The 63,234-nt window shown below is 41.1% G+C and overlaps 1 protein-coding gene across 1 annotated transcript; it reads right to left on the bottom strand.

Moving 5' to 3' along the window:
* Positions 1-8,788: 8,788 nt before the first annotated feature.
* Positions 8,789-28,705, bottom strand: NPTX2 (neuronal pentraxin 2). The gene is made up of 5 exons (XM_070760238.1): positions 28,274-28,705; positions 18,275-18,491; positions 15,785-16,029; positions 11,799-11,978; positions 8,789-9,016 (listed from the first exon to the last, which is right to left on the bottom strand). Exons 1-5 carry the CDS (start codon positions 28,703-28,705, stop codon positions 8,789-8,791), a joined length of 1,302 nt encoding a protein of 433 aa, XP_070616339.1.
* Between the last annotated feature and the right edge of the window lie 34,529 nt (positions 28,706-63,234).

Below are 63,234 nucleotides of genomic sequence, written 5' to 3'. Positions count from 1 at the left end.
GCATGTGTGTGTTTTAACACTCATCCTGCAGTGCGACACATTTCGGCTTCCACACCTACTGAGAAATTAACAACCTTTCCATCTCAGAAGATGTACACAAATAAATGGTTTTTTGTTTCTGTCTGGCTTCTATTCTGTTCTGTTTTGTCCTGTTCTGCGTTGTGTTCTGTTCTGTTCTGTTCTATTCTATAATCTAGTCTATATTCTATTCTAGTCTATATTCTACTATATTCTATTCTATTCTATTCTATTCTACTTTACTTTATTCTAATTCTATTCTATTCTGTTCTATATTCTTTGTTCGATTGTTCTGTTCTGTTCTGTTCTAGTCTAGTTTACATTCTATTCTCTTCTAGTGTGTATTCTATATCCTATATCCTATATCCTATATTCTACATTCTACATTCTATATCCTATATCCTACATTCTACATTCTACATTCTATATCCCACATTCTACATTCTACATTCTATATCCTATATCCTACATTCTACATTCTATATCCTATATCCTACATTCTATATCCTATATCCCACATTCTATATCCTATATCCTACTTTCTACATTCTATATCCTCCATCTACATCCAACATTCTACATTCTACATTCTACATTCTACATTCTACATTCTACATTTCATATTCCATTCCATTCTATACTGCTCAAAAAGATAAAAGGAACACTCAAAGAACACATCCTAGATCCAAATGAATGAAATATTCCCATTGAATACTTTGTTCTGTACAAAGTTGAATGTGCTGACAGCAAAATGAAATTGATTGCTTGTCAATCAGTGTTGCTTCCTAAGTGGACAGTTTGATTTCACAGAAGTTTGATTTACTTGGAGTTCTATTGTGTTGTTTAAGTCTTCCCTTTATTTATTTATTTTCAGCAGTGTATATTCTATTCTGAATTCTACTTTACTCTGCTCTATATATACTCTTATCTCTATCTCTAATTGCCTAGGCTATTGTCATGCCGTGCCACCTCATTCCCATCCCATCCTATTATCTGAAATTTCAGATTTTGTGAACAGTATAGACCCAGGTGTTAAGAAGCATTTCCAAGTTCCTTTTATTTCAAAAGGAGAAGGTTAAGAATGTGTTTAAAATAGGATTTAGGAGCCGCTGTGGACATTTGCCTTCATCGCCCTCTTTACCTTCTGCAAACCGAACAGCAAGGTGAAGTTTGCCTAAGGAACTTTTGAAAGAAAATCACAATGTTTCACTAAAAACCCCAAAAGGCAAATTCCTTTCCAGTGCAAGAATTGTTTTAATTTCTTTTCTTTTTTTTAAAGAACACCATCTTACATTTCAATGGAAATATGTCCGGCAGTCTTTGTTACAGACCTGGTTATAGACCTCTGATCAATCCAAGCATATGAAAATAAAATAAAATAAAATAAAATATGAACTTTTATAAAGAATGCCTCCCCCCGCCCTCTAAAATTAAACTCTCTCTAAAAAAAAAAATTGTCCTCCTTCCCCGTTAGGGTTGCTTAGTGTCACAAGCCGCAAATAATCACAAATATTTAAAAGAACCAGATATTCCTCCCCAAAAAAGGGGATTAAATGGGATTAAAACACACACACAATTGTCTGATGGGGATTCATAGGTTCTCTTTTTCCCCCTCTCTCTATTTTCTCTCTAATCAGAATAACAGAGTTGGAAGGGACCTTGGAGGTCTTCTAGTCCAACCCCCTGCTTAGGCAGGAAACCCTACACCACTTCACATAAATGGTTATCCAACAGCTTCTTTAAAATATTTCCAGTGTTGGAGCATTCACAACTTCTGGTGGCAAGCAGTTCTTAGTTTTAGGTTGCTTCTCTCCTTGTTTAGTTTTCACCCATTGCTTCTTGTTCTACCCTCAGGCGCTTTGGAGAATAGCTTGACTCCTTCTTCTTTGTGGCAACCCCTGAGATATTGGAAGACTGCTATCATGTCTTCCCTGGTCCTTCTTTTCCTCAAACTAGACCTGCTCAGTTCCTGCAACCGTTCTTCGTATGTTTTAGCCTCCAGTCCCCTCATCATCTTTGTTGCTCTTCTCTGCACGTTTTCTAGAATCTCAACATCTTTTTTGCATCGTGGCGACCAAAACTGAATGCAGTATTCCGAGTGTGGCCTTAGCCTTGTAAAGTGGTATTAACACTTCACTTGATCTTGATTCTATTCCTCTGTTGATGCAGCCTAGAACTGTGTTGGCTTTTTTGGCAGCTGCTGCACCCGGCTGGCTTCTATTTAAATGGTTGTCCACTAGGACTCCAAGATCCCTCTCATAGTTACTTCTGTTGAGTAAGGTACCACATATACTGTACCTGTGCCATTTTGTTTTTCTTGCCTAAATTTAGAACCTTGCTTTTTTCACCATTGAATTTCGTTTTGTTAAATAGCACCCAATGTTGAAGCCTAAAGATCTTATCTCTTTCTCCCCCTCTCACTCTTTCTCTCTTCTCTAATTTCTATCTCTTTTTCCCTCTCTCCCTATCTCTCTCTCACTCTTTCACTCTATCCTCTAACATCTGTTTCCCCCTTTAATTTATCTCTCTTATCGCTTTCTCCTTATGACTCTCCATTTCTCTCCCTCTCATCTCTCTATCCTTCTCTCCCCCCTTCCCTAATTTCTCTCTCTCCTTCTCTCCTTCTCTAATTTCTCGCTCCTTCTCTCTCTCCTTCCCTAATTTCTCTCTCCTTCTCATCTCCCTCCCTCCCTAATTTCTCTCTCTCCTTCTCTCTCCCTCCCTAATTTCTCCCTCTCCCTCTCATCTCTCTCTCCTTCTCTCTCCCTCCCTCCCTAATTTCTCTCTCTCATCTCTCTCTCCTTCTCTCTCTCCCTCTAATCTCTCTCTCCTTCTCTCTCCCTTCCTCCCTAATTTCCTCTCTCTCTCATCTTTCTCTCTCTCCCTCCCTAATTTCTCTCTCCTTCTCTCTCTCCCTCCCTAATTTCTCTCTCTCCCTCTCATCTCTCTCTCCTTCTCTCTCCCTCCCTCCCTAATTTCTCTCTCTCTCATCTCTCTCTCCTTCTCTCTCCCTCCCTAATTTCTCTCCTTCTCATTTCTCTTCTCCCTAATTTCTCTCTCCTTCCCTCTCTCTCTCTCCCTGTCTCCTTCTCTAATTTTTCTCTCTCTCTCTCTCTCTCTCTCTCTCTCTCTCGTCTTTCTCCCACTCTCCCTCTCTGTATATCTCATTGCCTCTCTCTTCATTCCTTTATTGAGAATGCATTTTTGCACATATTTTTTCCCTACTTGCTTTTGTCAACAGTGGAATCATTGTTTGCTTTAGAGAATACAAAAATGAAAGGGAAGTGTATTTTTTGCTTTGAAGGATAACCGAGCTGTATTCCCAGCCAGCATCTCTGATGTGACATTACACAAAGGTAAACAAATTGGATTTCTTTCCATTGCCGTCCTCGTTGGCTCACACTTCTAACAGAATGCGGGGGGGGGGGGGGAAAGGAGCCCGGGAAGGGGGGGGCTTGTCATTGGATTGAATCACAAAAATAAAAACAGACGAGGGGGTTCGGGGAAACCGTTTCGCAACCCCCGATGGCACAGAAGGTCCTGTTGGAAGGGCCTTTATGACACGACGTTAAGACCAAGTCTGTTTGTTGTTGAAGAATAACCATGACCACCATGACCAAAGTGCTTATTGGAAAGGGCAATCGGAACATAAGACTCAGCCTTTCGGGAGACAGGGGGTCCAACATGGGGTCTCTTTGTGATCAATGTCTCAGTCATACATAGAAACATTAGAAGATTGACAGCAGAAAAAGACCTCATGGTCCATCTAGTCTGCCCTTATACTCTTTCCTGTATTTTATCTTAGGATGGATCTATGTTTATCCCAGGCATGTTTCAATTCAGTTCCTGTGGATTTACCAACCGCATCTGCTGGACGTTTGTTACAAGCATCTACTACTCTTTCAGTAAAATAATATTTTCTCCCGTTGCTTCTGACTAACAAACTGATGGTGTTAACGTGTCAGGTAATGAAACTTCTGCGAGAAAAATACTCAAGCTCAGAAAGCATTAAGGACCCCAGAGTTCTCATCCTCCTCCTCTTCCTTTCCACAAACCACAGTCTCTTCTAAGTACGGTTACTTAGGTCAGTGTTTCCCAACATTGGCAACTTGAAGACATCTGGACGTCAACTCCCAGAATTCCCCAGCCAGTCAGGAGAAAATATTATTTTACTGAAAGAGTAGTAGATGCTTGGAACAAACCTCCAGCAGATGTGGTTGGTAAATCCACAGGAACTGAATTTAAACATGCCTGGGATAAACATAAACAACTAACCTCAGATTGTGCCCCCTTGTTCTTGTGTTCACTTTCCTATTAAAAACACTTCCCTCCTGAACCTTATTTAACCCTTTAACATATTTAGATGTTTCGATCATGTCCCCCCTTTTCCTTCTGTCCTCCAGACTCTACAGATTGAGTTCATGAAGTCTTTCCTGATATGTTTTATGCTTAAGACCTTCCACCATTTTTGTAGCCCGTCTTTGGACCCGTTCAGTTTTATCCATATATTTTTGTAGGTGAGGTCTCCAGTACTGAATCCAGGTCATCGTTGTCCCAAAGGTGATTTTTCAAGAGGCAATTGGACTTTTTTTTTCCTTTGAAGATGTTTCGCTTCTCATCCAGTCCAAGGACCTGCTCATAAGTTGCATTTTTCAAGAGCTGTTACAACAACGAACAGTCGCTAAACGAATAACTGTTAACTAGGTTTCTAGGTTAACTAGGTTATCTGTAGCTTCCTGTGAGTCAGATTTGCAACTTTGCCAAGATTTGCAGACTTCAACTCCCAGAATTGAGACGGGCTTGCTGGGGGAATTCTGGGATTTGAAGTCCGCAAGGTCTTAAAATTGACAAGGTTGGAAACTCCGCTATAATAACCTGTTAAAAAATCTGAAAGTAAAGTCCCCAAAGTGCTCTCTTTTTTTGTTTTTTCCAACTGGACTTTCTGGTTTTTCTTTGAAGATGTTTCCCTTGTCATCTGGGAAGCTTCTTCAGCTTCGACTGGACGGTGTGGAACGGAAGGATTTACAGGGTGCATTCCAAAAGTAAAGCAATTATTTTTTTTAAAGTAATTTATTGAACAGATTTGCACAAACACTTAAAATTCTTCAAAGTACTGTCCTTGGGCCTCTACACATTTTTTCCAGCGACTCTGCTGTGACCAGTATGCGCCCTGGAAGGCATCTTCGGGGATCGCTCACAAGGTCTTCGTCACAGCTGATTGGATCTCTTCTATGGACAAAAAACACACCTAGCCACAACGCCCTATGGGTCTACGAGTTCCTGGCCAAACACAGGTGCCAACAATGCCCCACCCCCACCCCTATAGTCCTGACGTCGCCCCAGCAGACTTCTTTTTGTTCCCAGCCCTGAAAGGAACCCGTTTTTCATCCATAGAAGAGATCCAATCAGCTGTGACAAAGACCTTGCGAGAGGTCCCCGAAGACACCTTCCAGAGTGCGTACTGGTCACAGCAGAGTCGCTGGAAAAAATGTGTAGAGGCCCAAGGACAGTACTTTGAAGAATTTTAAGTGTTTGTGCAAATCTATTCAATAAATTACTTTAAAAAAATAATTGCATTATTTTTGGAACGCACCCTGTATACTCCTTGCAGACAGAGCTGGTTATGTGCACCAATTGGCTGCTCTTCCGGTTTCCGGCACTCCCATGCACATGAAGACCAGCTGGCCAGTACACTGGAATTCCGGAAGAGCAATGGGCGATGGCCCGCATGCCTGGAGACATGGTTCTGCGTACCACATCTGGCACACGCGCCATAGTTTTGCCATCATGGCCTTAGAACATATTTTGGCTCTACCAATGCACCCGCTGATGCTATCATGGGTGCACATGCCCATCGACACAAGATTTTGCTTCTACGCATGCACAGAAGCGAAATCTTATGTGAAGATGCTCGCAGAGTGAGATTTCGGCGATTTTCACCGATATTTTTTTTGCACGCGCAGAAGCAAAAATATTTTTTGCAAAAATTTCTGTAATCTCACTCGTCTTCCCACAAAATTTCACTTGCTGCTCATGCGCAGAAGCGAAATCTTGCACGGGGATGTGCTTGCACGCATAGGGAGCACGCCGCTGTGCACGCATCTTCAAAATCGCTACCGGAATGGCACACCTGACTGTTCCGTTAGCAGTCCTTCACTGGCCGGGCCCAACCCAACTGGACATGGCAACGCAGCCATCGGAAGATCTCAAAAGGATGTTTGTGGATCTCTTTAGAGCAATGTTTCCCAACCTTGGCAACTTGAAGATATCTGGACTTCAACTCCCAAGGTTGCCAAGGTTGGGAAACACTGCTTTAGAGAACCACACACCTGGATGTGGAATTGTACACTGCTCAAAAAAATAAAGGGAACACTTAAACAACACACTATAACTCCAAGTCTATGTGTATGTATATGTGTATATATATATGTGTGTGTGTATATGGATATGCATGTATATATGTGTATATTTATTTATTTCATTAATTGGACTTGTATGCCACCCCTCTCGGTGGACTCGGGGCGGCTCATAACATATACCAAAATACCTAACAATAGTTTGTCCAATTAATATGCTAAAAAAAAGAATTCTTAAAATTCTAATTTTAAAACATTCATACAATAACTACGCTAACGACATTCGTTGGACAGGGGAAGGTCTAATGTCCCCTGGCCTAACGGCAAAGATGTGTTATATGTGTGTGTATTTGTTTGCGTAGATTTTCACGGATAAAGGTCTTGGAATATTCGGGTTTCTTCCGATGTAAGTTCAGAGATTTCTGGCGACGTTTTGACAAGGTCCCACTCGTCATCTTCAGGCTGGTGCTTTTTTCCTTGTGCTAGGGCGAACATATGTGTGTATGTATGTATGTGTCTATGTATGTGTATGTATTTATTTATTGTTAGAGTTGAAAAGGACCATGAAGGCCATCGAGTTCAACCCCCTGCCCAAGCAGGAACCCTATAGCACACCAGTCAAGTGGCAGTTCAATCTTCTCTTTAAAATGTCCAGAGTGTTGGAGTTCACAACATCCGCTGGTAGGTTGTTCCATTGGTTGATCGCTCTGACCGTCAGGAAGTTCCTCCTTATCTCCATGTTGAATCTCTCCTTGGTCAGCTTCCAGCCGTTGTTCCTCGTCCAGCCCTCTGGCCTCCTGGAGAATAAAGTGATCCCCTCCTCTCTGTGACATCCCCTCGTATACTTGTAGACTGCTATCATGTCCGCTCTGGCCCTCCTTTTCTCTAGGATATCCATGCCCAGTTCCCTCAGTCTCCCTTCGTAAGTCTTGGTTTCCAGTCCCTTAATCATTTTGGTTGCTCTTTTTTGCACCTTCTCCAGAGTTTCAATGTCTCTTTTGAAGTGTGGTGACCAGAACTGAATACAGTACTCCAGGTGTGGTCGGACCAGGGCGTAGTAGAGTGGTATTAAGACTTCTCTGGTGTTGGAGTGTATTCCCCTGTTGATGCAGCTTAGGATTGTGTTGGCTTTTTTAGCTGCTGCTGCACATTGTTGGCTCATGTTTAGTTGATTGTCCATGTATGTATGCATGTATGTATACCATTTATGGCCAGCTTTTAAGTGCTTAATACACCTTAGTTAATATATACGACAGTTTGATTTAACAGAAGTTTGATTGACTTGGAGTTCAAATTGAAATTCAAATGTATTATTACAGTCATAGACCAAAACAAATAAAAACACTTAGTGAATACACAATCAAAAGTTGTGATTGTGTGTCAACCTTGTTTACTCCTTTCCCTAATAGTATCAAACTCAATATACAGTAGACCTTAAAGCTTATGGATTGTAATTTTAGTAGTATTGACAATGCCTAATTGATAGACTGGATTTTATCATGGATTCTATCTGTTATTTATCATTTATCATTTAGCAGCCGGAACCGCCTGCTACCGCACGAATTCCAGTGACCGATAAGGTCCCACAGAGTTGGCCTTCTCTGGGTCCCGTCGACTAAACAATGTCATTTGGCAGGCCCCGGGGGAAGAGCCTTCTCTGTGGCGACCCCGGCCCTCTGAAATCAACTCCCCCCGGAGACTAGAACTGCCCCCACACTCCTTGTCTTTCGTAAATTACTCAAGACCCATCTATACTGCCAGGCATGGGGGAGTTGAGACACCTTTCCCCCAGGCTTTTTTATATTTATGTTTGGATATTTATGTATTGTTTGCTTTTTAAATATGAAAGGGTTTTTATGTGCTTTTTAATATTAGATTTGTTTTCGCTAGAATATTGTTTATATTACTATTCTGAGCCGCCCCAAGTCTTCGGAGAGGGGTGGCATATAAATCTAATAAGTTGAATTGAAATTGAATTATCCTACAACTTTTGATTGTGCATTCACTAAGTGTTTTTATTTGTTTTGGTCTTTGACTGTAATAATAAATTTGAATTTGAACTCCAAGTCAATCAAACTTCTGTGAAATCAAACTGTCCACTTAGGAAGCAACACTGATGGGCAATCAATTTCACATGCTGTTGTACATATTCAACTTTGTACAGAACGAAGTATTCAATGAGAATATTTCATTCATTCAGATCTAGGATGTGACCTTTGAGTGTTCCCTTTATTTATTTATTTATTTTGAGCAGTGTATCTCGTGCATGGGGAGGGAAGTTAACTAAGCAGGGGTTTTTTAAAAATAAATTATAACGATGGATCTGTTTACATGGCAAGGAAACAAAGAGGAACCTCAGAACATCAGAGATTGTCTTGATAAAAAGAGGCCACTTGGATTGGAAACGGCCACGGCTATAAGTCAACGAGACGCTCCTCACAGCTCTCCACGGGCCACTTCGTGGCACCACCAAACACATCCACGTTATTGTCGACCCAAGGAATGATGTTGCCAGGCATGTTGATGGAACAATTCGCCATCTTCGTAATATCGTCCGGTTTTAGGACTCGGTCCCAGATGTTGAACTGGCTCATTTCTCCAACAAAGGCTTGGGTGGCGTCAAACCTGCCTCCAACTGTGTCCTTCAAAGATAAAAGGAAGCAAACCGTCGGTTAAGACCAAGCAAATTGATTGATTGATTGATTTTGTCCAATACTGTACACAATGAGGGTTTTATTGGGTATAAACATAGTAAAATACATGATGAAGGTTATAGAGGAGATACTCATAGTCAAATATATCTAAGAAAGAAAGGGAAGATATAGGAATAAAACATATCAATGAAAGAATAGAAGAAGAGATATAGGAATAGAAGAAAGATATAGGAGATATAGGAGAGCAATAGGACAGGGGACGGAAGGCACTCTAGTGCACTTGTACTCGCCCCTTACTGACCTCTTAGGAATCTGGATAGGTCAACCATGGATAATCTAAGGGTAATCTAAGGTTTTGGGGTTTTGGGGTTTGTTTGTAATTTTGGGCTTAAAAGAAGAATATGAGTTAAATCCTGAAAAAGGCAACTTCTCCAACTTCCAAGTATCTTTAAAAATAAAAAACCCTCCTCTAAATCGGAGGAGGTCATCAAATCTCGTGGGGTTTTTGGAAATGTTACTTTGAAGTCAGTCTGAGATGCAATCTTGCATGATGGAAATCTCCATAACCAGATACATCCTCTTTTCTTCCAGCTTTTCTGACATCTCAGCCTTTTAAGTCACATATTTAAGCCCTCACATCCTGGACACAAATTGTTTCAACTCCGACCCTCAAAACGTCGCTACAGAGCACTGCACACCAAGACAACTAGACACAAGAACAGTTTTTTTCCGAACGCCATCACTCTACTAAACAAATAATTCCCTCAACACTGTCAGACTTTCTACTAAATCTGCACTTCTATTCTATAGTTTTTCTCATCATTTCTATCACCCATTTCCTCCCATGTTGACTGTATGACTGTAACTTGTTGCGTATATCCTAATATTTTTATCAATATTGCTTCTTCATTGCTTATTTGACCCCTATGACAATCATTAAGTGTCGTACCACATGATTCTTGACAAATGTATATTTTATTTTATGTACGCTGAGAGCATATGCACCAAGACAAATCCCTTGTGTGTCCAATCACACTTGGCCAATAAAATTCTATTCTATTCTATTCTATATTTAATAATAATAATAATAATAATAATAACAACAACAACAACAACAACAACAATAACAATAACAATAATAATAATAACAACAACAACAACAACAACAACAACAAGTTGGAAGGGACCTTGGAGGTCTTCTAGTCCAATCCCCTGCTTGGGCAGGAAACCCTACACTACTTCAGACAAATGTTTATCCAACATCTTCTTAAAAACTTCCAGTGTTGGAGCATTCACAACTTCGGGAGGCAAGCTGTTCCACTGATTAATTGTTCTAAATGTCAGGAAATTTCTCCTTAGTTCTAAGTTGCTTTTCTCCTAGATGGGTTTCCACCCATTGCTTCTTGTTCTACCATCAGGTGCTTTGGAGAATAGATTGACCCCTTCTTCTTTGTGGCAACCCCTGAGATATTGGAAGGCTGCTATCATGTCTCCCCTTTCATTAAACTAGCCATGCCCAATTCCTGCAACCGTTCTTCATATGTGGACACCGTCTTCTCAGAGAGATGATAGACATAGATGGAGATCTTACAGGTAGATCTCTCGGTACTTGGCAACAGATCACTCAGGCATCATTTCTGATTCCCAGCTTGTTCAATCACAATAGTTATCTAAATCAGAGTGTAATTTGTTAATGGGCATACCCATAAAAGGGGATGCTTATAGCTTAGGGTTGAGCAGTGGACTGACTGCTTGGTGCTATCTTAGCTTGGTTGATTTTCCTGCAAATGTTTCATTACCTAAGTCAGTGTTTCCCAACCTTGGCAACTTGAAGACCTTGGACTTCTGGCTGGGGAATTCTGGGAGTTGAAGTCCAGATATCTTCAAGTTGCCAAGGTTGGGAAACACTGACCTAAGTAACCGTACTTAGTACTTCTCGAAGAAGTTTCATTACCTGACACGTTAACACCATCAGTCTAGAAGGGAGCGAATTTTTAAAAATTATCTCTTCAATTTATTATCTCCTCTAAGTCTATTTATTCTCTCTTCTAACACCGATGAGGTTACCTAGTTGAGCAATGAAACATCTGCAAGGAAACAACCGAGCCCAGAGGGCACCGAGGATCCCGCATATCACATTATTGCATACATAAATTATAAATGAAAAATAAATTGAGAGGCGGCGGAAGAAACAAGGGAGGGGAAAGTAACGTTTCTGCTCAGTGCTGATCCTCAAATACAGTTTCTCATTTATTTATTTTGCATTAGATTCATCTGCAGACGCCAGAATTGAACTTTTAAAGGAGGAGGAAGAGGAGGAGGGAAAGAGGAAGAGGAAAAGGAGGAGGAGGAGAAAAAGAAGAAGAGTAAGAGGAAGAAGAAGAAGAAGAAGAAGAAAAAGAAAAAAAAGAAGAGAAGAAGAGAAGAAGAAGAGAAGAAGAAGAGATGGAGCAGGAGGAGGAGCAGGAAGAAGAAGAAGAAGAAGAAGAAGAAGAAGAAGAAGAAGAAGAAGAAGAAGAAGAAGAAGAAGAAGAAGAAAAAGAAGAAGAGAAGAAGAGGAAGAACAAAAAGAAGAAGAAGAAGAAAAGGAAGAAGAAAAAGAAGAGGAAGAAGAAGAAGAGGAAGAAGAAAAAGAAGAGGAGGAGGAGGAAGAGGAAGAAGAAGAAGAAGAAGAGGAAGAAGAAGAAGAAGAAGAAGAAGAAGAAGAAGAAGAAGAAGAAGAAGAAGAAGAAGAAGAAGAATCCACCCCAAACAATCTGCTGCAGCTCACCTGTTCCTGCCCGAGGATCAAAACCCCTCCAGGTTTAATAGGATGCCAAGGGGCCAAATTTTCTCCGGTACCCAATTTCTCTCCATCCTGAAAAGCCTCCCACATCCCATCTCGGGTGGTCCAGGTGATGCAAATGTGATGCCACTTTCCATCGCTGATGAAGAGAGGAAGCTGGGCGACCTTGTCAAAGGAAAATCAAAGCAATCATGTTGCACACCAATGGAAGTCAACTGGATAGTTGACATAATTGTCTTTAAAATTGGATAGATGCACATTATTATTTTTATTATTTTTATTTTTATTTATTTTTATTTATTTTTATTTATTTTTATTTATTTTTATTTATTTTTATTTTTATTTTTATTTTTATTTTATTTTTTTAATTTAATTTAATTTAATTTAATTTAATTTAATTTAATTAATTTAATTTAATTTAATTAATTTAATTTAATTTAATTTAATTTAATTTAATTTAATTTAATTTAATTTAATTTAATTTAATTTAATTTAATTTAATTTAATTTAATTTAATTTAATTTAATTTAATTTAATTTAATTTAATTTAATTTAATTTAATTTAATTTAATTAATTTAATTTAATTTAATTATTATTGTTATTTTATTATTATTGTTATATTATTATTATTATTATTATTATTAATTATTATTATTATTATTATTATTATTATTATTATTATTATTATTTATTAGATTTACATGCCGGCCCTCCCCGAAGACTTGGGATGGTTCACAACATAAAAAAGATAGTATACATCGAGATATAGTTAATTTGAATTAACACATCTCCTTATACTCACCCAATTGGAATAACCCGAGCCTTAAACTGCAAGCAGTGATAACATACATAAGGAAAAATGATCTATGGGCCCTCTAAATTGATGACCTTTTTTCTAGCACTCATGCCTACTGTTAAATATGATTCTACTATATGTATGTCTATGTTCTTTTTTCTTTTTCTTTCTATTTCTGTTCTCCTTCCCTTTTTTTCTTTTTGTTGTACGTTGTATTTTTAATGTGTTTAATGTTTGTAATGTTTGTACTTGATTTTGTTTCAATAAAGATTATTTAAAAATAAATAAAAAAGAACAGGGAAAAAAGAAAATCAAAGCAATCTTTGTGATTTTTTAAAAAAGTTTTATTTTTGACAGGGGGTGGGTGGAAATTTTGCGCATCTTGAAAAGGAGAGGAGAGGCGACTTGAAATCACATCCTGTCCCTGGCCTTTGGCGAAATCCCGTGCCTAAGGAAGGTGTGCTGTTTTTTCAATTTTGAAAACGATGTACATGTCACTTAGCAACTCACCTCTAACTCTCCCGAGGATTCATTGTTTACAAGACTCTGGTTGCACCGTATATTTTTTCTCCCACTTCTGTCTCAGTGACAACTTTTGGGTCCTGATTAAATGTTTTACATTGTTGTGAGCCGCTCCGAGTCCTCAGAGAGGGGCAGCATACAAATCTAATAAATTATTATTATTATTATTATTATTATTATTATTATTATTATTATTCACTTTCAACAAAACAACAGGGTACCCGATTTAGTGGTTCTGTTGAAATTATTTGGTTTTAATGTATTGCACTAACAAAACTGAAATGAATAAGTGGCTTCCCCTGTCCAGTACTATCCGACTCTAGCGTGATTAGATTAGGTTGGATTAGACTAGACTAGATTAGATTAGATTAACAGAGTTGGAAGGGACCTAGTAGGTCATCTAGTCCAACCCCGCCAATCAAGCAGGAGACCATTCACCATTTCTGACAAATGTCAGTCTAATCTCATTTTGGCAAGCCTTTGGACATTACTTACTTACTTACTTACTTATTTGTTTGTTTGTTTATTTTATTATTTTATTTTATTTTATTTTATTTTATTTTATTTTATTTTATTTTATTATTTTATTTTATTTTATTTTATTTTATTTTATTATTTTATTTATTTTATTTTATTTTATTTTATTTTATTTGTTTATTTATTAAATTTGTATGCCGCCCCTCTACGTGAGATAGCAAGGACTATTTTGCTTTGCTTTAAGTTAAGACTTTGCTGAACTTAAACGAATGAAGATTGATTAGCAGCTGACATTTTTGTAAGAAAGGATTGCTTTTGGATTTGTGTATGTGTCTCCACTGCTAAGCCAGTTATTATTAGCAGTTGTTATTGGATTAAATTCAGTTCATTCAAACTGCGGGAAGAACAGACAAAATATTTGCATACACCTCACATCCTGGACATAAACTCAAGTCGCCTAGAATGGCACTATGGGACATTGCATGCCGAAACAACTAGACAAAGGATAGGTTTTTTTCCCTTGTGTTATCCCCCTGCTGAACACCCAGTGCTGTCTAACGTCTATGTACAGTATATTTACCCACGTAGCATAATGTGGCTATGTTGTAATTGGCTTTAGGCCAGCTCTTGTAGTGGCTGATTTTTACGAAGAGCAGTGGGAGTCGTCTGTATATAGAAGACCAGTCTGGCTGCAGGACGAGTCAGACAGCGAATCAGAGTCAGAGAGAGGGAGAGACAGTGTTGTGGTTGGCTCTGGCCCAGTTCCTGCCCCAGGGAATGGGGAGGTGGATGCAGGGGAAAATTCAACATGTCACAGGCCTGTGTTATTGCTGACAGAATCAGTTCAGAGTTTAGTTTCCTCGGACGAAGAAGAAGGTGGGAGTGACTCAGCAGAGGAGGGCTTGGCACACAGCCCAGGCAGTCAATCTCCCTTATCTTCCCTTGATTCAGATGATGACGTTTTGGACCCACGCAAGCACAGAATTTATGCGTAGAAGAGACCTAGTAAGAACATATTACAGGAGATAAGGGAGGCCACCTGTGTTTGGGTGGGGCTCCAGTAATTAGGGCTGCTGCTATAAATAGCAGCATGTGGGTTTGGCCGTTGTGGAAGAATATCAGTTCGTCAGGAATCTTGTGTTGCTGGACTTTGCTGCTTTTTCACGCCTTTGAAACCAAAGCAGAGCAACATGTGTGTGTGTGTGTGTCTCATTTCATTGGAAGAAGAAGGGGTGTGAAGTTTCTTCACAGCTGCTAGCGAAGTACTTAATGACTGCTTAAGGAAAATTGTACAGACTACCCGGTTGTTTTGGGAAGAGTGCTCTTTGCAATACAAAAAGAATGCTTTGTTTATTTTGAATTTTGTGATAAAGAACATTGTTTTGAATTTTCAAATGTGTGTGTGTCTGAAATTTGTAACCTTGAATTTTAGGGAGGCTCCTATCAGAGAGCCCGGCAGAACAGACAGGGAGCAGGAAAGGACAGCAGAGACAGAGAAGGGAATGGATTCAGCCAGCCCTCCAGACAGAGGTTTCTCGGAATCAGAAGGGGAAGAATTAATGAGTAACCCTATTCTGAATGCTCGGGTATGGAGAATGTTGGGAAGGCAAGAGCAGCTGTGCAAGCGTAGAAACAAATGATAGAACACAGCTGATAAGACTTAATGATGATGCTGCAACCTTGATTTAAAAAAGGGAGGGTTGGAGTGAGCTGTGTGGGAGATTATCATTTGAGCTTTGGAGAGAGACATTGATGCATCGTGGTTTCATTTTGGTTTTTGGATTTCTGTGAACTTTCTGACACTCAAGCTGAAAGTACTGTGTGAACTTGAATGAGTAACTCTGACCTTCTGGACTAATAACTCAGCATTGCTTTTGCATTCATGAAGGTGTACAGCCCTCTGTATATAAAGGAAACCTTTTCGTTTTATTATTACAAGCTTGTGTGTTTGATTTATTACTTTGCTCTTGGGTGGCTAGAGGCCAGGCAGAACAGGTTATAGTATTGTTTACCCTTCTTATTACCTTCTTTATTCCTCCCTCTTTTTAAAATCATGATGATTATCTTTATTTTGTGGCTTTGCATGTACACCGAGTGCTTCTGCGAGAGAGAGAAATCATCACGCTTGGCCAACTAAAGTATGCAATTCAATTCAAAAGTGGCGCTTGTCCTTACCTTGTCGTTGATCAGGAGTTCAATGGGGTTGTTGCCCCACTCGATCAACACGACTTCGTTGGTTTGCCCCGGGACGGCGTAAGAGAAAGGCGTCCCGATTCCAGGGGAGGCTCCAGATTTCAGCCATAAGCAAACGGTGAAGGCATAAAGCTCAGGAAGTGTTTTCTTGACCTTCCCGTACAAGTAGTTGGTCCTGAGTGGGAGGGAGACTTTAAAGGCATCGGGTGCTTTAAATGCGCTGGTACCTAAGGGCCAGAAAGGAAACAAATTATCTACACAGGACATGGAGAGATTTTTGCCTGCTGATCACCGGGGAACAGCCATTTCGTTGCAAGGAGTCCTCGGACAGGAGTAGCATATAAATCTAATAAATTATTATTACTATTACTATTTCAGTTTATCTCAGGGAACGCCTTCTGCTGCACGAATCCCAGTGACCAGTTAGGTCCCACAGAGTGGGTCTTCTCCGGGTCCCGTCAACTAAACAATGTTGCTTGGCAGGACCCAGGGGAAGAGCCTTCTCTGTGGCGGCCCCGGCCCTCTGGAACCAACTCCCCCCAGAGATTAGAATTGCCCCCACCCTCCTCGCCTTTCGTAAGCTGCTTAAAACCCACCTCTGCTGCCAGGCATGGGGGAATTGAGATACTCTTTCCCCCTAGGCATTTACAATTCTATGCATGGTATAAAAGGAGGAGGAGGAGGAGGAAGAGAAGGAGCAGGAAGAGGAGGAAGAGAAGGAGCAGGAAGAGGAAGAGGAGGAAAAGGAGGAAGAGGAGGAGGAGGAAAAGGAGGAAGAGGAGGAGGAAAAGGAGGAGGAGAAAGAAAAGGAGGAGGAGGAGGAAGAGAAGGAGGAGGAAGAGGAGGAGGAGGAGGAGGAGGAAAAGGAGGAGGAGGAGGAGGAGGAGGAGGAGGAGGAGGAGGAAGGCATTGTTAGCAATTAGGAAAGAGAAGTTGGCAGTGTAATTGTGGAAGAGATTGTTCAGCTTCTATGTCAGGGGAAAAAGAATTTAAATGCCGTAAGCCCCCATCATCCCGTAGAAATCACATAAAGGAATGCAAATCCCTAAGCCAGCAAAGAATGTAGGTCAGAGCTCCCCCTTTGACAAGCCAATATTTCTCTCGCCTCTCCCCACTCCCAACTTCAAACAGGAGAGAATAACGGAGGAGGGTGGAAGGATGACAGATCCACTACGACCTGAAAAGGGCTTTCGACACTCAAGTGATGTTCAGAAGTGACTTATGATAGGTAGGGGCCTTTCGCTGCAAGATGTAAGGCATCAAAAAGAGGGGAGCCCTAGGCTACAACTCAAAGGCGGCTTTTCCAAATCCAGGTTCTCTCCAGATTGTGTTACGGCTACGTGAAGGTCTGGAGGGTGTGATTTAACCAAAAATAAAAATTAAGGGTGGTGGGTCCAGAAGGGCTATTGAAGCTTTGCTGCTTTTATGTCTGCTAAAAAATAGAATGACATTTCAGATACTGTATATCAGAACAGCCTCTGGGGATTTCGACATCCTGTAGACACTGTTGATTATGCAGGGTTGTATAGGTGTGGGTGTGTTCTAACACAATTCTTCATATTCTAACACAATTCTTCATATTCTAACACAATTCTTCATATTCTAACACAATTCTTCATATTTAAGGGGAAGGGTGGAAAATGGATGGATGGGTGGTAGAGATACAGTGAGATAAAAAAGATAAAATAGAGAGATTAGAAAAATAGGTAGGTAGTTAGGTGGATAGATGTAGGCAAGAGAAATAGATAGATAGATAGATAGATAGATAGATAGATAGATAGATAGATAGGTAGGTAGGTAGGTAGGTAGGTAGGTAGGTAGGTAGGTGATAGGTAGGTAGGTGGGTAGGTAGGTAGATAGATAGATAGATAGATAGGTAGGTAGGTAGATAGATAGATAGATAGATAGATAGATAGATAGATAGATAGATAGACAGATGATAGATAGATAGATAGATAGATAGATAGATAGATAGATGATAGAGTGATAGGTAGGTAGGTAGGTAGGTAGATAGATAGATAGATAGATAGATAGATAGATAGATAGATGATAGAGTGATAGGTAGGTAGGTAAGTACATAGATAGATGATAGAGTGATAGATAGAGAGACAGACAGACAGACTGATATGGATGGATGGATGGATGGATGGATGGATGGATGGAGGGATGGAGGGATGGATAGATGGATGATAGAGATAGAGAAATAGATAAAATGGAGAGATTAGAAAAATAGGTAGAAAGGAGAGAGAGAAGAAAAGAGAAATAGAAGGACATACAGGCTGATATAAAACATGCACCTCTGGCCTCACAGGAGACAAAGTAAAAAAACAACTACAATGTCCCATGGCGTTGCCTTTTAGGGAGGCAACGTCCACCTATCCGTTGCGCCAAACACTGAACGGGTGAATTTTCTAACCTGCTTCTCACACGAGGCCTCCTCGAGAAGAAGACCCCCGAAGCCATCGAGCTTACCTCTTTCCAATTCAGAGACCCTTTCCAGGAGAGCGTTCAAGGCTGCTTCCGTCCTCTGGCGGTGGGTGGAGGTCTCGTTCTGGAGCAGCCATTTCTCGTTCTCCAGCTCGGACACTTTGCTGAGCAGTTGGCGCTCCAGTTCCCCGAGCCGTCTTTGAAGAATCTCTCGGAGATCGTTGGGCAAGGCGCCGACGGTGGCGTTGCCTCGAAGCTGGTGCTTTGGAAAACACACATCATCAGGAAATGAATGCCAACTTCATTTGTTTAATTAAGTAGCATCTTAATGTTGTCTCCGCGGATGTGATATGTGCAAAATTGCAAATATTCATTCATTCATTCATTCATTCATTCATTCATTTTATTTCTATGCAATGTTTATTTATTTGTTATTGATTGATTGATTTTGTCCAATACACAATGAGGGTTTTAGTGGGTATACACATAGTAAAATACATAATGAAGGTTATAGAGGAGATACTCATAGTCAAATATTATGATTATTACAAGAGAAAATGAGGCCACCTGTGGTTGGGTGGGGCTCCAGTAATTAGGGCTGCTGCTATAAATAGCAGCGTGTGGGTTTGGCCGTTGTGAAAGAGTATCTGATCACAGTTCTTCCGGAATCGTGTGTTGCTCTTTTCTGGACTTTGTTTGTTGATTTTTCACGCTTTTGAAACCAAAGCAGAGCAATGTGTTTGTGTGACTTCGTTGGAAGAAGAAGGGGTGTGAAGTTTCTTCACAGCTGCTAGCTAAGTACTTAGTGACTGCTTAAGGGAAATTGTACAAACTACCCGGTTGTTTTTGGGACGAGTGCTCTTTGCAATACAAAAAGAGTGCTTAGTTTATTTTGACTTTTGTGATAAAGAACATTGTTTTGAATTTTCAAACGTGTGTGTGTGTCTGAAATTTGTACCCTTGAATTTTCAGGAGGCTCCTACCAGAGAGCCCGGCAGAACAAAGGTTATAGAGGATATACTCATAGTAAAATATATCTAAGAAAGAAGATAAGATAAGATATAGGAATAAAACATATCAATGAAAGAATAGAAGAAGAGATATAGGAATAGAAGAAAGGTATAGGAGATATAGGAGAGCAATAGGACAGGGGACGGAAGGCACTCTAGTGCACTTGTATTCGCCCCTTACTGACCTCTTAGGAATCTGGATAGGTCAACCGTGGATAATCTAAGGGTAAAGTGATGGGGGTTTGGGAATGACACTATGGAGTCTGGTAATGAGTTCCACGCTTCGACAACTCGGTTATTTTTTACAGTCAAGTTTGGAGCGGTTAATATTAAGTCTAAATCTGTTGTGTGCTCTTGTGTTGTTGTGTTTGAAGCTGAAGTAGTTGCCGACAGGCAGGACTTACTTTACTTTTTTACTTTATTAGATTTCTATGTCGCCCCCCTCAGAAGACTGGGGCGGCTAACAACAATATAAAAAGATAATGTAAACAAATCTAATATTAAAAACAATATGTTATGTTTGTTATTTACATATCTATACACAATGTACTTTATTCCAGAAAACAAGATAGATATAATAAATAGAGTGGGTAGATTGTGGGCATATACATTTCTGGATGTGCAGAGGAATTGATAAATAAACATAACAGGTAGGTAATGAAGTAAGCACGAAAATGGCTTATTTAATATGTTTGTGAGTGACATAGGGGAAGGTTTGGTAGGGAAGGTTTGCCTATTTGCCAATGACTCTAAAGTGTGCAATAGGGTTGATATTCCTGGAGGCGTCTGTAATATGGTAAATGATTTAGCTTTACTAGATAAATGGTCAAAGCAATGGAAACTGCAGTTTAATGTTTCCAAGTGTAAAATAATGCACTTGGGGAAAAGGAATCCTCAATCTGAGTATTGCATTGGCAGTTCTGTGTTAGCAAATACTTCAAAAGAAAAGGATTTAGGGGTAGTGATTTCTGACAGTCTCAAAATGAGTGAACAGTGCAGTCAGGCGGTAGGGAAAGCAAGTAGGATGCTTGGCTGCATAGCTAGAGGTATAACAAGCAGGAAGAGGGAAATTATGATCCCGCTATATAGAATGCTGGTGAGACCACATTTGGAATACTGTGTTCAGTTCTGGAGACCTCACCTACAAAAAGATATTGACAAAATTGAACGGGTCCGAAGACGGGCTACAAGAATGATGGAAGGTTTTAAGCATAAAACGTATCAGGAAAGACTTAATGAACTCAATCTGTATAGTCTGGAGGACAGAAGGAAAAGGGGGGACATGATCGAAACATTGAAATATATTAAAGGGTTAAATAAGGTCCAGGAGGGAAGTGTTTTTAATAGGAAAGTGAACACAAGAACAAGGGGACACAATCTGAAGTTAGTTGGGGGAAAGATCAAAAGCAACATGAGAAAATATGATTTGACTGAAAGAGTAGTAGATCCTTGGAACAAACTTCCAGCAGACGTGGTAGATAAATCCACAGTAACTGAATTTAAACATGCCTGGGATAAACACATATCCATCCTAAGATAAAATACAGGAAATAGTATAAGGGCAGACTAGATGGACCATGAGGTCTTTTTCTGCCGTCAGTCTTCTATGTTTCTATGTTTCCTTCGTTGCCCCAAATTGCTCACCAGAAAGTTCCTATTGAATTTCAAGGAGCAATTTTAAGTCCCTTCCTTCAACAGTTTAATTAAATTCAAATGGCCATTGAATAGTTATAACATGAGGACTACCTGCATTATTTATAAATAAGGACCAGGATTGTGGGGGCAATATGCTGGCTCTGTTAAAAAGTGCTATTGCTAACATGTTGTATGCCAACCTAAGTCTAAGGGGAAGGGAAGCATTAAAAAATGAATAAATAAATACATAGCAGTGTGCTAATATTTGAGGGGCTTCTGCGAAGAAGAAGGGCTCAACTTATTCTCCATAGCACCTGAAGGTAGAACAAAAAAAGCAATGGGTGGAAACTAATCAAGGAGAGAAGCAACTTCTCTCCTTAGAAGAACTAAGGAGAAATTTCCTGATGGGACAATTAACCAGTGGAACTGCTTGCCTCCAGAAGTTGGGAATGCTCCGACACTGGAAGTTTTGAAGAAGAGATTGGATAACCCTTTGTCTGTGGTGGTGTAGGGTTTCCTGCCTGAACACAGGGTTGGACTAGAAGACCTCCAAGGTCCCTTCCAATTCTGTTATTCTGGTACATGGAAACCATAGCCACTTTAAACATCCCTCTTACGCTGGATAATGGGTTTGTTTGCCATTGCCCAAAGAGGAGAAAAATTCATGTTTTATACATTAATTTTAAGACACCCACCTATCCAGGCTCTGATTTTTCAGCTGGAGTTTATTTATTTATTTATTCATTCATTCATTTGTCCAATACACAATACATAAGGAAGAGAATAGACATGAAGTAATATATATACAGATAATATGTAAAAATAGAGGAGAAGATATATGAAAGGAAGAAAATATATATGATATATGAGATAAAGGAAAGACAATTAGACAGGGGATGAAAGGCACACTAGTGCACTTATGTACGCCCCTTACTGACCTCTTAGGAACCTGGAGAGGTCAATCGTGGATAGTCTAAGGGAGAAATGTTGGGGGTTAGGGGTTGACACTATTGAGTCCAGTAATGAGTTCCACGCTTCGACAACTCGGTTGTTAAAGTCATATTTTTTACAGTCAAGTTTGGAGCGGTTAATATTAAGTTTGAATCTGTTGCGTGCTCTTGTGTTGTTGCGGTTGAAGCTGAAGTAGTCATTGACCGGTTCCCAGATGTTCAAGTGGAAACTCCTAGAATTGTGAAGCCTCGATCAATACATCTAGAAGAGAGCAGGATTCCTCTTTGGGTGGTTTTTGTGCAAGAAAGAAAGCAAGAAAGCTCTCCTCGTATTTTTGCCTCCGTGGTTTCAACCGGTCAGAAACACACATCAGAAAATCTGCATTGCTCTGGGCAGATTTGTCTGGAACTGGGAGGGAGAGACGGATTGAGGACACTTGTTCTCTTGCAACAGCTGGTTGGAGGGATTCTACCATCTTTTATTAGACTCAGCTAATAGTTCCCCCAACACACAAACACAGCCTCTGTGTGTCTGTTCCTCATGTTGGATCGAAGCCAAAGCAACGGCAAAAAACCACAAACACGGCAAAGTGAATCCACAGGGGAAGCCATTCCGCAAATACTAGCCATAGCTGCATCGTCCGACATATTCATTAAGCCAAGCTTCCGTCCGTTGTTACTTATTTATAAGGAAAAGGCACGGCACGCCGTTCTTTCAAAATCAAATCAGATCATCTCTAACAGTGCCAGTAAAATAAAATAGATTTGATTGAGAAAGACCCAAGAGAGATCGAGGAAGGAGCGTGGGAAAGCTTGGTAGATTTTGGAAAGGGGGATCCAAATAATATCCGATTGCTTGAATGGTGGTCACTTGCCGGCCAAGGGACTTAACTGGATTTTAATGTATATTATGGTTTAGTTGGACATTGGATAGTAGAACAGTGGCTGAACCCAGAATAGGTAGGGGCCTTGGAGGTCTTCTAGTCAAACCCCCTTCAAGGACTTGGGCGGCTTAGAAATTTAAGAAAGAAAGAAAGAAAGAAAGGAGGGAGGAAGGAGAAGAACGAAGGAAGGAGAAGAACGAAGGAAGGAGAAGAGGAAGAAGAAGAAAGAGGAAATGAAAGGAAGGAAGGAGAAGAATGAAAGAAGGAAGGAAGGAAGGGGAAAAGGAAGAAGAAGAAAGGAAATGAGGAAGGAAAGAAGGAAGGAAATTAAGGAGGAAATGAGAGTAAGGAAAGAAGAAAGAAGGGCAGGCAGGCAATGAACAGGAAAATGAAAATACTTTCATTAATGAGACAGAGATAAAATTTTATAGATTGTATTCATTGCAATCTATTTTCACAAAACTACCCATTTAATCAGATGTACGATCAGTTTATTTCTTTGCTTTGTGGATGATCGGTCCTCGCTTTCTCCAACCCTCTGTGTTTTCCACGTTTATCTGGTTTCTCTCCCTAGTGTAATTGTTTTTTTAAAAAATGCTTCGTTGCATAGAATTTCAAGACCACGACGTATTTAAAGCCTTTTAGTAAATAATGCAATCCTGACAGTAAGGGTTTCTGAGAAATGAAGCTTGTTTGTGGAAATATCCCACTGGACACCCGCTAATTACCCTCCTGATAATAACCTACGTGTATATTTAGCTGCCGACAATATTCCAGTGCGCATCTTCTCTTAGGCAGCACTCTTAGAAATTCCAGCCCACAAGTTTGAAACAATGAATGACCATGCAAAGAGGGGAGGATATGGGGAAAGATCCCATATTGTTGAATAGCTGAATGAATTCACAAGTAAATCCAGAAATACAGAGTCAGAAATCAAGATAGGTTTTAGCTAAGCCGCAACAAGTAGGTTGGAGCTTCACACGAAGAGAATTTGCAAGCCTTTTTCAGTGGCTTAATAGCAAACAAGCAAGCATAGAAACATAGAAACATAGAAGTCTGATGGCAGAAAAAGACCTCATGGTCCATCTAGTCTGCCCTTATACTATTTTCTGTATTTTATCTTAGGATGGATATATGTTTATCCCAGGCATGTTTAAATTCAGTTACTGGGGATTTACCAACCACGTCTGCTGGAAGTTTGTTCCAAGGATCTACTACTCTTTCAGTAAAATAATATTTTCTCATGTTGCTTTTGATCTTTCCCCCAACTAACTTTAGATTGTGTCCCCTTGTTCTTGTGTTCACTTTCCTATTAAAAACACTTCCCTCCTGGACCTTATTTAACCCTTTAATATATTTAAATTTTTCAATCATGTCCCCCCTTTTCCTTCTGTCCTCCAGACTATACAGATTGAGTTCATGAAGTCGCTTCCTGATAAGTTTTATGCTTAAGACCTTCCACCATTCTTGTAGCCCGTCTTTGGACCCATTCAATTTTGTCAATATCTCTTTGTAGGTGAGGCCTCCAGAACTGAACACAGTACTGTATTCCAAATGTGGTCTCACCAGCATTCTATATAGCGGGATCATAATCTCCCTCTTCCTGCTTGTTATACCTCTAGCTATGCAGCCAAGCATCCTACTTCATCCTGCTTCTATACAATTCATCCTGCTTCTATACAATTCATCCTGCTTCTATACAATCCTAAAATCAAACAATTCATTCATCCCATTTCCCAATAGGTAGTTGTAAATAACTCTCTCTCCACCCAGCCCACTTCACAGGGTTGTTTTTGCAGGAAAAAATAGGAGGAGAAAGCCGTAATAGATGTGTTCACCATTGTGAGTTGTTTATTAAATTTATAAAGAGTATATGCACCTATTATATACCATAACACAATAGGTGTATGACTATAATATAAAACTATCTCTAATATAGGGCATATTTATAATATTAAGAAGTCAAATTAGGATGTTGAGATTCCCTTCCCTTTTCGACCATGAAAAACATGGGGTTCCACCATCCGTCGCTACCTCTTCATTTAATGTCCCAGTTCAGGAGATTGTTAATGCAGATACAACCGAGTGAGAAGAGAAGTACGTAAACGATACGCACTGAACCGCAGGAAAGGAAAGATAACACAGCTCTGTGTGTCTGCACATCACTGCAAAGTGATTGCATTAAATAAATCAGAGGGACTGACAACAAGGAAGGATCAGTCATCATTCCACAGAAAGATGAGCCAATGAGCAAAATGTTATATGAACTTCAGTTTGCGCTCTCTCTGTCTCTCTCTTGTCCCTCTCTTCTCTTTTTTTCTCTCTCTCTTTCCCTCTCTCCCTTTTTCTCTCTTTCTCTCTCTTTCTCTGCCTCTCTCTTTCTTTCTCTTTCTCTCTCTCTTTCTCTCCTTTCTCTCTTGCTCTTTCTCTCTCTTTCTCTCTTCTATCTTTCTCCTCTCTCTCTTCTGTCTTTCCTCTCTCCTCTCTTTCCTCTTTTCTCTCTCTCTCTCCCTTACTTTCTTTTTCTCACTCTTCTCTCCTCCCTCTCTTGCTCTTTCTCTCTTTTTTTCTCATCTATCTTTCTCTTCTCTCTCTCTTCTGTCTTCTCTCTCTCCTCTCTCTCTTCTCTCTTTCTCTCTCCACTCTCTCTCTTCTCTTTTTTCTTCTCTTCCTCTCTCTTTTTTTGCCTCTCTCTTTCTTTCTCTTTCTCTTCTCTCTCTCCTCTCTCTCTCTTGCTCTTTCTCCCCTTCTCTCTCTTCTATCTTTCTCCTCTCTCTTCTGTCTCTCTCTCCTCTCCTCTTACTCTTCTCTTTTTTCTCTCTCTTTCTCTTTCTCCCTCTCTCACTTTCTTTCTTTTTCTTTCTCTTCTCTCCTCTCTCTCTTACTTTTTATCTTTTCTCTCTCATCTATCTTTCCCTTCTCTCTCTCTTCTCTCTCCTGTCTTCTCTCTCTCTTCCCTCTCGCTCTTCTCTCTTTCTGTCTCCACTCTCTCTCTTTTCTTTTTTCTCTCTCTTTCTCTCTCTTTCTGTCTTTTTCTCTCCCCATCCATCCATCTATCTCATAATATCTCTGTCATCTCTGATTCCCTATCTTCTCTCCCCCTCTCTCATCAACCAACCCAGGGAATACCCATCCATAAACAAATTCCCTCCAAACACCAAGTCTGCAAGTTGTTAATTTATTTTGTTTATTAATCAGATTTATATGGCCACTGCTTTGAGAGGGCATCGGGTGGGGGAGAGAAGCTGGATTTGGCCACTTTGCTTGCTGGGAGTTATGAGTCAAGAGGTTTGGATTTAGATCAAGCAAGCCGGGGTCAGAATTCAGCCCCGTTTCTCATTTTCACTGAGCTTTGGGTCAGTCCCTAGCCTCCAGACCAGGGCGGTTTCGAGAACATTGAACAGAAGAAGCCACCGAGGTGAATGAAACCCAAAAGGTGCAACATTTCTCAAACAGAAGTCCATCTTGGGATCATTGTCTTCTCTCTCATCTCTCTTTCTCTCTTTCTCTCTTTCTCATTCTCTTTCTCTCTCTCTCTCTCTCTTTCTCACCCCATTACACAATCTCCAGTTCAGTCTAGTCTTGAAACTCTTTCCTACCCTTCAAAGCCTCTCCAACCAATTTCAGTGGATACATGATGTATGATGACAACAAAGGCCTCAACTTTGACTTTTGACTTCTCCTGCAATTTGTTTTCTGCAGCCTAGATTTTAAGCAAACAAACCTGCCCCCTTTTAAGAGCGAAGTTGCAAGGGGGAACACCAATCCTTGTTTTCAAGACCTCCCCCCCCCAAAAAAAATGCCCTCGAGGGTTTCTCACCTCTCCGACCGGGCTGCCATTTCAGCACCACGGAGAGCTACGACGCGACTCTCTCCATCCGTGCGTATCCTTGGCCGCATCTAAGAGATGCTTCCTGCCAACTTTTTAATTTTGTTTTATTTATTTGTCATACAAATATAGTATTGTATTGTATGTTTAACATAATATAAGGATTCTGACCCGAGTTGGAGAGATTCCTACAAGGATCCCAACTCGCTTTGGGCTCTTAGCCCGGTGTTCTCTCCTCTTCATCTGCCTGTCATCTGCACCTCTATCACTGTCTGGTTTGGTTCTGCAACCCAACAAGACCGACACAGACGTCAGAGGAGAATCAGAACTGCAGAACAAAACAATGGCTGCCAACCTGCCTTCCATTGAGGACCTGTAGACTGCACAGGTCAAAAAGGGCCATGAAAATATCTACTGACCCCTCGCAGCCTGGACACAAACTGTTTCAACCCCTACCCTCAAAACAACACTATAGAGCACTGCGCCCCAAGACAACTGGACACAAGGACAGTTTTCCCCTGAATGCCATCACTCTGCTAAACAAATAATTTCCTCAACACTATCAAACTATTTACTAAGTCTGCACTACTATTGCTACCAGTTTTTTCTCGTCGTTCCTATCACCCATCTCCTCCAACTTATGACTGTATGACTGTATCTTGTTGCTTGTATCCTTAGGATTTTTATTAATATTGTTTCCCCATTGCTTATTTGACCCCTATGACAATCATTAAGTGTTGTACCACATGATTCTTGACAAATGTATCTTTTTCTCTTATGTACGCTGAGAGCATCTGCACCAAGACAAATCCCTTGTGTGTCCAATCACACTTGGCCAATGAAGAATCCTATTCTATTCATTCTATTCTATTCTATTCTATTCCATGATTGCTTATTTGACCCTTATGGCAATCATTAAGTGTTGCATCTCATTATTTTGACAAATGTATCTTTTTCTTTTCTGTACATTGAGAGCATCTGCACCAGGACAAATCCCTTGTGTGTCCAATCAAACTTGGCCAATAAAGAATCTTATTCTATTCGATTCGATTCATTCTATTCTATTCCATGATTGCTTATTTGACCCCTATGGCAATCATTAAGTGTTGTACCTCATGATTCTTGACAAATGTATCTTTTTCTTTTATGTACACTGAGAGCATCTGCACCAAGACAAATCCCTTGTGTGTCCAATCACACTTGGCCAATAAGGAATTCTCCTCTCCTCTCCTCTCCTCCTCTCCTCTCCTCCTCTCCTCTCCTCCTCTCTTCTCCTCTCTATTCTATTCTGAATTCTCTCTTTTCTTTTCTTTTCTTCTCTTCTCCTCTATTCCATTCCATTCCATTCCATTTTGTTCTGTTCTTGACAAATGTATATTTTCTTTTATGTCCACTGAGAGCATATGCACCAAGACAAATTCCTTGTGTGTCCAATCACACTTGGCCAATAAAAATTCTATTCTATTCTATATTTTATTGTTCTCCTCTCCTCACTCTACTCTACTCTACTCACTCTACTCTACTCACTCTACTCACTCTACTCTACTCACTCTACTCTACTCTTACTCTACTCTTACTCTACTCTTAGTCTACTCTACTCTTACTCTACTCTTTCTCTACTCTACTCTTACTCTACTCTACTCTTACTCTACTCTACTCTACTCTTACTCTACTCTACTCTACTCTCCCGTGTCCAAACGCTCTGTTGGTCACCTTCCACCAATGGTCCCTCTCACCTCCAGATTCTCCAAGCGATCCTTGAGGGCTTGCATGGTCCGGGTGAGCTGGTCGACGATCTTGCCCGGATCCCGGGGCGGATCCCCCATGGTGTCCTTGCCCTTCCCCAACTCTTTCCTCCAGGGTCCCCCTTTGCCGTCGGGGCTCTCGCACCGGCCCAGCTTGCCGCTCAGCTCGCGGATGGTCTCCCGCTGGTTGCCGATGGTCTCCTTCTGCTGCAGGATGGTCTCCCGCAGCTGGAGCAGGGTGGCCTTCAGCTCCTCCTCGGAGGGAGGCGGCCCTCCTCCACCCCCCGAGGGCAGCACGCAGCCCGGGTTGGCGGCGTCCGGGGGCAGCGAGGTGCACACGAAGCGGCTGCCCGGCGGGGCCTCTTGCGCCCCGCAAGCCGAGAGGAAGAAGAAGAAGAAGCCAGCCAGGACGGGGAGCAGCATCGCGGCCAGGACGCGGCGAGCGATTTATTGCATGGAGGGATTCGAACCTACGAACGGGCTCCGGCCAGTGGGGGGTCCCGTCTTCGGGCTCGCTTTTCTCCTGCAGGGGAAGCCCGAGGAGGAAGGAGCCCGACGGCGCAACAGCTTACGGGAGCGCCCCGTCCTCGCCGAAAGCATCCGAGCCAACTCTGCGCGCTGCTCCGCGCATCCTTAAAGATGCCCAGCCGCCTCGGGAGGGGAGGGGGAGCCAGGAAGAAAGGGAGGCAGCTGGTTGGCTGAGCGACCATGGAAAGCCACGCCCTCCTCGGCCCGGGACCGTGAAACTGTGACAGCCAGAGAGGGCGGGAAGGTTTCTGATTGGTGGAAACCCGGAGGGTGGAGGGACGAGTCTGGGAAAAAGTTCTCATTCATTCATTCATGCATTCGTTCATTCATTCATTGGTAGGTAGGTGCAAAGATCCGGACGGCCGCTAAGGGGCAGGGGCGGGGTACTTTGGGGACGCTTTAGCCTGCCATCTGTTGCTCGCCCGAGTTTTGTTTTGGGTTGTGTTTTGGGGTTGTTGTTTTTTGTTTGTTTTTGCAGTGTAGATGGAGTCTAGTTCTGCGTTTAATGCTCTCGGGCGTTGCAATTTAGAGAGAATTGGGGTGGTGTGTAGCTAGTGAATTCACCAGCCAGCGACCAATAAGAGCCCACAGGTTGGCTAGTCAATGTCAGCAGAGCCTTCTCTGTGGTGGCCCCGATTCGCTGGAATCAGCTACCTCCTCAAATCCACACCCTTAAAAATGGCCAGCCATATCGGGCAGGGCGGGGAAGCCAGGAAGAAGAGGAGGCAACTGGTTGGCTGAGCGACCATGGAAAGCCACGCCCTCCCCGATCCCGGGACCGTGAAACTGTGACAGGTGGAGAGGGTGGGAAGGTTTCTGATTGGTTGGCAACCTGGTGGGAGGAGGGACGAGTCTGGGAAAAAGTTCTCATTCATTCATTCATGCATTGGTAAGTAGGTGCAAAGATCTGGATGGCCACTAAGGGGCAGGGGCAGGGTACGTTGGGGACGCTTTAGCCTGCCATCTGTTGGTCACCGGAGTTTTGTTTTGTTTTTGTTTGTTTTTTGGTGTGGTTTTTGTTTTTGTTTCTGCAGCGTGGATGGGGTCTAGTTATAAACGTAGAAACCTAGAAGATTGACGGCAGAAAAAGACCTCCTGGTCCATCTATACTATTTCCTGTATTTTATCTTAGGATGTATATAAGTTTATCCCAAGCAAGTTTAAATTCAGTTACTGTGGATTTACCAACCACGTCTGCTGGAAGTTTGTTCCAAGCATCTTCCCAAATTATCTGAGGCTACGAAACGGATGTGTCTCCACTCCTTTACTTAGGGAGGGAATATTAAAAGACTCCGGATTAGGCTGTTCTCCCGTCTAGTAGGACTCTGCTACCCATGAATCTTCACCATCAGTCTGCGGATGCTGGGAGTTATGGTTCTAGTTTAAGTGGAAAGCCCTTCCAGTGGTTTCCAGGGGAAAATATGTTCCCACAAGTATTTCGTGCACATATTTTCTAACTTCAAATGTTTCTGAGGTTTTTGATCAAAGGCGCCCAGCTGTCTGCTCTGAGATTTATGCCGTCGCACGCGTCCTGACTTGTCAAATTCCAGACAGTTGTGTGGCTAATGAGATGTCCTGTAAGGTGGGATTCACACAAACCACAACTTTCTCTCTCTAACTTTCTCTCTCTCTTTCTCTCTCTCCTCTCTCTTTCTCTCCCTCTCTTTCTCTCTCTCCTCTCTCTTTCTCTCTCTCTCCTCTCTCTCTCTTTCTCTCCCTTTCTCTCTCTTTCTCTCTCTCTCTCTCTCCTCTCTCTTTCTCACTCTCCTCTCTCTCTCTTTCTCTCTCTCTCCTCTCTCTCTCTTTCTTTCTCTCTCTCTCCTCTCTCTCTTTCTCTAACTTTCTCTCTCCTCTCTCTTTCTCTCCCTCTTTCTCTCTTTCTATTTCTCTCTCTCCTCTCTCTTTCGCTTTCTCTCTTCTCTCTTTCTCTCTCTCTCCTCTCTCTCTCTCTATCATTCTTTCTTTTTCTCTCTCTCTCCTCTCTTTCTCTTTCTCTCTCCTCTCTTTCTCGCTCTCTTCTCTTCCTCTCTCTCTCATTCTTTCATTTCCTGAACGGCTAAAAATGTCATTTTGTGGTGGGAAATAACTGGAAATTGCATTAACACCCTAAAGAGCACATGTCACAGCAGAATAATGCTAATAATTCAACAGTGAACTGAACTTTAAATCAAATGATCGAATTGTGTCAACACTTCCTACGCCCCAAATGTTTAATGTACGTAGAAATAAAAGACGTATTATTCCAACACCGTGTCACAAATCAGCCAGCCTTTATCCGCCCTCTTTTTGTAACTATAAGGATGCTCTTGCTTAACAATAATGCCTTCTATTTTGGACTTTGACAGCAAATCCACCCAAAGAAAGTACGTAGGATGACTAAAAACAACACTTAAATCCTAAGCAAGCCAGAAGCAAGCACCGGAAACCAGCAAAAAGGGTCACGAACAGCTATAAAATCAGCCAGCTAACAAGGGCCCAAAATGCAATCGTGTGACCACTGAATGGAGGGGCAGACGTAACTTAGATCAGTGTTTCCCAACCTTGGCAACTTGAAGATATCTGGACTTCAACTCCCAGAAGTCCCCAGCCAGCATTCGCTGGCTGGGGAATTCTGGGGGCTGAAGTCCAAATATCTTCAAGTTGCCAAGGTTGGGAAAAACTGACTTAGATAAATGGATGGACGGATAGACGATGGATGATGGATGGATGGACAAATGGATAGATGATAGATAGGTAGGTAGGTAAGTAGATAGGTAGATAGATGGATAGATAGATAGACAGACAGACAGACAGATAGATAGAGACAGACAGACAGACAGAAAGACAGAGATGATAGAGATAGATAGACAGACAGACAGACAGACAGATGATAGAGGTAGGTAGGTAGACAGACAGACAGACAGACAGACAGACATATGGAGGGAGAGAGGGGAGGAGAGAGGAGAGAAAAAGGAGGGAGGGGATAGAAAACAGGATGGAGGGAGGAAGCGAGAGAGGGAGGGAGGGGCAAGGGAAGGGGAGGAAAGGTGGGGAAAGAGGGGGAGAGAGAGGAAGGGAGGAAAGAGTGAGGAAGGGAGGAAAGAGTGAGGAAGGGAGTGAGGGAGAGAGAGGGAGAAAGAGAAGGAGGGGAGAGAGTGATGGAGGGAGGGGAAGGGAGGCAGAGGGAGAGGAGAGGGGAGATGGAAAGAGGATGGGAGAGAGAGAGAGATAGAAGGGGAGAGAGAAAGAGAGGGAGGAGAGAGAGAAAGCGGGAAGGAGGGGAGAGAGGGAGGGAGAGAGAGAGAGAGAGCCAATTGTGGGGCTGAGCTTTGACTTCGGTTAACCCAGCCTGCCCCCTGGTGGCTGAAGAGAGGGATTTGCACTCGTTTCTGGTGTTTCCATTCATGCAGCTCTGATCATTTCTCTGGTCCCCTTGGGGCAAGAGTGTAGCAATGGGTTGCTGTGGCTTTCTTCCCTTCTATATCTGCCCAGGGTCTCCTGGGTCCCCTCTAGCCCTCAGACTCTTTTTCTTTTCGTTCTGCAAAATATGGGGGCTTCATCCCTCCACCTCCCAATCCGACCCCTCCTTCATGTGCGTGGACGATGATGCTGGGATGACAACATAAGAGTTTTGCTAGTGATTTTGGGACCGGTGTGTTCCATCGCTTGGACGTTGCTATTGAATCACAGTATACATTGTTTTTTAAAAATGTTATATTTCTGAAAAGTAAACAGCATCCAATTAATCAGGGCAGTATCCCGGGATACAGTCTTTCTTTCTTTCTTTCTTTCTTTCTTTCTTTCCTTCCTTCCTTCCTTCCTTCCTTCCTTCTTTCTTTCTTTCGCTCTCTATCTTTTCTTCCCTTCTCTCCATCTCTCTCTCTCTTTCATTCCTTCCTTTCTTTCCATTCTTTCTTTCCTTCCTTCCTTCCATCCATTTCTTTTTCCCTTTACTTCTCTTTCCTCTTTCCTTTCTTTACTCTTCTTTTCTTCTTTCTTTCTGAACCCTTTTTCTCTTTAATTCCTTTTCTCTCTCCTCTCCTTTCACTCCCCCATCTTTTCACCCTTCCTTCCTTCCCTCCTCTTCTTCTTTCTTTTTTTTTAAATTTCTTTATTAAATTTTCACAAATATTTATCTCACCGTTTGTTCCATTTTACAGATCATAAACCATCTTTGTTACCTTTGTGTGTTTCATTTTTTTAAAAAAATTACATATTACATTCAATAGTGTACATCATACATTATACAATTATTATCTAATATATTACTTTTTCTAAATGATAAATAAAGACATTTACAAGGTATCTGTTGTTTCTTCCAGTTGTACTGTTACTTCGTATTATATTATTTCTATATTCTCTTTTGAATCCATTCATGCCATTTGTACCATGTTTGCTTTGATTCATTGATTTTATTTCCCATAATTGAATTTCCTCTTCTTCTTTCATTTTCTTTCCTTCTGTCCATCTTTCTTTCTTTCCTTTTTCTTTCTGCCTGCTTTCTTTTCTTCCTTCCTTCCATCCTTCTTTCTTTCTCTCTCTCCATTTAATTCAACATATTCTTTTTTTTTTATGTGCCTGTCTCTTTTCAGGGGCTCTTTAAAAATAAAATGCATCATCTCCTAAAGCCAGTAATCTGAATTATCCTTATTTTGTGCCAGTTTGTATTGATGACTGCAGCAGTGCCCTATTCAATAGAGATTACAATGTGTAATATTCCCATTTACCGCAGGACCTTTTCTTGTTGATCTCTGCAGGGTTGTGATTTATATTAAAGTCAGGTGGCAATATCAGATGTTTTGCGGGGAACGGAGAGAGCTAAACACCATACTGTGGGATCAAATTCACTTCGCCTGGCTATTGAATACCGGCATACAGTACGTGCAGACGAGGATTATGAGAACAAAGAGTTGTTAAGTATTAAAGCAGTGTGTTTTTTCCCTTGACAGGTAGAGTCAATACAATTGGAGAGGCCTCTAATGTAGGCAATGTATATAATGCCGTACTCACTTAGAGACAAGAAGCACAAGACAAATTGAGTCCACTTTATACTCCTCGGCATGATTTGTTTTATTATTTATTTATGTATTTATTTTGTTAAACAAGTATAGAATTATAGTTTATATTAACATAAGTAGAAAGTAGTGATAGAAGGACGAAAAGGCAGTAGGACAGGACTCGGTGTGTATTGGTTGTGTTCTGTCGGGCTCTCTGGTAGACTCCTCCCAAAAATTCACAGCAGGTACAAATTTCAGACACACACACGTTTGAAAATTCAAAACAATGTTCTTTATAATGAAAATTCACTTAAACCAAGCCCTCTTTTGGTATAGCAAAGAGCACTCGTCTCCAAACAAACTGGTAATTTGAACAAGTCCCTTATCAGTTCTGTGATACTTCGCTTGCATCTGGGAGGCAATTCACAGTCCTTCTTCTTTCACAAAGTGAAACACACTTTGCTCTGGTTTAGTTTCAAAGCGGGGGAAAATCAGCACACAAAAGATCAAAGCCAGTAAAGCAGTCACGAAACACAACGATCAGATAATCCTCCACAATGGCCAAACCCACAGGCTGCTATTTATAGCAGCCTCACTAATGACCACAGCCCCACCCAACCACAGGTGGCCTCATTTTCTTTGATAATAATCTCTCAGTTGTTGTTGCCTATGCATCGCTCTCCGCATGCATGGCTGTATCATTAACTCTTGTTCCGAATCCAAGGAGGAGCTAAATAATTGATCTCCTTCTGAGCTGTCTGCCACACTCTCCTCCTCCCTGTCACTCATGTCTTCTTGGTCAGAGGAGCCTTCATCATCAGATTCCACCGGTGGCAAAACAGGCCTGCAGCATGTGGATGTCTCCCCCACATCCACAGTCCTTGGGGCAGGAGCTGGGCCAGAGCTAACCACAACAGGTTGTAGGCTGCAAAACCTTCTGCTGCTCATCTCAAATCTACCGTATAAAGTTTGCACCAGCTTTTAAAAAACAGCGTTAAACTTCGCAACTTTTTAAAACAAGTGGAGCTTCCAGAATTAGACTCACAATCCTAGTTTTAGAAAGCTTAGAAGTACGTCGCCTTAAACACGACCTAAGCATAGCCCCTAAAATCATCTGCCACAATTTAATTATTTATTTATTAGTTAGATTTTTATGCCGCCCCTCTCCGTAGACTCGGGGCAGCTAACAACAATAAAAAACAATATAAACAAATCTAATATTAAAAGTAGTTTAAAAACCCCAATTTAAGAAACCAATCATACATACAAATATACCATGCATAAATTTTGTAAGCCTAGAGGGAAGGGAATATCTCAATTCCCCCATGCCTGACGACAGAGGTGGGTTTTAAGGAGCTTATGAAAGGCAAGGAGGGTGGGGGCAACTCTAATATCTGGGGGGAGTTGGTTCCAGAGGGTCGGGGCCGCCACAGAGAAGGCTCTTCCCCTGGGTCCCGCCAGACGACATTGTTTAGTCGATGGGACCTGGAGAAGGCCAACTCTGTGGGACCTAACCGGTCGCTGGGATTCGTGCGGCAGAAGACTGTCCCGGAGATATTCTGTCCCGATGCCATGAAGGACTTTATAGGTCATAACCAACACTTTGAATTGTGACCGGAAACTGCAGACTGCAGAGTGTTGGTGTAACATGGGCATATTTGGGAAAGCCCATGATAGCTCTCGCAGCTGCATTCTGCACGATCTGAAGTTTCCGAACACTTTTCAAAGGTAGCCCCATGTAGAGAGCGTTACATTAGTCGAGCCTCGGGGTGATGAGGGCATGAGTGACTGTGAGCAATGAGCAGTGTCCTTCCTGTCAATGACTACTTCAGCTTCAACCACAACAACACATGGGCACACAACAGATACAAACTCAAAGTAAACCGCTCCAAACCCGACTGCAGGAAATACGACTTTAGCAACCGAGTAGCTGATGCATGGAACTAATTACCAGACTCCGTAGTGTCATCCCCTAACCCCCAACATTTCACCCTTAGACTATCCACTGTTGACCTCTCCCAATTCCTAAGAGGTCAGTAAGGGGCGTGCATAAGTGCACAAGCGTGCCTTCCGTCCCCTGTCCTAATGTTTCTTTTTTACTAGTATCATGTATATAAATTTTATTTATTTATTTATTTATTATTATTTATTTATTATTTATTTATTATTTATTTATTATTTATTTTTTATTTATTTATTTATTTATTTATTTATTTATTTATTTATTTATTTGATTTGATTTGATTTGATTTGATTTGATTTGATTTGATTTGTATGCCACCCCTCTCCGTAGACTCAGGGCGGCTAACAACAGTAATAAAAAACAGCATGTAGATCCAATACTAAAACAACTAAAAAACCCTTATTGTAAAACTAAACATCCATACATACAAACATACCATGCATGAATTGTAAAGGCCAAGGGAGGAAGAATATCTCAGTTCCCCCATGCCTGACGGCAGAGGTGGGTTTTAAGCAGCTTACGAAAGGCAAGGAGGGTGGGGGCAATTCTAATCTCCGGGGGGAGTTGGTTCCAGAGGGCCGGGGCCGCCACAGAGAAGGCTTTTCCCCTGGGCCCCGCCAAACAACATTGTTTTGTTGACGGGACCCGGAGAAGGCCCACTCTGTGGCACCCAGCCGGTCGCTGGGATTCGTGCGGCAGAAGGTGGTCTCGTAGATACCCTGGTCCAGTGCCATGAAAGGCTTTATAGGTCATAACCAACACTTTGAATTGTGACCGGAAACTGATCGGCAACCAATGCAGACTGTGGAGTGTTGGAATAACATGGGCATTTTTGGGAAAGCCCATGATTGCTCTCGCAGCTGCATTCTGCACGATCTGAAGTTTCCGAACACTTTTCAAAGGTATTATTATATCTTTGCATACCACCAAGCAAGCAAGCAAGCAACTTTTAAAGATAGGTGGAGCTTCCAGAATTCGGCGTTGTTCGATTGGTTAGATCTCCAAGAAGAGTCAAACATCCTTTTCTCTATTGCAGCAGCTGTGCTGGCTAGAAAATTCTGGGAGATGAAGTCCACAGGTCCTAAAAGTTCTCAGGGTTCTAGTAGATACTTGTTGGAGATCTTACAAATCTAACAACACAGAATTCTGGGAGTTGGTGTCCGCAGGTCTTAATTGGACGCAGGTCTTAAACATGCCAGGATAATGGAAGAGATTTGAGTCCTTTTAATGACACATAATGTTGCAGCTAATCGATGTTTTTGTATACATTTCTTACTTCTCGAAATGTAACCTTGAGCCGTGCTTTCAAGCTGTTCTGCTCCCCGTTCCATCTCAGGGGTGGATAATTGAAGAGCGTATTATAGCTTTATGCGTGCAATGAATCCAAAGGCCAAACCATTAAGGACCAATTTCCTCTTGAGCAGGGCGGCAAAGAAAACAAACCTTAAGAGGTCTCCAAAAATACTGGAGAAGAATCCAGAGAAGTCATTACTTTTGTATGCTAAGTGTACATTTTGTTAGAAAAATGGAAAAAGAGGAGAGAAAGAGGAAAAATCCATCAGCCGTTACTCTGCTCTGGCTGATGGTATGATTGGGTTTAGAATGAATCAGGTTGAATGGTTTTAAATTGTTTGGGTTTTAGTAGGGGGGGAGCATTTATCTGTCTGTCTATCTGTATGTCTATCTATCTCTCTGCCTGTCTGTCTATCATCTGTCTATATCTGTCTGTCTGTCTGTCTGTCTGTCTGTCTGTCTGTCTATCATCTCTCTATCTATCTGTCTGTCCATCTCTCTCTCTCTCTCTCTCTCTATCTATCTATCTGTCCGTCTCTCTCTCTCTCTCTCTCTCTATCTATCTATCTGTCTGTCTGTCTGTCTGTCTGTCTCTCTGTCTAACTATCTGTCTATCATCTATCTATAGAAACATAGAAACATAGAAGTCTGATGGCAGAAAAAGGCCTCATGGTCCATCTAGTCTGCCCTTATACTATTTTCTGTATTTTATCTTAGGATGGAGATATGTTTATCCCAGGCATGTTTAAATTCAGTTACTGTGGATTTATCTACCACGTCTGCTGGAAGTTTGTTCCAAGGATCTACTACTCTTTCAGTAAAATAATATTTTCTCATGTTGCTTTTGATCTTTCCCCCAACTAACTTCAGATTGTGTCCCCTTGTTCTTGTGTTCACTTTCCTATTAATCTATCTATCTGTCTGTCTATCATCTATCTATCTATCTGTCTGTCTGCCTGTCTGTCTGCCTGTCTGTCTGTCTGTCTGTCTATCATCTATCTATCTGTCTTTATCATCTATCTATCTATCTATCTATCTATCTGTCTGTCTGTCTGTCTGTCTGTCTATCATTCTATCTATCTGTCTGTCTGTCTATTTCTGACTATCTATCTATCTGTCTGTCTGTCTAACTATCTGTCTATCATCTATCTATCTGTCTATCATCTATCTATCTATCCGTCTGTCTAACTATCTGTCTATCTGTCTGTCTATCTGTCTGTCTGTCTGTCTGCCTACCTACCTATCTATTTGTTTATTTGTTTGTTTACTTACTTACTTACTTACTTACTTACTTACTTACTTACTTACTTACTTACTTACTTACCTGGATTTCTAGGCCGTCCTTTTCCAGGGGACTCAAGGCAGCTGATATAATAAAAGAATGCAAAATACAAAGTTTAAAAAACCCAAGTATAAGCCTAAGGCTAAAACCCATCCTTCCATCCTTCCGAGGTGCGTAAAATGAGGACCCAGATTGTTGGGAGAGTTCTGTTGATTCTGTAAACCGCTTAGAGAGGGTTGTCAAAGCACTACGAAGTGATTAAGTCTAAATGCTATTCCTGTTGCTATTGAGTTATTTGTTAAAATAACAAAAAGCAAGGTACAAATGAACAAATCATTGATTTTTTTCTTTTCTTCATTTGTATTTTTTGTGTTATTGAAAGCTAAATAAAAAAAAATATTAGAAAACTAATTGTTTTCCCCTTTTTCTTGCCAGAGTTGTTGTGAATGACTGAAGTCATTAAATTAGTCATACAGTTAAGTGAATCCAGATTCGTGAGCCCAGAACATAGTTCCCTCTAAGCTGAGCAGTGAGCAATCGCTCACTTAAAAATCATCATCAACTCAGAGTTTTCCAAACCTGCCCAGAAGCCAAGGGGGAAAGAGTGAGAGGGAAGGAGAGAGAGAGGAAGAGAGAGAAACAGATAGAAAAAAGAGAGGAAGGAAAAGAGAAAGAAAAAGAATGGTAGTAAGGAAGAGAGAAAGAAAATCAAAATCTAGTTTGAAACTAGCTCAACTATTTAAGTGGCATTTTGATATTGATAGAGTTGCCCTATTGTGAGCTCACGGTTATAGACACACAGTACAGTATTTTATTTTGAAATTCTCTGAGGCAAAACAGGGTGGGTTTTTTGTTTGTTTGTTTGTTTGTTTGTTTGTTTGTTTGTTTGTTTATTATTTCTGTGCCACCCAGTCCCGAAGGGACTGCCGCTCAGACACTATACTTGTCCGCCCACCCCCCCAAAAAATTAGAGGGAACAGTGGCCCAGAACCTTACAAGTTATAAATTTGCACCTAGTTAATGAGGTGTCCCGGATAAATATTTGCAAATCTGACTTGTTGAACAAGATGGCAAAGTATATTTGATCCTGGAGGGATTCACAAAAACAAACCAAAATGTCTCCGGGCTTCCGTCTAGACAAATTCCCTGGCAGGTAATCGATCTGAGCAGTTCGTAAACTGATTATTATTTCATCAAGGCAAGTAATTCATGTCTACTGCGGTGCTATTGTGCCAAGTCAGGATCTGAAATAAGCCTCCAATCTACAACTCTGCCTTTCAGACTGGGATCATATTTCCCCCAGCCAATTGTATGAATGAAGGTAATTTTCTGGCTGAAATGACATTTTCTTAAAGAAGAACTGTTCAATTTTATTTGTCTCGGGTGTGTTTCTCAGCTCTGAAGGTGGGGATTTAGATTTGGCTCTTTGTAAAAAGTTTAACTTGGATACAGATTGAAGTCTTTAGTTTTGAATTTATGTTTGGTGTTAGTGGTGGTTTAAATTGATTGGATTTAGCGTATTGTATCTTACTGTTCTTTTTTATACATAAGAACCGCCTGCTACCGCACGAATCCCAGCGACCGATAAGGTCCCACAGACTTCGCCTTCTCCGGTCCCGTCGACTAAACAATGTCGTTTGGTGGGCCCCAGGGGAAGAGCCTTCTCTGTGGCGGCCCCGGCCCTCAGGAACCAACTCCCCCCAGAGATTAGAACTGCCCCCACCCTCCCTGTCTTTCGTAAATTACTCAAGACTCACTTATGCCATTAGGCATGGGGGAGTTGAGATATTCCTTCCCCCTAGGCCATTACAGGTTATGCATGGTATGTTTGTATGTATGTTTGGTTTTATAATAAGGGTTTTTAGTTGTTTTATTATTGGATTGTTATATGCTGTTTTTTATCATTGTTGTTAGCCGCCCCGAGTCTACGGAGAGGGGCGGCCTACAAATCCAATAAATAATAATAAATAAATAAATAAATAAATAAATAAATAAATAAATAAATGTAACACTTAAACAACACAATATAACTCCAAGTAAATCAAACTTCTGTGATATCAAACTGTCCACTTAAGAAGCAACACTGATTGACAATCAATTTCACCTGCTGTTGTGCACATTCAACTTTGTATAGAACAAAAGTATTCAATGGGAATATTTCATTCATTCAGATCTAGGATGTGTTACTTGAGTGTTCCCTTTATTTATTTTTTAGCAATATATATGTTTTACTAACATGATACTGCCTTTTACTGTAGTGAAGTTTGATGGTATATTGCATTGTATGATTACCCAGCTGCTATGTTTTCCCCATAACTTAGCAAGCATGTTTGCAGGATCCAATTTTCTAACAACGGAACTGGATCGTGGCTTCTGTTCGTGGTCAGCAAATCTCATATGAAAAAGGGGGGAAAATAATCTGGGAGTTGAATTACCATTCCATATATATTCTGCTGCCTAATGAAAGGCTCTATAAAGATGATAATACAGTATATTTGTTTTGAGTCTCACTGTTATGCTCTTTTAAACAACGAAGCCAGACAAATCCATTCTGCCTAGTTTATACTCTTATCAGGGCAGTAGAGAAGAAGCTGGTAACTACAGGCCAGTTACCTTGATATCAGTTATAGTTAAACATAGTTAAAATGATGGAGACTCTACTCAAAAAGAGGATAAATCAGCACCTAAAAAACAATAACTTATTGGACCCAAATCAGCATGGCTTTACTGAAGGCAAATCATGTCAGACTAATCTCATTGATTTCTTTGACTATGTCACAAAGGTGTTGGATGAAGGTGGTGCCGTGGATATTGCCTACCTGGACTTCAGCAAAGCCTTTGATACGGTTCCACATAAAGAGCTGATAGATAAATTAGTGAAGATTGGACTTAATCCCTGGATAGTTCAGTGGATTTCAAGCTGGCTGAAGCGTAGACATCAGAGAGTTATTGTTAATGGCGAGTATTCTGAGCAGAGACAGGTTACAAGCGGTGTGCCACAAGGGTCTGTTCTGGGTCCTATTCTATTTATTTATTTATTTTATTTATTATTTGGATTTGTATGCCGCCCCTCTCCGAAGACTCGGGGCGGCTCACAACACGTGGAACAAATCATAAATAATCTGACAAATTTAAAATATTTAAAGATTTTAAAAAACCCATATGCTAACAGACACACACACAAGCATACCATGTATAAATTAAACATGCCCAAGGGGAGATGTTTCAGTTTCCCCATGCCTGCCGGCAAAGGTGGGTTTTAAGGAGTTTACGGAAGGCAGGAAGAGTAGGGGCAGTTCTAATCTCCGGGGGGAGTTGGTTCCAGAGGGCCGGTGCCGCCACAGAGAAGGCTCTTCCCCTGGGGCCCGCCAACCGACATTGTTTAGTTGACGGGACCCGGAGAAGGCCCACTCTGTGGGACCTAATCGGTTACTGGGATTCGTGCGGCAGGAGGCGGTCTCGGAGATATTCTGGTCCAATGCCATGAAGGGCTTTAAAGGTCATAGCCAACACTTTGAATTGTGACCGGAAACTGATCGGCAGCCAATGCAGACTGCGGAGTGATGGTGAAACATGGGCATACCTAGGGAAGCCCATGACTGCTCTCGCAGCTGTATTCTGTACGATCTGAAGTTTCCAAACACTTTTCAAAGGTATGTTTGTGAGTGACTTGGGGGAAGGTTTGGTAGGGAAGGTTTGCCTATTTGCCAATGACTCTAAAGTGTGCAATAGGGTTGATATTCCTGGAGGGGTCTGTAATATGGTAAATGATTTAGCTTTACTAGATAAATGGTCAAAGCAATGGAAACTGCAATTTAATGTTTCCAAATGTAAAATAATGCACTTCGGGAAAAGGAATCCTCAATCTGAGTACAGTATTGCATTGGCAGTTCTGTGTTAGCAAAAACTTCAGAAGAGAAGGATTTAGGGGTAGTGATTTCTGACAGTCTCAAAATGGGTGAGCAGTGTGGTCGGGCAGTAGGAAAAGCAAGTAGGATGCTTGGCTGCATAGCTTGAGGTATAACAAGCAGGAAGAAGGAGATTGTGATCCCCTTATATAGAGCACTGGTGAGACCACATTTGGAATACTGTGTTCAGTTCTGGAGAACTCACCTACAAAAAGATATTGACAAAATTGAACGGGTCCAAAGACGGGCTACAAGAATGGTGGAAGGTCTTAAGCATAAAACGTATCAGGGAAGACTGAATGAACTCGATCTGTATAGTCTGGAGGACAGAAGGGAAAGGGGGGACGTGATCAAAACATTTAAATATGTCAGAAGGTTAAATAAGGTTCAGGAGGGAAGTGTTTTTAATAGGAAAGTTAACACAAGAACAAGGGGACACAATCTGAAGTTAGTTGGGGGAAAGATCAAAAGCAACGTGAGAAAATATTATTTCACTGAAAGAGTAGTAGATCCTTGGAACAAACTTCCAGCAGACGTGGTTGGTCAATCCACAGTAACTGAATTTAAACATGCCTGGGATAAACATATATCCATTGTAAGATAAAATACAGGAAATAGTATAAGGGCAGACTAGATGGACCATGAGGTCTTTTTCTGCCGTCAGTCTTCTATGTTTCTATGTTTCTAAACAGCGAAGCCAACCAAATCCATTCTGCCTCGTTTATCCCCTTATCACCAATTCATGGAGTTTTGGCATCACCTATGAGAGTAATTGCAATATTGTCGGCTAGCTTCTTGTAAGTATTATGAGATGTTGACAGTAATTGTTATAAAAGATGGCATTAGTAGCCACTATCGGCCCGGCTTTAAATAAAACTGTTCATTCTGAAAAGCATTTATTTTACCAACCAAGTTAATTACTACAACATTGTTTTAAAATAACAACGCACTATATTTCAGGGACCGGACTTGATTTGTTCCCAGCAGTACTTATAAACCAGGCAGAGACTGGGATATAACTTAGAAGTTGCTGGTGTGATCAATTCAGAGCCACTGGGTCAAATTAGGGTGGACCCAGATCTTGCATAGCATTAAGAGTCAGTCTGGATCAGGTCTTTGCAAATCTAAATGGCCCCCAAAGGAAAATCGCAAAGCTTTTATTTTTCTTTCAATTTGTCACATTTGCTCAGAATTGAGAGATTATCAGTTTTGAAATCGAAGGTGGTCGATTTCCAACCTAGAGTCAATTTCAAGGTTGAAGCTAATGGAAGGTATTGGTTATCACCTTTAAAGCCCTAAATGGCTCCGGGCCAGACTATTTATGGGACCGCCTCCATCCTCATCTCTCGCTACGACCAGTAAGGCCCACAGGGTTGGTGGGGCCCACAGGGTTGGTGGGGCCCCGGGGAAGAGCCTTCTCTGTGGTGGCTCCGACCCTTTGGAATCAACCACCTCCAGAGATCCGTACTATCTCCACCCTACAGGGCTTCCGAAAAGCTGTTAAGACCTGGCTTTTCCGGAAGGCCTGGAATTAAGAATGATTGTGTGTATGTATGTTTTTATGTATTTTATAATACTGCTGTTTTATCATTGTTGTATTTTTTATTGTTTTTAGTATTTATAATTATTGTTAGCCGCCCTGAGTCCCATTGGAGAATGGAATAGAATAGAATAGAATAGAATAGAATAGAGTAGAGTAGAAGATTGACGGCAGAAAAAGATCTCATGGTCCATCTAGTCTACCCTTAATTTCTTGCTGGTATCCTTACAATATGTATTAACATTGATTGTTTCCTAATTGTTTATTTGTACCCATGACAATCATTAAGTGTTGTGCCTCATGATTCTTGACCAATGTCTTTTATGTGCACTGAGAGCATTTGCACCAAAGACAAATTCCTTGAGCGTCCAATCACACTTGGCCAATAAAATTATTTTATACTCTATTCACTATTCTCTATTCTCTAATCTCTAATCTCTAATCTCTAATCTCTAATCTCTATTCTCTATTCTCTATTCTCTATTCTATTCTAGTCATTTTCTCCTGTTCTCTTCTCTTCAATTCAAAGTTGAATTGCTTTAACAACCGCTTAAGTCATTTACAGCAATTCTCTTCACAACTAAAAATAAATTAAAAATCACTTAACTCTTCTGTCCCAGCTAAGAACCTAACAAAACACACAGTTTGTTCCCACACTAATCCGACTGCTAATAAGAGTTTTAGTAGAGGTCACTCACACACACAAATCTAAAGGCAATCTTTTCTGGCAAAAGCCCAACTGTTAATTAGTCATCATTAACAGTTGGCATCAGTTCAGACAGTCTTAAATAACAGAATAGCAATTAGTCTTTGATAGCTCACGAAGTTTGGCCAAATGCCCAGAAGTGGAAGGTAATATGTGAACCTAAGCAGAACAGGTATTTTTCAGACAAGGAATTAGAAAGGGTTGTTCCCTGCAGAGGGTCAACTGCCTCTGCTCTCCTTAAGTAGACTAGGGGAGGGGCCAACTAGCCCCGAGCCTTACTCCCGAGGAGACCTCCTCTAGAGCAGTGATTTTCAACCTTTTTTGAGCCGCGGCACATTTTTTTACATTTACAAAATCCTGGGGCACACCACCAACCAAAATGACACAAAATGACACCCTAAGACCCTCTCCTCTTTTTCCATTGCTGTCTCCTCCCCCCCCCCCCTTGTGTGTGTGTGTGTACACACTCTTGAACCATTTCCCAAAACAGGTGAGGCCTGGGGGTTTTCTCTCTCTTATTCTTTGGTTGCTTTTTATCATATGCTTTAAATCAAGAGTCACTTCTCTCTCTCTTTTGTTAAACTCTCTCTTTCCTCTCATTCTCTGTCTCAATCATTTTCTCATTTCTATTTTTCCCTCCCCTTTTTGCTCATTTCTCTCTCTCTCTCCTTTTCTCTCTCTCTCGCTTTCTTTCTCTTTCTCTCTTGCTCTTTTTCTCTCTCTCTTGCTTCTCTCTTGCTTTCTCTCTCTTTCTCTCTTTTCTTTCTCTCATTATTATTATTATTTATTAAATTTGTATGCCGCCCCTCTCCGTAGACTTGGGGCGGCTCTCTTGCTTGCTTTCTCTCTCTTTCTCTCTCTCTCTCTCTTGCTTTCTTTCTTTCTCTCTCTCTTGCTTTCTCTCTCTTTCTCTCTTTTCTTTCTCTCTCTTGCTTTCTCTCTCTCTCTTTCTCTCTCTCTTTCTTTCTCTCTTTCTCTCTTTCTCTCTCTCTTGCTTTCTCTCTCTTTTTCTCTTTTCTTTCTCTCTTTTGCTTTCTTTCTCTCTCTTTCTCTCTCTCTCTCTTGCTTTCTCTCTTTCTTTCTTTCTTTCTTTCTCTCTTTCTCTCTCTCTTGCTTTCTCTTTCTTTCTCTCTTTTCTTTCTCTCTCTTGCTTCCTTTTCTTTCTCTCTCTTGCTTTCTCTCTCTCTCTTTCTCTCTCTCTCTCTTGCTTTCTCTCTTTCTTTCTCTCTCTCTTGCTTTCTCTCTCTTTCTCTCTTTTCTTTCTCTCTCTTGCTTTCTTTTCTTTCTCTCTCTTGCTTTCTCCCTTTCTCTCTTTCTCTCTTTCTCTCTCTTGCTTTCTCTCTCTTTCTCTCTTTTCTTTCTCTCTCTTGCTTTCTCTCTCTTTCTTTCTTTCTCTCTCTCTTTCTTTCTCTCTCTTTCTCTCTTTTCTTTCTCTCTCTTTCTTTCTTTCTTTCTTTCTCTCTTTCTCTCTCTCTTGCTTTCTCTCTCTTGCTTTCTTTGCTTTCTCTCTCTTGCTTTCTTTCTCTCTCTCTCTTGCTTTCTCTCTTTCTCTCTTTCACTCTCTCTTGCTTTCTCTCTCTTTTTCTCTTTTCTTTCTCTCTCTTGCTTTCTTTCTCTCTCTTTCTCTCTCACTCTCTTGCTTTCTCTCTTTCTCTCTCTCTTGCTTTCTCTTTCTTTCTCTCTTTTCTTTCTCTCTCTTGCTTCCTTTCTCTCTCTTTCTGTCTCTCTCTCTTGCTTTCTCTCTTTCTCTCTTTCTCTCTCTCTTGCTTTCTCTCTCTTTCTCTCTTTTCTTTCTCTCTCTTGCTTTCTCTCTCTCTTTCTTTCTTTCTTTCTCTCTCTCTTTCTTTCTCTCTCTTTCTCTCTTTTCTTTCTCTCTCTTGCTTTCTTTCTTTCTCTCTTTCTCTCTCTCTTGCTTTCTCTCTCTTTCTCTCTTTTCTTTCTCTCTCTTGCTTTCTTTCTCTCTCTTTCTCTCTCTCTCTCATCAAAAAGTTGCAAGACCGGAACCTGAGCTTCCTTCTTTGCGGCACACCTGCGGCACACCTGCCGGCAAAGGTGGGTTTTAAGGAGTTTACGGAAGGCAGGAAGAGTAGGGGCAGTTCTAATCTCCGGGGGGAGTTGGTTCCAGAGGGCCGGTGCCGCCACAGAGAAGGCTCTTCCCCTGGGGCCCGCCAACCGACATTGTTTAGTTGACGGGACCCGGAGAAGGCCCACTCTGTGGGACCTAATCGGTTACTGGGATTCGTGCGGCAGGAGGCGGTCTCGGAGATATTCTGGTCCAATGCCATGAAGGGCTTTAAAGGTCATAGCCAACACTTTGAATTGTGACCGGAAACTGATCGGCAGCCAATGCAGACTGCGGAGTGATGGTGAAACATGGGCATACCTAGGGAAGCCCATGACTGCTCTCGCAGCTGTATTCTGTACGATCTGAAGTTTCCAAACACTTTTCAAAGGTATGTTTGTGAGTGACTTGGGGGAAGGTTTGGTAGGGAAGGTTTGCCTATTTGCCAATGACTCTAAAGTGTGCAATAGGGTTGATATTCCTGGAGGGGTCTGTAATATGGTAAATGATTTAGCTTTACTAGATAAATGGTCAAAGCAATGGAAACTGCAATTTAATGTTTCCAAATGTAAAATAATGCACTTCGGGAAAAGGAATCCTCAATCTGAGTACAGTATTGCATTGGCAGTTCTGTGTTAGCAAAAACTTCAGAAGAGAAGGATTTAGGGGTAGTGATTTCTGACAGTCTCAAAATGGGTGAGCAGTGTGGTCGGGCAGTAGGAAAAGCAAGTAGGATGCTTGGCTGCATAGCTTGAGGTATAACAAGCAGGAAGAAGGAGATTGTGATCCCCTTATATAGAGCACTGGTGAGACCACATTTGGAATACTGTGTTCAGTTCTGGAGAACTCACCTACAAAAAGATATTGACAAAATTGAACGGGTCCAAAGACGGGCTACAAGAATGGTGGAAGGTCTTAAGCATAAAACGTATCAGGGAAGACTGAATGAACTCGATCTGTATAGTCTGGAGGACAGAAGGGAAAGGGGGGACGTGATCAAAACATTTAAATATGTCAGAAGGTTAAATAAGGTTCAGGAGGGAAGTGTTTTTAATAGGAAAGTTAACACAAGAACAAGGGGACACAATCTGAAGTTAGTTGGGGGAAAGATCAAAAGCAACGTGAGAAAATATTATTTCACTGAAAGAGTAGTAGATCCTTGGAACAAACTTCCAGCAGACGTGGTTGGTCAATCCACAGTAACTGAATTTAAACATGCCTGGGATAAACATATATCCATTGTAAGATAAAATACAGGAAATAGTATAAGGGCAGACTAGATGGACCATGAGGTCTTTTTCTGCCGTCAGTCTTCTATGTTTCTATGTTTCTAAACAGCGAAGCCAACCAAATCCATTCTGCCTCGTTTATCCCCTTATCACCAATTCATGGAGTTTTGGCATCACCTATGAGAGTAATTGCAATATTGTCGGCTAGCTTCTTGTAAGTATTATGAGATGTTGACAGTAATTGTTATAAAAGATGGCATTAGTAGCCACTATCGGCCCGGCTTTAAATAAAACTGTTCATTCTGAAAAGCATTTATTTTACCAACCAAGTTAATTACTACAACATTGTTTTAAAATAACAACGCACTATATTTCAGGGACCGGACTTGATTTGTTCCCAGCAGTACTTATAAACCAGGCAGAGACTGGGATATAACTTAGAAGTTGCTGGTGTGATCAATTCAGAGCCACTGGGTCAAATTAGGGTGGACCCAGATCTTGCATAGCATTAAGAGTCAGTCTGGATCAGGTCTTTGCAAATCTAAATGGCCCCCAAAGGAAAATCGCAAAGCTTTTATTTTTCTTTCAATTTGTCACATTTGCTCAGAATTGAGAGATTATCAGTTTTGAAATCGAAGGTGGTCGATTTCCAACCTAGAGTCAATTTCAAGGTTGAAGCTAATGGAAGGTATTGGTTATCACCTTTAAAGCCCTAAATGGCTCCGGGCCAGACTATTTATGGGACCGCCTCCATCCTCATCTCTCGCTACGACCAGTAAGGCCCACAGGGTTGGTGGGGCCCACAGGGTTGGTGGGGCCCCGGGGAAGAGCCTTCTCTGTGGTGGCTCCGACCCTTTGGAATCAACCACCTCCAGAGATCCGTACTATCTCCACCCTACAGGGCTTCCGAAAAGCTGTTAAGACCTGGCTTTTCCGGAAGGCCTGGAATTAAGAATGATTGTGTGTATGTATGTTTTTATGTATTTTATAATACTGCTGTTTTATCATTGTTGTATTTTTTATTGTTTTTAGTATTTATAATTATTGTTAGCCGCCCTGAGTCCCATTGGAGAATGGAATAGAATAGAATAGAATAGAATAGAATAGAGTAGAGTAGAAGATTGACGGCAGAAAAAGATCTCATGGTCCATCTAGTCTACCCTTAATTTCTTGCTGGTATCCTTACAATATGTATTAACATTGATTGTTTCCTAATTGTTTATTTGTACCCATGACAATCATTAAGTGTTGTGCCTCATGATTCTTGACCAATGTCTTTTATGTGCACTGAGAGCATTTGCACCAAAGACAAATTCCTTGAGCGTCCAATCACACTTGGCCAATAAAATTATTTTATACTCTATTCACTATTCTCTATTCTCTAATCTCTAATCTCTAATCTCTAATCTCTAATCTCTATTCTCTATTCTCTATTCTCTATTCTATTCTAGTCATTTTCTCCTGTTCTCTTCTCTTCAATTCAAAGTTGAATTGCTTTAACAACCGCTTAAGTCATTTACAGCAATTCTCTTCACAACTAAAAATAAATTAAAAATCACTTAACTCTTCTGTCCCAGCTAAGAACCTAACAAAACACACAGTTTGTTCCCACACTAATCCGACTGCTAATAAGAGTTTTAGTAGAGGTCACTCACACACACAAATCTAAAGGCAATCTTTTCTGGCAAAAGCCCAACTGTTAATTAGTCATCATTAACAGTTGGCATCAGTTCAGACAGTCTTAAATAACAGAATAGCAATTAGTCTTTGATAGCTCACGAAGTTTGGCCAAATGCCCAGAAGTGGAAGGTAATATGTGAACCTAAGCAGAACAGGTATTTTTCAGACAAGGAATTAGAAAGGGTTGTTCCCTGCAGAGGGTCAACTGCCTCTGCTCTCCTTAAGTAGACTAGGGGAGGGGCCAACTAGCCCCGAGCCTTACTCCCGAGGAGACCTCCTCTAGAGCAGTGATTTTCAACCTTTTTTGAGCCGCGGCACATTTTTTTACATTTACAAAATCCTGGGGCACACCACCAACCAAAATGACACAAAATGACACCCTAAGACCCTCTCCTCTTTTTCCATTGCTGTCTCCTCCCCCCCCCCCCTTGTGTGTGTGTGTGTACACACTCTTGAACCATTTCCCAAAACAGGTGAGGCCTGGGGGTTTTCTCTCTCTTATTCTTTGGTTGCTTTTTATCATATGCTTTAAATCAAGAGTCACTTCTCTCTCTCTTTTGTTAAACTCTCTCTTTCCTCTCATTCTCTGTCTCAATCATTTTCTCATTTCTATTTTTCCCTCCCCTTTTTGCTCATTTCTCTCTCTCTCTCCTTTTCTCTCTCTCTCGCTTTCTTTCTCTTTCTCTCTTGCTCTTTTTCTCTCTCTCTTGCTTCTCTCTTGCTTTCTCTCTCTTTCTCTCTTTTCTTTCTCTCATTATTATTATTATTTATTAAATTTGTATGCCGCCCCTCTCCGTAGACTTGGGGCGGCTCTCTTGCTTGCTTTCTCTCTCTTTCTCTCTCTCTCTCTCTTGCTTTCTTTCTTTCTCTCTCTCTTGCTTTCTCTCTCTTTCTCTCTTTTCTTTCTCTCTCTTGCTTTCTCTCTCTCTCTTTCTCTCTCTCTTTCTTTCTCTCTTTCTCTCTTTCTCTCTCTCTTGCTTTCTCTCTCTTTTTCTCTTTTCTTTCTCTCTTTTGCTTTCTTCTCTCTCTCTTTCTCTCTCTCTCTCTTGCTTTCTCTCTTTCTTTCTTTCTTTCTTTCTCTCTTTCTCTCTCTCTTGCTTTCTCTTTCTTTCTCTCTTTTCTTTCTCTCTCTTGCTTCCTTTTCTTTCTCTCTCTTGCTTTCTCTCTCTCTCTTTCTCTCTCTCTCTCTTGCTTTCTCTCTTTCTTTCTCTCTCTCTTGCTTTCTCTCTCTTTCTCTCTTTTCTTTCTCTCTCTTGCTTTCTTTTCTTTCTCTCTCTTGCTTTCTCCCTTTCTCTCTTTCTCTCTTTCTCTCTCTTGCTTTCTCTCTCTTTCTCTCTTTTCTTTCTCTCTCTTGCTTTCTCTCTCTTTCTTTCTTTCTCTCTCTCTTTCTTTCTCTCTCTTTCTCTCTTTTCTTTCTCTCTCTTTCTTTCTTTCTTTCTTTCTCTCTTTCTCTCTCTCTTGCTTTCTCTCTCTTGCTTTCTTTGCTTTCTCTCTCTTGCTTTCTTTCTCTCTCTCTCTTGCTTTCTCTCTTTCTCTCTTTCACTCTCTCTTGCTTTCTCTCTCTTTTTCTCTTTTCTTTCTCTCTCTTGCTTTCTTTCTCTCTCTTTCTCTCTCACTCTCTTGCTTTCTCTCTTTCTCTCTCTCTTGCTTTCTCTTTCTTTCTCTCTTTTCTTTCTCTCTCTTGCTTCCTTTCTCTCTCTTTCTGTCTCTCTCTCTTGCTTTCTCTCTTTCTCTCTTTCTCTCTCTCTTGCTTTCTCTCTCTTTCTCTCTTTTCTTTCTCTCTCTTGCTTTCTCTCTCTCTTTCTTTCTTTCTTTCTCTCTCTCTTTCTTTCTCTCTCTTTCTCTCTTTTCTTTCTCTCTCTTGCTTTCTTTCTTTCTCTCTTTCTCTCTCTCTTGCTTTCTCTCTCTTTCTCTCTTTTCTTTCTCTCTCTTGCTTTCTTTCTCTCTCTTTCTCTCTCTCTCTCATCAAAAAGTTGCAAGACCGGAACCTGAGCTTCCTTCTTTGCGGCACACCTGACCATGTCTCATGGCACACTGGTTGAAAAACAGTGCTCTAGAGTAACCACTCCTGCCTCTTGCCAATTCTGTGTGCTCTTATATTAAGAAGAGGAGAAACTTCTTCTTCCTCATTGCTGCTATAAAGGGCTGGATGTTCCCGGTTGAACCTCTGCCTCTGGTACCAACCAAGTCCTCGTCATCCTCCTCACTGTCCGACTCGGGTACCAGCTGCACAGGTCACTGGGGCATCACCGAGTCGGTCTCCTCTCAAACAGGATCCACTATGGGCCACTGGCAGGCCACCACACTTAACAGCTAGCTACAAAAATCCTGGCCTCAGTTGGACACATAGAAACATAGAAGATTGATGGCAGAAAAAAACCTCGTGGTCCATCTAGTCTGCCCTTATCCTATTTCCTGTATTTTATCTTAGGATGGATATATACTGCTCAAAACAAATAATAAAGGGAACCCTCAAAGAACCCATCCTGGATCTGAATGAATGAAATATTCTCATTGAATACTTGGTTCTGTACAAAGTTGAATGGGCACAACAGCAGGTGAAATTGATTGTCAATCAGTGTTGCTTCCTAAAGTGGACGGTTTGATATCACAGAAGTTTGATTTACTTGGAGTTATATTTTTTTAGCAGTGAATGGTTATCCCAGGCAGGTTTAAATTCAGTTACTGTGGATTTGACAACCACGTCTGCTGGGAGTTTGTTTTAAGCATCTGCCACTCTTTCAGTCAAATAATATTTTCTCACGTTGCTTCTGATCTTTCCCCCAATTAACCTCAGATGGTGCCCCCTTGTTCTTGTGTTCACTTTCCTATTAAAAACACTTCCCTCCTGAACCTTATTTAACCCTTTCACATCTTTAAATGTTTCAATAGTGTCCCCCCTTTCCCTTCTGTCCTCCAGACTAGACAGGTTGAGTTCATGAAGTCTTTCCTGATAGGTTTTATGCTGAAGACCTTCCACCATTTTTTGTAACCCATCTTTGGACCCATTTAATTTTATCCATATCTTTTTGTAAGTGAGGTCTGCAGAACTGGACACAGTATTATTCCAAATGGGGTCTCACCAGCGCTCTATACAGCAGGATCACAATCTCCCTCTTCCTGCTTGTTATATAGTTGTGGTCGTAAGTCCTGCTTGTTATATAGTTGTGGTCGTATGTCCTGCTTGTTATATAGTTGTGGTCGTAAGTCCTGCTTGTTATATAGTTGTGGTCGTAAGTCCTGCTTGTTATATAGTTGTGGTCATAAGTCGTAAGTCTTGCAGACCACTGTCACATATGCACACCAGGGCTGTCCCTGTCCAGAGTTATGAACATGGAAGGTAGCCAACTAGCCACAGATCAAAAAGTGAAGTAATTGAGGGTCTTCAAAGAATGAAAACACTGCAACCAGCTTTCTTGTAAGAAATATGTAGGTACTTTACTTTTCTTCTTAGCAAAAATTTAGTTTCTTTAAATAAACCATCACTTTTACTCTACGTCACAAACTTTTTAACGATTAACCAATACAACAAACCATCTTCAATACTATCATACAAATAATAATAATAATAATAATAATAATAATAATAATAATAATAATAATAATTTATTAGATTTGTATGCCGCCCCTCTCCGAGAACTCGGAAGGGCTCACAACAAATAAAACATCATATACAAATCCAATGCTAAAACAGTTTTTTTTAAAAAACCTATTAAAAAACAGTCATGCAACCCAAACATACCATACATAAAGTCAAGGTAGCTAAGGATATATCAATTCCTCCATGCCCGGCGACATAGATGAGTTTTCAAAAGTAACTACTACTATTATATGTAACTACTGCACAACTTCCACAACTACTACAATAACCACGACTATTTACAACGACCACACCCATGCAAGGGTGTATCTTTTCTTTATATGGTTCCCAACCAATCAGGTTGCAACATAATTAGTAAACCTATGATTACACACTGATTATTGCTTACATCAGCCATTACTATGGTTACAGACCATTTCCTGTGTTGTAATATTATCTCAGTATATACTAACTGCCTAGCCTTTTCCTTCCTTCCTTCCTTCCTTCCTTCCTTCCTTCCTTTCTTCTTTCCTTCCTTCCTTCCGTCTTCCTTCCTTTCTTCCTTCCTTTCTTCTTTCCTTTCTTCTTTCCTCACCTTCCTTCCTTCTTTCCTTCCTTCCTTTCTTCTTTCCTTTCTTCCTTCCTTCCTTCCTTCCTTTCTTCCTTCCTTCCTTTCTTCTTTCTTTCTTCCTTCCTTTCTTCTTTCTTTTCTTCTTTCCTCACCTTCCTTCCTTCTTTCCTTTCTTTCTTCTTTCCTTCCTTCCTTCCTTCCTTTCTTCTTTCCTTCCTTCCTTCCTTCCTTTCTTCTTTTCTTCCTTCCTTCCTTCCTTCCTTCTTTCCTTCCTTCCTTCCTTCCTTCCTTCTTTCCTTCCTTCCTTCCTTCCTTCCTTCTTTCCTTTCTTCCTTCCTCACCTTCCTTTCCTGTCTCTCTCTTTCCCTACTTACCTATCTATCTACCTACCTATCTATCATCTCTCTCCCCCCCCCCCACCCCCTCGTTTCCCGAGTTGTATAATACACAACTCCTAAAATAGCATCTGTACGTCTCCTCTAGCTATCCGGGAGGGATTTAAACACAGGCCGAAAGGCAGGGCAGAGGAAAAAGCTGTGTCTTCCATTCTCGTGACCCTGTCAAAACGGATCAAGCCAAAGCCTTTTGCTTCATACACAACAGGAAAACACCAGGGCAAAGTGGATTCCCACATCACACTAAAACTAACCAAGCGAGTGGCTGTGTTCAAATTTCACCCTGGAATGACCAACTCGGGGCTCCCGGAGGCGACGTTCACTTGAATCCTTTTTGCAACCTTGAGTAATAATTTTAATTTAATAATAAGTTATTAGATTTGTATGCCGCCCCTCTCCGAAGACTCGTAGAGTGGGTTGGCAAACTTTTATCCTTTCCTTGGCCCAAAACTGTATATCGGAAAGTCTAACTATTGGGCTCTCAAAGCACATCAATAGGCTCATTGGGGTGTTGCTGAGAGGGACAACACTTATACTGAACCTGGCAAGTACCGTATTTTTCGGAATATAAGATGCACCTTTTCCCTCCCTAAAAGAGGCTGAAAATTCAAGTGCATCTTATACTTGGAATGCAGTTTTTTCGAAACTTTTTCCCCCCAGCCCTAACTAGGTGCTAACGATCTTCCCAGCTCTTATCTCGCAGGCTCTTTCATTGTTACTGTTGTGATTAACTCTGGCCCAGCTCCTGCCCCAAGGACTGTGGATGTGGGGGAGACATCCACATGCTGCAGGCCTGTTTTGCCCCCCCCCCCCCCGGTGGAATCTGCTGATGAAGGCTCCTCTGACCAAGAAGACATGAGTGACAGGGAGGAGGAGAGTGGGGCAGACAGCTCAGAAGGAGATCAATTCTCTAGCTCCTCCTTGGATTCGGAACAAGAGTTAATGATACAGCCACGCATGCGGAGAGCGATGCATAGGCAACAACAACTGAGAGATTACTATCAAAGAAAATGAGGCCACCTGTGGTTGGGTGGGGCTGTGGTCATTAGTGAGGCTGCTATAAAGAGCAGCCTGTGGGTTTGGCCATTGTGGAGGATTATCTGATCCTTGTGTTTCGTGACTGCTTTACGGACTTTGACCTTTTGTGTGCTGATTTTTCCCCGCTTTGAAACTAAACCAGAGCAAAGTGTGTTTCACTTTGTGAAAGAAGAAGGACTGTGAATTGCCTCACAGCTGCAAGCTAAGTATCACAGAACTGATAAGGGACTTGTACAAATTACCAGCTTGTTTGGAGACGAGTGCTCTTTGCTATAACAAAAGAGGGCTTGGTTTAAGTGAATTTTCATTATAAAGAACATTGTTTTGAATTTTCAAACGTGTGTGTGTGTGTCTGAAATTGTATCTATGCATTTTTGGGAGGAGTCCAGCAGAGAGCTCGACAGAACAGTTACTTTTTGCGAAGAATGTTTTCCAAGCCCTAAGTCTTTGCAGAGTTTCTTTTCATTTTTTTTCATTGCTCTAACTTGCTCCAAATGTTTCTTTCCAGCCCTAACCAGGTGCTAACAATGTTCCGAGCTCTCACCTGCTTGCAAGCTCTTTCACTGTTACTCTCTGTGAATAATATTTTCCAAACCTTGTCTTTGTAGGGTTTTTATTGTTGTACTCGCAAGTCAGTTTCTTTCCAGCCCTAACCAGGGGTTAACAATGTTCCCAGCTTTTACTGGCTTGCAAGCTCTTTCATTGTTACTCTTTCAGAGCAATGTTTTCCAAGCCCTAAGTCTTTGCAGGCTTTTTTTCATTGCTCTAACTTGCTCCAAATGTTTCTTTCCAGGTTCTAACAATGTTCCCAGCTCTTAACCGCCTTGCAAGCTCTTTCAATGTTACTCTCTCCAAATAAGATTTTTTTAAAGCCCTAACCAGGGGATAAAATAATGTGCTGAAGCTGACCAGACTAAGGATGCTAGCCAGAGGAATATCTGGTAAGCAGATTCTTTTCCCTATTTTCCTCCCCAAAAGTGTGTCTTATACTCCGGTGCGTCTTATGCAGTGGTACCTCTACTTACGAACTTAATTCGTTCCGTGACCAGGTTCTTAAGTAGAAAAGTTTGTAAGAAGGAGCAATTTTTTCCCCTAGGAATCAATGTGAAAGCAAATAATGTGTGCGATTGGGGAAACCACAGGGAGGGTGGAGGTTCCTAGAGAGGCCCCATGGAGGCTTCTCCCCACCTTTTCCGGCCCTGTTTCCTCCCAGGAGATTCCTAGAGAGGCCCCACAGAGGCTTCTCCCTGCCTTTTCCGGTTACCGTTTTGGAGCCTTGGGTTTGGAAGTGGAAAATGGTTCTTGAGAAGAGGCAAAAAAATCTTGAACACCCGGTTCTTATCTAGAAAAGTTCATAAGTAGAGGCATTCTTAGGTAGAGGTATCACTGTATTCCAAAAATACTGTATTCCGGCCTAGTTAGTTGACAGTATAGGGTGCGCTTTTAAAATCTGAAGAGTCCTAGATGGATTTGGTCCACCAGCTGTCTGTTTATTCAAAGCTGCTGTGACGAATGTCACCCATTGTGGATTTTGGCAGGCGATGTGACAGTGGAGGCTTGAGCAGACAAAAGACTGACTCATAGCCAAACAGCTGAGGGGGTTCCTTTAGCAAGCAAAGAGGCTTCACAATGAGTCCGGCACTCTTCATTCACAAATCAAGGTTGTCGTTCCGGAAGATGGATGAATGGGAAAATTGGCAGGACCTCGTCTGTTCTGCAGGGCTTGAGCTCTCTGTTGACAAATACTTCAAGTCGGGGCGAAGTTTGCCTCCAGGACAAACAATGGCTCTTTTCCCGGATCAAATGCAGATTTTAACAATCCATCCATCATAAAGAAGAGGGAGTCCACTTATTCTCCAAAGCACCTGAAGGCAGGATGAGAAACAGCGGATGGAGACTATTCAAGAAGAGAAACAACCTAGAAAGGAGAAATTTCCTGACATTTAGGACAATAAATGAGTGGAATGGCTTGCCTCCAGAAGAGTTGTGGGTGCTCCAATTTGCATAAAAGTTAGTTCGCTGGACAATAGTCTCCGCTTCTCCCCCCCTCCCTCCTACCCTCAAAATGACGCTATAGAGCCCTGCACATCAAAACAAATACACACAAGCATAGTTCCCTCTAAGCTGAGCAGTGAGCAATCGCTCACTTAAAAATCATCATCAACTCAGAGTTTTCCAAACCTGCCCAGAAGCCGAGAGGGAAAGAGTGAGAGGGAAGGAGAGAGAGAGGAAGAGAGAGAAACAGACAGAAAAAAGAGAGGAAGGAAAAGAGAAAGAAAAAGAATGGGAGTAAGGAAGAGAGAAAGAAAATCAAAATCTAGTTTGAAACTAGCTCAACTATTTAAGTGGCATTCTGATATTGATAGAGTTGCCCTACTATGAGCTCACTGTTATAGACACACAGCATTTATTTATTTATTTATTTATTTATTTATTTATTTATTTATTTATTTATTATTTCTGTGCCGCCCAGTCCCGAAGGGACTGCCGCTCAGACACTATACTTTTCCGCCCACCCCAAAAAAAAATAAAAGGGAACACTGCACACAACAAGTTTTTTCCCCGAATGCCATCACTCTGCTATACAAATAATTCCCTCAATACTGTCCAACTATTTACTAAGCCTGCACTACTATTAATCTTCTCATGGTTCTCATCCCCCATCTCCTCCCACTAATGACTGTATGACTGTAACTTGTTGCTTGTATCCTTATGATTTATATTGATTGTTTCCTGATTGCTTATGTGTACAATAAGTCTTTTCTATTCTATTCTATTCTAATCCTATATCCTATATCCTATTCTATTCTAAAGTTCAGTTTCTTGCTTGCAAACTTGCAAAGTGTTCATACCACTTTATAAGGCGTTGGTAAGGCCACACTTGGAATACTGCATTCAGTTTTGGTCGCCGCAATGCAAAAAGGATGTTGAGACTCTAGAAAAAGTGCAGAGAAGAGCGACAAAGAGGATTAGGGGTTCTTTTAAATCGTTAATATTTTAAAGTTATTTGGATTATTTATGATTTGTTCTATCTTGTTGTGAGCCGCCCCGAGTCTTTGGAGAGGGGCGGCATACAAATCTAAATAATAAATAAATAAATAAATTGGGGGATTGAAAGCCAAAACATGAAGAACGGTTGCAGGAACTGGGCATGGCTAGTCTCCTCCCCACCCTTGTGTGTGTGTGTGTATATACACACTCTTGAACCATTTCCAAAAACAGGTGAGGGCTGGGTTTTTTTCTCTTATTCTTTGGGTGCTTTTTATCATATGCTTTAAATCAAGAGTCACTTCTCTCTCTCTCTTGTTTCTCTCTCTTTCCTCTCATTCTCTGCCTCAATCATTTTCTCATTTCTCTTTTTTCCTCCCCTTTTTGCTCATTTCTCTCTCTCTCCCTTCCTCTCCTTTTCTCTCTCTCTCTCTCTTGCTTTCTTTCTCTCTCACTCTTGCTTTCTTTCTTTTTCTCTCTTTTCTTTCTCTCTCTTGATTTCTCTCTCTCTCACACTCTCTTTCTCTCTCTCTCTCTTTCTTTCTCTTTCTTTCTCTCTTTCTCTCTCTCTCTCTCAGCAAAAAGTTGCGAGACCAGAACCTGAGCTTTCTTCTTCGCGGCACACCTGACCATGTCTCGCGGCACACTGGTTGAAAAACACTGCTCTAAAACACCTGAGGGTGGAACAAGAAGCAATGGGTGAAAACTAAGCAACTTTGAACTAAGGAGAAATTTCCTGATAAGTCAGAACGGTTGACCAGTGGAACAGCTTGCCTCCAGAAGTTGTGAATGCTCCAACACTGGAAGTTTTTAAGCAGATGTTGGATAACCATCTGTCTGAAGTAGTGTAGGGTTTCCTGCCTAGGCAGGGGGTTGGACTAGAAGACCTCCAAGACCCCTTACAACTCTGTTGTTGTTGTTGTTTAGTATTATTATTATTTATTATTATTATTTATTATTATTTATTATTATTTATTTATTGTTATTGTTGTTATTATTATTATCATCATCATCATCATCATCATCATTATTATTAAACTTCCAGTGATTGTTCCTCTTAGCCACCCCAACTACAGCTCCTGTTCTTGGGAGAATGATTCCAACGGCATCGCAAGAGAAACTGCCCTCATTAAGGTATTTTTGCAAAAGGCTGGTAAATTATACTAATCCCGTTCCCTTGACTGTAACTCAGCCAAGCTGCAGGGGTGTCCTTTCCCCACCAGCAGTAAAATATCGAAATGCAAATGAGATTAAAAACACCATTAATTTCTTTCATAAAGCTTCCAAGGGCTCAGAAAGTTTCCGGATAGAACTTTGGAAACCACGGGTGGTCTCCTTGTGACCTTGGATGACGGAGGGGACTGAACTGAAGGGATGGTGTGACTTGCTGGCAAAGGTGGGACATTGTTGCCCAGATGGGGGAAAGGAGTAGAGTAGAGTAGAGTAGAGTAGAGTAGAGTAGAATAGAATAGAATAGAATAGAATAGAATAGAATAGAATTCTTTATTGGCCACGTGTGATTGGACACACAAGGAATTTGTCTTGGTGCATATGCTCTCAGTGTACATAAAAGAAAATATACATTTGTCAAGAACAGAACAAAATGGAATGGAATGGAATGGAATAGAGGAGAAGAGAAGAGAAGAGAAGAGAGAATTCAGAATAGAATAGAGTGGAGAGGAGAAGAGAGGAGGAGAGGAGAGGAGAGGAGAAGAGAATTCCTTATTGGCCAAGTGTGATTGGACACACAAGGAATTTGTATTGGTGCATATGCTCTCAGTGGACATAAAAGAAAATATACATTTGTCAAGAACAGAACAAAATGGAATGGAATGGAATGGAATAGAGGAGAAGAGAAGAGAAGAAAAGAAAAGAGAGAATTCAGAATAGAATAGAGTGGAGAGGAGAAGAGAGGAGAAGAGGAGAGGAGAGAGAATTCAGAATAGAATAGAGTGGAGAGGAGAAGAGAGGAGGAGAGGAGAGGAGAGGAGAAGAGAGGAGGAGAGGAGAGGAGAGGAGAGGAGAATTCCTTATTGGCCAAGTGTGATTGGACACACAAGGAATTTGTCTTTGGTGCATATGCTCTCAGCGTACATAAAAGAAAAAGAGACATTTGTCAAGAATCAAGTGGTACAACACTTAATGATTGTCCTAGGGGTCAAATAAGCAATGAAGAAGAAGCAGGGAAGCGAAGCCCAAATTCTTCTGTCGACGTAAGCCAGTGGCATCTGGGATGGGTGTTGGTTTTATTCATTTATTTTACTTATGAATTGGGTTTACTCCTCAGAAACAAAATAAAGGGGACACTCAAATAACACATCCTAGATCTGAATGGATGACATATTCTCATTGAATATTTCCTCCCATTAAATAGGAAAGGGCTTTGCAACGGACTTATAGATCAAGTTTTGCAAGTAAACAATTTCAGATGGGTTTCTTGCAAGCAGGCTAAGAAAAGCTGTTTTAATTGTTGCAATGAGAGATGCAAGTAGGAGTCAAAGGGTAGAGAATAATGTGATTCATTAAATGCTTCATGAATAATAAGTTAATGTTTAGCGATGGCTGCAAAACATAGAAAATACGTCCAATGTATTGGGCTAAATGCCCTTATTTTTGGCGGGGCTGCCAAAGCGAGTGAGTGAGAAAGTTATTATTGTTGTTGAGAGAAATAATTGTTATATTATGCGCTAGGAAAATATAGGGATTGTTTTGCTTTAGGCTCGACTGATTTACCTAAGCTTAGATACCAAATGTTCCAGATCCTAGTGACCCCCCCCCCCCTCAGTAATAGAGTGCCAGTCTTCTTTCTCATATTAGAGAAGGAGGAGGGGAGGAGGAAGAGGAGGAGGAGGAAAGGGAGGGAAGGGAGCAGGAGGGGGAGAAGGAGAAGGATAGAATAGGAGGAGGAGGAGGGGGGAGAAGAAGGATAGAATAGGAGAAGGAGAAAAAGGATAGAATAGAATAGGAGGAGGAATGTGGAAGTGGAGGAGGAGGATAAAATAGGAGAAGGATAAAAAGAATAGAAAAAATAGTAATAGTTGTAGTAGTAGTAGTAGTAGTAGTAGTAGGAGGAGGAGGAGGAGGAGGATAGAATAGGAGAAGGATAAAAAGGATAGAATAGTAGTAGTAGTAGTAGGAGGAGGAGGAGGAGGAGGAGGATAGAATAGGAGGAGGATAAAAAGAATAGAAAAAATAGTAGTAGTAGTAGGAGGAGAAGCAGAAGGATAGAATAGGAGGAGGGGGGAGAAAAGGGATAGAATAGAATAGGAGGAGGAGGAGGAGGAGGAGGAGGAGGAGGAGGAGGAGGAGGAATGAGGAGGTGGCTGAGGAGGGGGAGAAAAAGGATAGAATAGGAGGAGGAGGAGGAATGAGGAAGTGGAGGAGGAGGATAGAATAGGAGAAGGAGAAAAAGGATAGAGGAGTAGTAGTAGTAGTAGTAGTAGTAGTAGTAGTAGTAGTAGTAAGAGGAGGAGGAGGATAGAATAGGAGGAGGAGAAAAAGGATAGAATAGGATAGGAGGAGGAGGAGGAGGATAGAATAGGAGGAGAAAAAGGATAGAATAGAATAGGAGGAGGAGGAGGAGGAGGAGGAGGAGGAGGAGGAGGATAGAATAGGAGGAGGAGGAGGAGGACAGGAAGAGAAGAAGGAGAAGGAAAAGAAGAAAAAGAAGAATTTGAACCATTTTCTTGGAGTGAGATTTTGCCATCATGCACACCCAGGCCAACACATCAGTCAACACATCAGAAAGGAACCTGCGTTTTGACAATAAGAAAATAACTCTATAAAACAGGAGAGCAAAAATATTCTTAAAGAAAACAAGACTGGAGAAAAATCCCCTGCAGGCGAGGCAGAGAGAGTGAGTGCGTATGTGAGAGACGAGGAGAGAAAGAGGGAAAATTATGTTGTCACTATTCTGCTACAGATGTGGGAGGGAGGTTACACTAGTATAAATCTAAACAGGATAATAAAAGCTATAAGTTAATATCTGTTCCTGAAATGAACACTGACTCTCTCTTTTTTTATTTTGCCCAAATGGGGAGCTATCACTATTCATTTTTCCTTTCCTTTATTTATTTTATTTCTGTGTGACTCTGGGGAGGAAGAAGGAGGCTGCGTTCTTATTTATTTATTATTTTTATTATTTTATTTATTTATTTTGTCCAATACAAAATGAAGGTTGGAGAGAATGAACATGTAGTCATATATATCACGGAAAGGATAGAAGAAGAGATATGAAAATAGAATATGTCAATGAAGAAAAGAGGAAAAGATATATGAATGGAAGAAAAGATATAAAATATATAGGAGAGACTATAGGACAGGGGACGGAAGGCACACTAGTGCACTTATGCACGCCCCTTACTGACCACTTAGGAACCTGGAGAGGTCAACCGTCTAAGGATAAAAAGTCTAAGGATAAAATGTTGGGGGTTGACACCACGGAGTCCAGTAATGAGTTCCAGGCTTCGACAACTCGATTGTTAAAGTCATACTTTTTGCAGTCAAGTTTGGAGCGGTTAATATTAAGTTTGAATCTGTTGTGTGGTCTTTTGTTGTTGTGATGTTGCAGAAATGATCTTGTGGGCAACCCTTAGGTCATTCATTCATTCATTCATTCATTCATTCATTCATTCATTCATCCATCCAGTCTGTTCTATTCTGTTCTGTTCTACTCTTACTCTACTCCACTCCATTCCACTCACTCCCATATTCTATTCTGTTCCGTTCCGTTCCACTCCACTCTACTCTACTCTACTCTACTATACTCTACTCTGTTCTACTCTACTCCATTCCACTCCACATTCTATTCCATTCCATTCCATTCTACTCTACTCCATTCCACTCCCTTCCACTCCACTCCATATTCTGTTCTTTTCTACTCTTACTCTTACTCTTACTCCACTCCACTCTTACTCTTATTCCACTCCACTCATTCTTCTCTTCCTGTCCTTCTCCTCCTATTCTATCCTACTACTACTACTACTACTACTACTACTATTCCATTCTATCCTTTTTCTCCTTCTCCTATTCCATCTTCCTCCTCCTCCTCCATTCTGTTCTGTTCTGTTCCGTTCCATTCTACTCTACTCTACTCTGTTCTACTCTACTCTACTCCATTCCACTCCACATTCTATTCCATTCCATTCCACTCCACTCCACTCCATTCTATTCTATTCCTTTCTGCGACCTCCTGACCAGCAAAGTCAATGGGG

This window comes from Erythrolamprus reginae, chromosome 9 (genome assembly GCF_031021105.1).
Source record: "Erythrolamprus reginae isolate rEryReg1 chromosome 9, rEryReg1.hap1, whole genome shotgun sequence".
NCBI classification, from domain to species: Eukaryota; Metazoa; Chordata; class Lepidosauria; order Squamata; family Dipsadidae; genus Erythrolamprus; species Erythrolamprus reginae.
Note: the sequence above shows the minus strand (reverse complement) of the source record. Positions and strands in the feature narration are given on the sequence as shown.

Coding starts and splice junctions, on each gene's coding strand:
- NPTX2 (XM_070760238.1), bottom strand. CDS start 28,705: ATGCTGCTCCCCGTCCTGGCTGGCTTCTTCTTCTTCTTCCTCTCGGCT. Junction 18,492..28,273: donor ATCGCTTGGAGAATCTGGAG/GTGAGAGGGACC, acceptor TGTTTTCCAAAG/CACCAGCTTCGAGGCAACGC. Junction 11,979..15,784: donor AACTCCTGATCAACGACAAG/GTAAGGACAAGC, acceptor TCCTTTGACAAG/GTCGCCCAGCTTCCTCTCTT.